Below are 72,089 nucleotides of genomic sequence, written 5' to 3'. Positions count from 1 at the left end.
ATAGGTTTGCTACTACCTTATCATCTTCCTTAGTTTTGCTCGACTCTACACCAAGAGCACTTTCTTCATCTTCACTTGGCCGATCTTCTACTAAAGTCTCATGACAAAAGACTATATGAGTTGATGTTATCATCCCTCTATTGAAGAACTTTGGAGGGAAGCATTCTCCTAAGATGACAGGGGTGATAAGCTTCTGTACCAAGAGGTCATCAGCCTGTACAATTGCTTATTTTCTTTTGGGTTTCTTTTCTTATTTCTTCTTTGCATGTTGATGAATATTTTGCTTCCATTGTTCCTTCCTAGGAAGATTTGGGTATGGATAAGATTCTTGCTTTTTGCAAGGTCTTCTTCGTGTCACCAATGTCCAACCTTCTTTGCTATATGACGTTGATTCATTATCAAAGTAAAGATAAAGAAAGGTGTCCTGGTTGACACTTGTGTTTGCTTTGACATAGGTAACTCACATTGGATAGTACCAGTGCATGCCCCCAGTGTCTTAGGTGGATTGTGTAACGGAGTAGGATCTAAGGACCCAAATGTGACTATAGCATGATTTGACTCTACTACTTCATCTAGATTTAGATGAATTCTTCCTTGCTTTGCAAGTTTCACTGTGAGATATTTTAAGATGAAACATTTCTCCATAGGGTGAGTGACGATTCGATGGTAATGGTAGTAGTTCAGATCATTAACACGACCCATTTCTTCTGAACGTTTGCACTTAGGTAGCTCAATAACCTTTTTCTAGACCAAATCTTCCAACATGTTAGGTACATCAGAGTTAAGAAAATGATATTTTTTCTCTTTCAATTCCTTTAAGGTGAACCAACGCTTCTCATTTTCCTATGTTAGTCTGATCTTTTTTAGTTCATTCTTTTTATCTCTTACTGATATTTTGATAGGAGTCGTATTTACCATCATTGACTCCTAGGTGGGTTTCATTGAGGTCTTATCACTTGTTTTCCCATCGTATCTCTCTCTTTTCCAATTAATGATAAGGTCCTTCTTAATACCATGGTTGGCTATGTTAAGCTCCATGTCATGTGCTCGAGTAGTTAACTCTTCAAAAGTGCGAGGTCGTATCCCCTGGAGGATGTACAGAAGACCCCAATGCATTCCTTGTATGCACATCTCCATAGCTAACACCTCGAATAATTTATCTTTGTAGTCCAGGCTTAAGTAACACCAATGATTGATGTAGTCTACAACCGACTCATCTTTCCATTACTTAGTATTAGTAAGCTCCATCATGCTTACAATTCATTGGATATTATAGAAATGGTTGAGGAATTTGCGTTCCATTTGGTTCCAACTATAGATACACTCAAGTGCAAGGTCTATGTACCAATCGAAAGCATTCCCTTGAAGAGAACAAACAAATTGTTTGACTAACAAGTCACCATCTATACTTGCATTGTTACAAGTTTTGACGAAATGGGTAACATGTTGTTTTGGATTTCCCTTCCCGTCAAATGATTGAAATTTTGGAGCTTGATAACTTACAGGCATATGTAGAGTATCAATCATTTTAGTGCAAGGTTTAAAGTACACGAGCGTACTCTGTGAGGGTCTACCGTACTGTGCTTTGATGGTGTTAGTTATCATGTCCTGAAGTTGTTGGATAGATAATGATGCCACTGAGGTAGATTCTATCGTTTGTTCCCCGACTTGCATTGTCCTAGACACATGTGGTGCATCATTGAGAGGAGATGCAACATTCGGAAGGTAGTGTTGAGTGTTTGACTTGACTCACCTGTATTTTGTACTTGTACCTCAACCTTGTTTATAAGAGAGGCTATCTGCATATCCTTCTTCTTGATTGTCTTGGTGAGTTTAGTGATGGCACGAGCCATCTCTACTCATTGTTCTTCTACAGATGCAGTGTCGGTTGCCATTACCGATATAATCATCGAGAAGGGAGAAGTAAAAGAGTCAGAATGATTAAAGTAATTTTCCTCCTTTGACATTCCATTTGGTGATTCGGAGTGTAAGTTGGTGTTAGAGTTGGTATCGGTAACAGAGCAATGAGACTTATCCCCCAAGTCTTTCAGTGCTAAAGGGGGTTTTCCCTTGCTACAAGGATTATGGTTTTTTGCCCCCGAAGAAGCCAAAGTGATGCATGGTCGATGCTCATCACGTGTCCTTACCTATTTTAACAAACAAGTAAACTCACTTGTTTGTTTTGTTGAAGGTAAAGATGTTGATTCACTTTGCTATGAGTCATGGGGCTCATAGTGGTGTTGTGTGTCGATTGCGCAATGACGATCTTGTCACTACCCTTGTTGACATGCACAACTTGAATTCTTTTAGATGTCATCAACATAGTAATGATTAATTTTCTAATGAAAGAGATGAGAGGTAGATAGGTCCCATCAGGCTTGCCAGAAAGTTGTACGCACAAATTTCGTAAAGGTCCTTCAAAATTAGCAAAACAAATAGGAAAATAATGCGAACAAAATATTTATTGAAATTAAAAATATTGTGGGTACAATCTCAAATATAATATTCTTTACAAAAGGATATTTTCCCTCCGATTCTTTCACTTTGACCACAACTTGAAGAACAACGATGACGTTTTCTTGATTTCAAAGATCAATTGAGGGTCACAAATGGCTTGTTCCCGAATGAACTCATTAAATGGTGAAGAACGCATGTAGCAGTTTTTTTTGCCATTTACCGAACTTGCGGGGAGATTTGATGAAGTTTTTTCTTTTGTTGTGAAACATCTTTTCTCGTACAAAGTCACCTTTGGATTTTCTCCTTAAAATTTTCCTTTTTGGATTTTTCTGATTTATGAATTTCTCCTCCCTTTCTTGACAAAAGACACTTCTATTTATAAGTGAAGACAAGGAATTTGAATTTCAAATTCCTGAATACTTAATTCAAGGGATTTAGTTCCTTGATTTTAACAACTTTTCTTCTCCAGAGGTTTTACTAACAAGATAATAATAATAATAATGATAATAATAATAGTATTTCAAATAACTTTTGAAATATATTCTAATCTTAAATAAAAAAAAATTCAAAGAAGAAAATTATTTCAATAAAAAACATGATTTTTTTTTTTTTTTTTTGTCTTTTTTCTTTTTCGATAACTCTATTTCTTATATGCATCCATTGTGGTAGAGAATATTCAATTTGGTCATGTTTCTTTTTCTTTGGCTTCATTTGCTTAGTAGGATAGTGTCCTTCTATGTTTGAATAATGAGGTCATAAAAATGTGAGTTTTAGCCCAAATAAGGATGTTGTGTTTTGATTTAATAGAAACTTGTATAAAAAAATTGGTCAAAAATTAACAATTTTAAATAAAAAACTATTAAATGAATTGAATTTTAAAAACAAAAAAAAATTAACAGTATTATCTTCAATAAAAAATATTTAAAGAAAAAAATTATTTCAATAAAAGATAATGTAGCTTTTAAAAAATATGGTTTTTTTTTCCTATTTTTAATTTGAAAAATCTTCTTATCTTAAATAAAAAAAAAGTACTTAGTTTTTTTTTTTTAAATTTTAAATATCTTCTTTCAATGGAGTCCTAGTTGAATTCTAATAGATAATGAAAACCTAGTTGAATTCTAGTAGGTAATGAAGTCCTAGTTGAATTCTAATACAAAAAATTAACGATTTTAAATTAAAAAAAAACTATTAAATGAATTAAATTTTGAAAACAAAAAATTAATGGTTTTATCTTAAATAAAAAAATATTTAAAGTAAAAAATTGTTTCAATAATAATGTAACTTTTAAAAAATCTTGTTTTTTTATTTTTCCAATTTTTAATTTCAAATATTTTCTTATCTTAAATAAAAAAAACATTCAAGAAAAAAATTATTTCAATAAATAATAATGTAGCTTTTAAAAATATGATTTTTTTCTTTTATTATTATTTTTTTCCTTCTCTCTCTATAACTCTATTTCTTGTATGCATCCATTGAGGTAGAGAACATGCAATTTGGTCACGTTTCTTTTTCTTTGGCTTCATTTGCTTAGTAGGATAGCGTCCTTCTATGTTTGAACAAAAAGGTAGTAAAAATGTGAGTTTTAGTCGAAATAAGGTTGTTGTGTTTTGATTTAATCAGAACTTGTATAAAAAATCAGTCAAAAAATGGTGAAAGAGAGCGCTTTCTATTTCTTAATCCTACAACAGTCTCTAAGGCCGAATTGATATCTCCACAAATAACCAAAAGATCAAGGACTATTGTTGATCAACTATGTCATAAGGAAAGAGCGGAATATGTGTTTATTTCATATAACCCAAAGTAAGTTTTCATGAATATCATGTTGCAACAGTTACATACAATTTGAATTTCTTAATGTTGTCTAACTTAGATTTCTTTTTTCTTTTTTCTTATGTTATAGATTTCATTGGGTTTTGGTAGTACTTCACCTTGCAACAATGACATGTTACTAATTAGATTCACTCTCACATAAGCCCTACAATGATATTAAAGATGTTATGAATACATAAGTTTCATTATTCTTATATTATCAAATGAGGAAATGTGCCTAAATCATTTTATTATCCATGGTCCCTTTACAATATAGTTTTGAAGTCATTTATGTAAAAATAAAAAAGTATTATATGAAGTGTTTTTCTTTTCTTGTCTTATAATTGTTAAATTTTTTTATTTATACTTATTTTCATTGTTCCAAAATGTAGGGCTTTGAGAATATGATCACCTGAGATAAAGAAGAAAACATCAAGAAGGGAACCTATTTGGAGAAATGTGATGGTATTATAGGTTTCTTAATTATCTATTTTTTTAAATGTTGATTTTAACCTTTCACTTACTAAGATATACTTGTACCTATAGTGCCCACAAGAAGGAGGTGTTGAATGTGGTTATTTTGTTATGTGATACATGAAGGAGATAATTGCAAATTCAAGACTGCTCACATTAAAGGTATATGTAATTTAATCTTAAATATATGATATAGTTTAAAACTTATATGGTTTATTTTATTAATGTCACATATCTTTGTTTTACTTGATCAGTTTGAAGGACAAAAAACCTATTAGTATTATTAGAATAATGGTAGGTAGTATTGTCTATGATGAAACGAATATTGGTTTTCTAATTAAAATAGTGAAAAAAAAGTTAAATTATTAAATTCTTAGCACTATAATACTCAATTGTTTAAGGTTTGACTCAATTTTATGTTTGAAATTTGACAGCAAGTGAGTTATACCCTAGATCCTCGCTTAAATTAATTTTATTATAGAGAAGCACTAGTTTATCCTGGTAAGATAATTGTTCAAAATTATTACTTGATCTTGAAGACTTAATTTGCATGATTGAATTTTAAGTTTTTGTGTGATTTTTGAAGCAGGTCTTAGAGATATTTTGAAGCTAATTATTTTTTGTGCATGGAAAGCAATTTTTTCTAATATGGAGTTTGATGATTTTCTCATTTGATACATTGAAGATCAGATGGAAGTTTTATTGGTAATTTGTATTTCAACTGTTTTGACATGTTCAAAACAAATTATTAAGAATTTTAATGGGAATTTTCTTGACTTGTACTTTCTTTGAACATATTTTATCATAGTTTAATTTAGGACATAATATGATATATAAATTTATTGGGTATGAGAATTATTTTTATGAATGATCGAGTAGATTCAATTTTATATAGTCATTTATTGAGAATAAAATTTATTTTATTAATAGGTGGTTTAATAACTATATATATTGACGGTGATAAGTAACATCAATACATGCCTATGGTGATAACCAAAATAGTGACAACATATCTTAGACTTATGTTGACACCTCGAGCAATGATGCTAACCTTTGCCGTGAATATAAGCCAATAAATATTGATTGTGAAACTCGGTCAAACAAAGCCCTTTTTTCTTGTAATGCACCTTGGTTTGGTAGCCTCCAATATTTTACATCCATTAGACTAGATATCACTCACATAGTCAGCAAAGTGTCCCAACACATCCAACAACCAACTAAGGAAGATCCCAAGGGTGTGAAACAAATACTACACTATTTTCGCTTTGTTAACTATTAATTAAAATGAGAGTATATCTCTTACTATTTACTAACATATTAAAAGAAAAATTATTTAGATAGTATAATGGGAATTTATTTCTTATTCTTTTCTAATATATTAAATAAAAATCATACAACATTCATATATATATATATTTCTAATTGATCACTTAAAAATTAGAAAAGTTCAAGTTATACTAGAAAATTTAAATGTAAAGCTTTCTATTTGAGGGACCTTAGGCCACTGCTTTAATCAATGACCTTAAAGTTAGGGATGGCAATGAGGTGGGTTTTTTGGGTACTCGCCCCGTCCCGCCCTGCCCCTAATGGGATGGGGTTTAAATTTAATAAATGAGTTTGAGATGGATATGTGATTTTTTTTTTTAAACCGGGGGCGGGTTTGGGTATTGCCCCATCCCGCCCCGCCCCATTTACATATAAAATTAATTTTAAAATTTTATTTTACTATTTTTAATATATAGATAATAATAATATAAATTATAAAAAAATATAATAATTTTATTATATATAAAATATATTTATTTAATGTAATTAAAAAATTTTAAAGTAATTTTAAAAAAAAAAAAACTAAACGGGACGAGTTGGGGCGGGTATGGGAATTCTCATACCCGCCCCATCCAGTTTAATTTTTTAAACGGGACAGAGATGGGAATTGTTTTTAATAAACAGGGTGGGGTTGGGATAGGGGCGACCCATCCCGAACCCGCCCCATTGCCATTGCTACTTAAAATTGAAGAAAAAGTCGGCCTTGATGTTGAAGTTTTGGGGTGTAGCAGCAAAGAAGGCAATCTCCGCTGCCAAAATAACATAAGGAGGTTTCAATACTAAATGTGAGTACTTCGGCTATAGAAGTGCATTTCTATTTATTTCTTCTTACTTGACAGTGACTCCCATCTCTCCTTACTTAGGCCTCTTCTCCAACTGCCTTTCATCTAACTGCTATAGAACGTAGAAATAAGAAGAGCAAGGAACAGAAGAAGGTTAATTTAGAACAATTAATAAATTTTATTTTTTCCTTCGTTCCATTGTTTGTCATCATTTCTCTGCAGAAACGAAAATGGTCCCCTTGCAATATCATCATCACCTTCACAACCCTTGGTAGTCACTAAACTCTATATTTCACGGTGTCGGCCAAGTGAGTTGGCCATTTATTCTAAAACCTTCCTCCTTTTTCTTCTACTTATTTGTTTTCTCTTCACGTGAAACCATGCACTAAAAATCAAAATCTTCATAATAATTAAAAAAAAAAAAAAAAAAAACCTTTAAGCTATGTTTGCCAATTCTGGAAAGTTTGAGAGAAAATACATAAAATAAAAAATAGAGACAAAAAGTAAGAGAAAAAATAAAGAAAAATAAAAAAAATATAAAATTAATAAACTATTTTCGTATCCTATTTGAAACTTATTTCACTTATTTAATTATTTTATATTAATATTAAATACTTTAAAAAAAATCATAGGTTTATTATTAATTTAAATTATATTTGATTATATTTTGTATTTTTTATAATAAAATCAAATATGAAAAAAAATTATTTTTTAATAATTTGTTTTTTTTTTTAATACTTTTCGGGAGCCAAACACAGGATCAATGAAGTGAGATCAACATATGTGGAAGAGTTTTCAATATTAAATGGGAAATGAAAACCATTAGTATAATTATCTCAAGATGAAAAGTATTGAACTCATAGTTGTGTGAATGTCAACTAAGTTGATTATTCGATAATGATGACATGACCCAAAACAAACCCCACTGCACCCAGAAAGAGTTTTGGCTGCCAAATGACAAACAAAACAAAATCTTAATTAGTACCAAAAAATAAAATAGCATAAAAATAAATAAATTAAAAAATCAACAGAGAGATTTGCAGCAAAGTGTCCTCGTGAATATAACAGATAAAATATTGATGCCGGACGTACTAATAACAGTAGCAGTAATGGTACCGACACTTTTTTTACCGGCACACCCAAAAAAGGAGAATGATGTTTTCGACCCCTCACCGGTTTGATAATTAAAGTAACATCCTCCAACTACCCATAATAATTATATAACTACCCATAATTGATTATATATGGGATAATAATCGATAAAAATGCCCCCTTTTATTCGTTTTTGTCTTTATTATACTACTCATCACATGCCATTATTTAAATTCTTGTATAAATAATTAAAAAAATCAATATTATTTTATATTTTTAAATTATAAATAAACAAAAATTATACTAATGGTTCAAATATTATTTTAAAAAATACTTTTTTAAAAAATATTAATTTAAATAAATAAAAATTATCTTTATATTTTAGAAATAAATAATTTAATGATTAAAACACTATTTAAAATAAAAATATTCACTATTTTCTTTCTTTTATACTAAAAAGTATTTAAAAAAAAATTTTTTACTATTATAAAATAAAAATTTTAATTTTTTTTTTAATCTTCTTCCTTCCTTATTTTAATAACTTTTTGAACATGACTTTAATAATAAGTTATATGAAATGTTGCAAATTTGTGTACTAAGGATTTTTTTTAATGATTTGAATTAATTTAAAATTTATTAAAATAAGAAAAAGAAAAAGAAAGAAAAAAGATGGATGGATAGTTTTTATTTTAAATAGTCAATTAAAATATTTTTTGTATAACCTAATTTTAGAAGTGTATATCAATACATAGTAGATATTGAATTTTATATATAAATATATAAAAGGGTTGAAATGTATATTTACTCATTTTAAATGAAAACAAATAGATAAAAATTATATAGATTATATTTGAGTTTGGTTTAAAAATATTTTTTTATTTTTTATTTTTTATTTTTATTTAAAAAATTATTTTTATTTTCTATATTGTCTCTTTTTGAAATAAGTTTAATTAAAAAATGAAAACCTTGTTTAGTACTATTTTTTTATATAAAATTAATAAAAAGAATTAAATTTCATTTATTCATTTATATATCATTGTACAATGGTATTACACTAAGCGTACAAGGGAAATGTACTAAGTGTATAAGGGTGTACAAGACTATCCTTTATGAAAGATTTCAATTGATTCTGAACCATTCCTTTATTTTTCTTATCATCCACGAATTGTACACATATGTTATGCACTTTATTTAATTCCCACATGGAAATTTCAATACTTTCTCCAATAATATATATGGGGAATTTTTTATTATTCTAAGTTATCCACCATTTTCTCAACTAAACCATTGAAAATATGATTAAATACACATGAAAATTCCAATACTTTCCCCAATAATGATATTTGGGGAAAAAAAAATTGATCCTAAGTCATTCACCATTTTCTCAACTAAATCATTAGAAATATGATTAAACACACCTATATGGACACATAACTTACAAAGGATATGGAATTTTTGTCATTGTATAAGGGTATTACACTAACTGTATAGGAGAAATGTACTAAGTGTACAAGGGTGTACAAGACTACCCTTTGTGAAAGATTTCAATCAATTCTAAACGACTAATTTATTTTTCTTGTCACCTAAGGATTGTACACCTATGTCATGCACTTTATTTAACTCTCATATGCAAATTCTAATATTTTTCCCAATAATGATATTCTAGGAAATTTTTTTGACCCTAAGTCATCTACTATTTTTTCAATCAAACCATTGAAAACATGGTTAACACACCTATATGGACACATAACTTAGGAAGGATATGGAATTTGTGTCACTGTACAAGGATATTACACTAACTATACAAGAGAAATGCGTCAAGTATACAATGGTGTACAAGGTTCCTAATAGGTTTTGTACGATTTAAAAATAACTTGAGTTTGACATTAAGACAATTATTGATAGTGTTTTTTTTTTTTTTTTTTTTTTTTTTTTGAACCAAATTAGGCCATTAAGACCTTCCCTACAAAAATTAATATATAGGAAATAAAATTAAAATCAATTATGTTTGAATTGTTCATTATAAGTAAATTAAATGAAATATATATTTTTACTATTTTTTTCTTTATAAACATAATTTCATTGTTATCAATAGAGATTAAAAAATTATATTTAAATGGAATTAAAATAAACAAAAATTATTTTCGTAACATTTTTACTTTTTAAAATTATTAATTTAAATTATGAAATTAGTTTTAAAATTTAAAATATTTGTTGTAATTATAGTTTTGAAGATTTCATGATTTTTATTTTATTATTTTTAAAAAATGGTTTTAATAAAAAAATATTTATTTTAATGGTTTTTAATATTTAAATCTTTATTTAAAAATATTTAGGATTAATGTGGGAAGCAATTAGCTGATGTGATTTTTGACCGTTCTTTGGGACAACAACCAGCTGATGTGATTGCTTCCAATAAATTATACAGACCAGACCTTAATTTTTGGGCCAACTGGGCCCAAACAATTGTCCCTAAATACTATACCTTTCAAGAGTCTGAGAAGACACCCACCTTTGAACCTTACAAATCATAACAGCTCGTTTCAAAGTTTCTTATCTTTGTACAATGGGCAGCCTCTCCTTCAACACCTTCAGCCCTCTGGATCCACAGAGTTTCTCCGAGGAGTCCAAAATGGTAGTCGATTTCATTGCTGATTACTATAAAAATGTGGAGAAGTACCCGGTTCAAAGCCAAGTTGATCCTGGGTACCTCATGCACCATTGCCCAGACACTGCCCCATATTGTCCAGAGCCCTTGGAAACCATTCTCAAAGATGTATCTGATAGCATCATTCCAGGCCTCACTCACTGGCAGAGCCCCAACTTCTTTGGCTATTTCCAAGCAAATGCTAGCACTGCTGGCTTTCTTGGTGAGATGCTTTGCACTGGACTTAACGTGGTAGGCTTCAACTGGATCGCTTCGCCTGCCGCCACTGAACTCGAATCCACTGTGATGGATTGGGTTGGGAAAATGCTTATGCTTCCACCTTCATTTCTTTTCTCAGGAGGTGGTGGCGGTGTCTTGCATGGAAGTACCTGTGAGGCCATAATTTGTAGTTTAGCTGCTGCAAGGGACAAAGTTCTGAAAAAGATCGGCCATCATAAAATAACTAAGTTGGTGGTCTATGGTTCTGATCAAACACATTCCACCCTTCAAAAGGCCTCAAAGTTGGTTGGTATTCCAACCTCAAATTTTCGAAGCCTCCCCACTTCATTTTCAAATGATTTTGCACTATGCCCAGACGATGTTCGCACAGCAATGGAGGAGGACATTGGAGCTGGCCTTGTTCCGTTGTTTCTTTGTGCCACTGTGGGAACCACATCCTCTGGGGCTGTTGATCCTCTGGAGGCGCTAGGGCACGTCGCAAGGGACTTCAAGGTGTGGCTCCACATTGATGCAGCTTATGCAGGAAGTGCCTGTATATGTCCCGAATTCAGGCACCATTTGAATGGGGTTGAACTTGCACACTCGATTAGTATGAACCCCCACAAATGGCTCCTCACCAACATGGACTGCTGTTGTCTATGGATTAAAGAACCAAAGCTATTTGTGGATTCATTATCAACTGCTCCTGAGTATCTGAGGAACAATGCAAGCGAATCAAAGAAGGTGATAGACTACAAAGATTGGCAAATAGCACTAAGCAGAAGATTCAGGGCCATCAAAGTTTGGGTGGTGATTCGAAGGCATGGCTTGGACAACCTCATGTTCCATATACGCAGCGATGTAAACTTGGCCAAGCGATTCGAGGCACATGTAGCCACAGATCCCAGATTTGAGGTTGTGGTGCGGAGAAGGTTTGCACTGGTGTGCTTCAGACTTAGGCCCAGAGAAGAAGGGGAGGGCACAGAACTGAACTCAAGGCTGCTAATGGCTGTCAATGGAAGTGGTGCTGCATTCATGACTCATGCAGTGGTGGGTGGGATTTACATCATACGCTGTGCAATTGGGTCCACATTGACTGAGATTAGGCATGTTGATAGTCTATGGAAGCTCATTCAGGAAAAGGCTCAACTCGTACTGCAGGAGACTGGTTTGGCGCTGGAGGAAGACTAGTAATATAATTACGTACTCTGTTGGGTCTAATAATGCATGTCTCTTTCTCATTTTAGAAGGATAATGTTATGTATGGAAAAAAATAAGATCTCTACTGATCTTCAGTAGACATCATATCGTAGTAAGGGGTGCGTTACGTATGATGTGAAGAACTATGATCGACAATAATAAATCTCGAGCATAGGAGTAAGTGTAACCTCATTGCATGCTGTTGTCCGTTGCTATTGCAATTATTCTAGTGAAATAAATGCGCATTTGGTTTTTATTGCCTTCTTTTTTTTTTTTTTTTTGGTCTCAGGTAAAGAAAATATTGATATCAGTTAGGTTACATTATATTTGGTTCTAAAAAGTACTCAAAAGAAAGAAAAAAAAATCCTTTATTTGATTGTCTTATTGAAAAATACCAATAAAAATCAAATATAATTTAAATTAATTAAAAAATTATAATTTTTAAATTATTTAATCTTTATATAAAATATTTAAAATAAATGAAATAAGTTTAAAACAATATATAAAAATAATTTTAAACAACGATGCCGAGTTGTACAAATTAATAAGACTTAAATAAACATGTGATATAACATTTAATGACGTTTTTTTTTTTCATACACATCGAACTGGGGGACAATTATGTTTTGATGGGCCAAATCGGGAATAATAACATTTTCGGAACCCAACTTTCCATAATCCAAGATATGTCCACAGTTTGGAAAAATATTGAAGGAAACATGCACTATCTACTGTTTTAAAATGCTATTCCAAAATTGCCCTTTAGTTGTCCCTGTCAGCAGCCACCGTCTCTCACTCGGGCATCAAGGAGCCCTTTTCTGAAGTTGGCCTCCAGACGAGAGAATCCCTAAAAAAGCCCTATTTTTTCCTCTGCCATCCTCAATCCTCGCAGATACTAATCTAATCAAGTTATTATTATTTTTTTTGCAACCCCCGTTTGATTTCCGGGAAAATCCACCCCCATTCGATTTCCGGGAAAATCCATCCTCGTTTGATTTCCGAGGCCCTTTTCTGAAGTTGGCCTCCAGACGAGAGAATCCCTAAAAAAGCCCTATTTTTTCCTCTGCCATTCTCAATCCTCGCAGGTACTAATCTAATAAGTTATTATTATTTTTTTTGCAACCCCCGTTTGATTCCCAAGAAAATCCACCCCCATTCGATTTTCGGGAAAATTCATCCTCGTTTGATTTCCGAGAAAATCCATCCTCGTTTGATTTCCGAGGCCCTTTTCTGAAGTTGGCCTCCAGACGAGAGAATCCCTAAAAAAAGCCCTATTTTTTCCTCTGCCATTCTCAATCCTCGCAGGTACTAATCTAATCAAGTTATTATTATTTTTTTTTGCAACCCCCGTTTGATTCCCAAGAAAATCCACCCCCATTCGATTTCCGGGAAAATTCATCCTCGTTTGATTTCCGAGAAAATCCATCCTCGTTTGATTTCCGACAAAATCCATGCAAAACCCCCAAGAAAAACAAAAAAAAAAAAAAGTGCTTTTTTTTTTTCCTCCATGTGTTTTCTGATCTAGGGGTCTCTTTGATTTTGAGCCATTGGATTTAAATTTCACAAACCCTAAATCCACGATTTTTGAGCCATGCTGAAAAATCCAACCTTTGCCTGCAAATCATGATCAGATTACCAAATAGCATCTTATGTTTTTTTTAAAAAAAAAGAAAAAATTTGGACAAATTTTGCATCCTGCGTGGGCTGGTAGGAAATATCGGGACCTTTCACAGGGACGATGAACAATGGAGGGGTATTTTCGGTATGAAATAACACCTCAGACCAGAATGCATGTTTCCTTTAATATTTTTCCAAACAGTGGACATATCTTGCATTATGGAAAGTTGGGTTCCGAAAATGTTATTATTCCCAAATTGGCCCATCAAAACATAATTCTCCCGTATCATCATGTTAATTTCCATTTATTTTTTATTTTATCTACTTTTATCACATATTGATTATAGTTTGAATAGGGTTGAGTTGCTGATTGAGTTGCTGATTTATTTCACAATCATATGTGTAGTCCTTGTGAACTCATGATTGGATATTCTTGGCATCTTTTCCACGAAACATAGCTAGAACTTTGGGAAGTGGGAAATCGGACAAAATCGAAACACTTAATGACAAAAATAGAAATTATTGACTCATTTACTTAAATAAAGAAATTAAATCATCATTTAAACTAAAAATATTTTAATTAAAATTTAGAAATTAAGTTAAATTCTAATTTTTGAGAACCTTCTCAAGTTGGAGTTTATTTTCCAAGGTGCTTCGTGTAAGCAAAACTAACTAAAACTTATTATATTGGTTCGATTTTAAAAAATAAAAAAAAAAAAGTCGATTTGATTTGAGAATTTTGAAAATCGATCTTGTTCATTCAATTTTCAATTTTCTTGTCTTATAACTGATAAAATCTGAATCAAACCGATATTGTAAAACTTATATATAATTGTTTGATATTTAATAAATTTTTTATATTAGATCCTATTAAAGTAATTCATTATTTTTATATTATGATCAAATTAATTCTAAATGAATTTAATATATTTTTAACATCAAATCCAAATTTATTTTAATTAATTTTAAAAACAAATTAGACTTAAGGTTTAACATAAACTCAAATTAATGGGATTTGGGCTCAAAACAACACAAAACTACAATTAGGTTTAGGACTAAAAAATGTTATTAAGTTTGGTTAAAACTGATTCACGAAAACCAAACCAAACCAACCTTAATAGGCTTGGTTCTCCTCATCTTAATCATGAAACGCAGAAAAAAATTTGGAAAGTGGGAAATCTAGCTAGGGGCTAAAAATGGGTAATAAGTTACAAAGTTGAGAAGCTGGATGTGTAGATGGGAAAAAAATGACTAGTGGTTGAGAACAAAAGGAATTGGAGAGTTTGCATCCTATAACGTAAACAATAGGGCTGAATGTGGCTATCGTTGCAATCACAATTCTTAAAACACAAAAACACCGAATAACAAAAATATAGAAACCATTGAAAAAATCTAGAAATTAAATCAGCCACTCTAACTAAAAATATTTAATTGACTTTTACAAACTAAATTAAATTCTATTTTTTTTTTTTGGAAACTTCTCATTTTGAAGTTTACTTTTACCAAGCTCACTTAAATTTAATTTGTTATTAAGTAGTATTTTTAACCTTCTAAAATCTTTGAACTTTGAGAGACTTCACAAAAATATAAGCAACTTGATAACGAGACTTTACAAATTTTAACTACATTCTTATTTTTAGAATGGACTCTCTAATAAAATAATATCTTGTATCGATGTGTTTGCTTTGATCATAAAAAAAATGGATTTTTTTTCAATGCAATTACTAACATATTATCCACATAGATCTCTATTTATTTTCTTGTGGATAATTAAGCTTCTTCAACAATTTTTTGAGTTAAACTACATGTCATATGTATGATGTTGCTGAAACAAATTGTATTAACAAACTTTAATTATTAGAAAGTGAGTAATATGAATTGTAATCAAGTGTATTTTTTATGTAACAAAGAATTATTGACATTCTTCATATATATAAGTCGAGTAGTGTAGGCCTCTAATTAAACTTTTATATTATATTAACTCAACATTTTATTGGTATTTTTAATAATCAAATTATACATATTCATGGTAAACTTTTTGTGGATTTGTTTTACATGAGCAATACAAAAAATACTCTTTGAGTTGCTTCACTTCTAGGCTAAGATTGTATGACACAAGACAACGTTGATCACTTCAAACTCTTGATCATTAGTTCTTTAAACTCTCCAAACATCATTAGATTGTTTCTAGTAATTAAAGATCAAATCATCCACTTAGAAACATACAAGTATTATGTGACTTTTCTAATCACTTTTATATTGAGAGCATGTTTACCAAGGCATTTAATAAAATTATTTTTGTAAAAATATTTCCCATGTATAACTTTTTTCAATTTTAGAAGTTTGTTCTTAATATCTTTTACCATCTAACCCATGAGTTGTTTTACATACGCATATACTTCTTTAAGATGCTCTTTCAAAAAAGTGGATTTCACAATGTAAAACATTGTCCAATTATTTTGACCTACCAAAATATTATTAATTTTATAGTTTCTAAACAAGCAACAGAAGAAAATACCTCATTATAGTAAATGTCTTGTTGCCTTAACCTTTAGCCATCAATAATATTAATGATCTAAATCTCTCAACTTTTTTGTATTTTTTTTTGTCTTGTATACTAATCATATTTCAATTATCTTTTTACCCTTTTGAAAGAAATTTTAGCTCTTATTTGTCATTCTTCCTTTGTGTTTTTATCTATAGCATTTTCCCATCTTTTTCCATGCATTACTTCTTCAAAACTCATTCATTCACAATTTGTAAAATAAGAAAAGAAAGTTACATTGTTACACCATTTTAATTTTTTTTTTTATCTCATCATAAAACTCCTATAGATTCCTGAGATGCGGTATTGTTCCTTTCACTTGAGCTTGCCAACGAAAATAATGTTATTGGAAGTTCATGAGTTGATGGACTAGTGATCTCTTACAAACCTTCTTTTGTTTGTTCATGAATATAGCACTTCTGCATTCATATGCATAATGATCATATTTTTTACAATTATAGTACTGAATTTGAGATTTATCATATGTTTTCCTTTCATTTTTCCTTTAAGTTGAGCCGTCTTCCATGTCTTCTTGTGGAACGTGAATTTTAGCTTGCTCTCATTATTTACTATGAATTGGAACCACCTCTACCTCTATTTCTTTGGTTAGGACTATATCCACAACTATATCCATGATTATTTTGACTTAAGGTTTGAAATATCAAGAAATTTTGCTGAGATATTGGAAAAATATTATATATTAATAAGCCTCCAAGAGAAATTCTCCACCAAAAGCTCAACTAATAGAAAAATTAAAAATTTTTGGAAAAAAACTTCAAAACATTGACGATACATCAGTTTCAACAATAAAATTGGCAATGTTTTTGTTGCTTCATTGCTATTGTAAAAAATAGCTAGAAAAAAATCAACTAAATTTCACCGATTGTTTTTTTTTTTAAAGGGAAAAATCAATCCCCATTATCTTTTCCAAGGATGAAAAAATTTGAGTCCAATTCACCATGTGCCTCGATCATATCTTCTCTCCTGCCTTGGTCAAAGGTGATCAAACCCCAAAAATGGGGATGGATTGTAAATCAACCCTCTTTATCTCTTCCAAGGATGAAAAAATTTTAGTCCAGTTCACCAGGTGCCTCAGTCAATTCTTCTCTCCTGCCTTGGTCAAAGGCGGTCAAACCCCAAAAATGAAGGTAGATTGTTGCGGATGTGGCACCACATGACTACTAGGCAAGTTTGTCCTTTTCAATATCATTCACTAATATATATTAAAATTTGTCATAAAAATAAAATATTCAATGAATATTTTTATAAATTAATTAATTTCAATTTTTTTATTTTTAAATTTCATTTAATTGATTACTAAAAATATAAAAACTTTCATGATAATTTTTATTAATATATTTTTTTATATCATTTATATATTATTTAAATATTAAAAAATATTATACATATATCATCTTATTTTATATAAGTAAATACATTTGAATTAAATGAATCATAATTTTAATGTTAAATGTATTTTAAAATTAAGCATATTATAATTAAATATTACAATATTATTGTCGAACAATATTTAATGTAACTTAATAATGAATATACATATTTACAAAATTCATATTTTTTTATCTATGCTCATGATATTATCATTGAATAAGACTAATTATATCATACAAATATTAATTTTTTAAACAAAACAACTTCAAAATATTTATTATTATTTCTTATTATTTCTCATAAGTTGATCAATGGACATAAAGTATAAATGTTTAGATTCTTTAGTGGCCATAATAATATTATCAAACTTTGAATTTTAAGATCAAAATATTTTCTAGATTACATAAGTGTCATTTCAAACTTTCCCCATTTCTTTTTAATATATTCAAAATCTCCAATACTCTTAAAATTTAATAAAAAAAAAATGATTTTGACTCTTTCATATTCAAACTTTCAAATTCTTCTTTAAGAGTTTGAAGATGAACTCTTTTATCTTATCAATCCTTTTAGGTTAATTTTATAATATCTCCCATGTTTTTTTTGGCGATGATTACACTAGAAATTTTCTTGAAAGTGCTTGCATTCATTATTCTTGTGAACCAAACAATCCTTTATCTTGATATTTACTTTAATTATTGTAATTGTCTTGGTTGAATTGAAAACCTTGGATGGGTACATCCCATGACAATTTTTTTTTTAGCTCTAATATCAATTTGTTGGAGTAATAGGGTTAAAAACATACAAAAAATTACATAGACCAAATAAATAACTAAAAAAAATTAAGAAAAATTTATTATCTTCTACCACTCTTAGTGTTCAACTATTACACATTTCTTTATTTATAGATATTTATACCTAGAGAATAGACAGGGATGACCATTTTGAATGGATACGAGTTTTTGAGGGTTTGAAAAATAAAAATACTTTTCATAATTATAAATATCATAGCCTTAAAATAATAAATAATTAAGTATTATATATATTTTATCATAAAAATTATAAATATTTTAAAATTAAAACATTGTATACAATTTATAAATATATGTAAATTCAAATTTTCATTTACTTTATGTATTATAAAAATATTATGATTAAAATTAATAAGTAAATCAATTAAGAATTTAAAAATTCAAACTTAATTAAAAGTTAAAGAAACTAAAAAATATTTCAAAATTATATATTTATAAATTTAAATTTTAAACAAGTCATGATTATGTTAATAGGTTAAATGGATTAGAATTAATTGTGTTAACGGGTCTAACATGTTAGAATCATTTTAATGGTTTCTTTTGTCAATCCATACATATTTCAACTTAATTCATCTATTGAATGGGTTAGATGGATTATATTATATCACTAATATAATAATAACTTGTCTTGAAATTAATCATTTGGACATGAGTGTTATTGGAATTAAGTAAATATTTACTATTTCTTCCTTTAAATTAAGTAATACAAACATGATATGAGACCATCCATTACTACCCATACAAATATCGATACTATAAAATTGATTCAAAAACAATCTATTAAAAATTTGACGTAAATATAATTATATTCAATACTATTCACTTTGGCCCATACAAATACCAATACTATTAGATTCGACTGATGCTCAAAAATCATATCAAAGTTTCTCAACCTTATTCCCAACTCAGTCAATATCACTTTCAGGGTAGTTTTCATGTGGAAAATGCGGAGAAATTTCAAGAGTGAGTTCAGACGAACCACAAGGACCACAAGCATGATTAGTGAAAAGGAGCACAACTCACCACATCAATTATATCCAACGTGCGTGTTGTTTTGTATTATCCCATATGTGACTAAAAGAAGAAATACATTAATACATGAAATAAAAAATAAAAATATTTGGTTAAAAAGATAAAATAATCCTCAAATTATAAATATAATCATCCCCATTTTTTTCTTAAAAAGTAATTCATTTTTGAGATATGATTTTTAAAAGAAAGTTATTTTTATAAGAAAATAAAGAAGGTATTTTTATCCAAATGAGGTAAAAACTCGGTGAAAGACTAAATTTCAAAAATTGGGTTTTCAAATACTCTTTTAATCAAATAAGCCTGAAAAAAAAATTAAAAGAACAAATTAAATTAATATTTTTGTTATTTCTATTATATTATAGATGCATACATGTGTCCTCAATTGATAGACGCGTAAATTTGGCTGTGGGTACCCAACTTGTCTAACTCATTTAAATATTTGTGTAAAAACCATTGTATAAATTTATTAATTAGATATTTTTAAAATTATTAATATTTTAAAAAATGATTATAAATATTGTATAGTAAAAAATTAAGTAACTAAAAGAATATTTCATTTTAAAGATTAAAAATAGTTTATAATTAAAATTTAAACAAGCTAATAAACAAGAGTAATATTAAAATTTGATTTATTTTTTATATCTCCAAATATGTTGATATTAAAATTGAATGATTAAATTAAATTAATTTAGAAAAATAAATATTGAAAGTTAAATCATTCAAGTGTTATAAAAATAAGGTTTTTATTTTATAAATGTTAAATGGCTTAAGTGAGTTATAATCAAGCTAGCTGGTTTAACGAGTTAAAATTGTATTACCAAATTTAATGAGTTAGAATCATATTAATGAATTATCTCTATTATAGGCATATATAATTTAATATAACTTATTTATTTTGTATATCATATCGTATTATTTTGAACACTATTATTAAATTTAAAGTGGAATACGAGGTAAACATATCAAAGCATTTTGATTAGATTGAAATGGTGAGTTTATATCTAATAGGTTTCATTCTTTCTTGAGGGAGCATGGGACTATACCCCAGTTTAGTGCATCCGGGATTCTATTACAAAATGGAGTAATAAAAAGAAGTAATCAAACTCTAATGGACAGAGTGAGATCAATGATGAGTTTCTCATCACTTCTCACATTCTTTTTAGGGATATACCTTTGAAATTGTGTCTTACCTCCTTTACCTAAGAGATATCTCAATTTAATTTGTAGGATATTCAAAACGATCATGGCCATGATTACTTTTATAGCTAGGATGATAAGAAGGTATTTGTTGGTACAAATACTAGATTTTTTATGAAGATTATATGATAAGTAATAAGATAAAGAGCGATTTAGACTAAAGAACATAAACTATAAAAGAATAAAGCCAAAATATAAAACAATGAAATTAGACTTTGATAAACATGTGACATGACACAATTAATCACATTTTTCTAGATATATACCAAATTGGTACTGTACTTCGCTTCACTTCTATTTTTATTAAAAATATATTAGAAATTTTTAATAAATAAATTATTTATTTTTTATAAAAATTATCTGCCATATCACGTGTAGTTAAATATGGTTGTTGGATGTTACATTTGCTGGCTCTTTTCTCAATCATGTATGTGGTCCTTTGTGAGCTCAATCCTGTAGATTCTCCTCATCTTATCCATGAAACGTAGCAAGAAATTTGGAAAGTGGGAAATCTAGCTAGGGGCTAAAAATTGATAATTAGCGACAAAGTTAGGAAGATGGAAATGTAGGTAGGAAAAAATGACTAGTGGTTGAGAACAAAAGGAATTGGAGAGTTTGGATCCTATAACTTAAACAATTGGGTTGAATGTGGCTATTGTTGTAGTCACAATTCTTAAAACACAAAAACACCGAATAGCAAAAATATAGAAACCATTGAAAAAATATAGAAATTAAATCAACCACTCAAATTAAAAATATTTAATTGACTTTTAAAAATTAAATTAAATTCTTTTGTTTTTTTGTTTTTTTTGTTTTTGGAAACTTCTCATTTTGAAATTTACTCTTTACCAAGCTCATTTAAACTTAATTTGTTACTCTAAGTAGTATTTGTTAACCTTCTAAAATCTTTGAACTTGAGAAGCTTTACAAAAATATAAGCAACCTGACCATGAGACTTTACAAATTTTAATTACATTTCGATTTTCAAAATGCACTCTCTAATAAAAAATAATATCCTGTATTGATGTGTTTGCTTTGATTAAAAAAAAAAAAAAAAAAAAAAAAAAAAAAAAAAAAAGGTTTTTTTTTTTTTTAACAGTGCAATTACTGATAGATCAACCAAATAGATCTCTATTGGTTTTCTTGCGGATAATTAAGCTTCTTCAATACTTCAACTTTAAAGTGTAACATTAGGTTGCTTTGTCCAAGTCAATGCCATATCTCTCATAAAAAAAAAAAAAAAAAAAAAAAACCACCTAGTGCTCTTTCAATTATCCAAAAACCACCTAGGCTCCAACTAAACTTTTATATTATATATATTAACTCTATATTTTATTAGTGTATTTAATTATCATATTACACATATTCAAGGTAAAATTCTTGAGAATTTCTTTTGCATGAGCAATAAAAAAAATGCTCTTTGGTTTGCTTCATTTCTAGGATAAGATTGTATGACACAAAACAAATTTCGATCACTTTAAACTCTTGATCATTAGTTCTTTAAACTCTCCAAACATGATTAGATTATTTCTAGTAATTAAAGATCAAATCATCCACTTATAAACATACACGTATTATGTGACTTTTATATTCACCTTTATATTGGGAGCATTCTTACAAAGGTAATTAATAAAATTATTTTTGTAAAAATATTTTCCTTGTATAATTCTTCTCAATTTTAGAATGATGTTCTCAATATCTTTTACCATCTAACTCATGAGTTGTTTTACATAGGTATACACACTTCTTCAAGACGCTCATTCAAAAAAGTGGATTTCATAACTATTTAAAACATTGTCCAATTATTTTGACCTACCAAATTATTATTAATCTTATAGAGTTTCTAAACAAGCAACAAAAGAAAATACCTCATTGTAGTAAATGCCTTGTTGCTTGTAACCTTTAGCCATCAATAATATTAATGGTCTATATCTCTTAACTTCTTTGTATTTTTCTTTGTCTTGTATATTGATCTTATTTCAATTACATTTTTCCCTTTTGGAAGAAATTTTAGCTCTTATTTGTCATTCTTCCTATTTGTTTTTATTTCCCTATCTATAGCATTTTTCCATTTTTTGCCTTGCATTACTTCTTCAAAACTCATTCATTCGCAATTTGTTAAATAAGAAAAAAGAGTTACATCATTATGACATTTTTATTTTTTACCTCATCATAAAACTCCTATAGACTCTCTAAGATGTGGTTTTGTTCCTTTTGCTTGAACTTTCCGATGAAAAGAATTTTATTGGAAGTTCATGAGTTGATGGACTAGTGATCTCTTGCAAACCTTCTCTTGTTTGTTCATGAATGTGACACTTCATCATTCATATGCATAATGATCATATTTTTTAAAATTATTGTATTGGATTTGAGATATGTTTTCCTTTTGTTTTTCCTTAAGTTGAGCCCTCTTCCATGTCTTCTTGAAAAACGTGACTTTGAGTTTTTTCTCATTATATACTATGAATTGGAAACTTTTACCTCTATTTCTTTGGTCAAACTATGTCTGCAACCATATTCATGATTATTTTGACTTAAGGTTTGAAATGTCAAGAAATTTTACTGAAATATTGACAAAAAATTGGATATCAGTCGGCCCCAAAGCAAAATTCTCCACTAAAAGCTCAAACGATGGAAAAATCAGAAAATTTGGAAAAAAAATGTTGAAATATCAGCAATATATCGGTTTAATATATAAAATCGACGATGTTTCCATTGGTTCACTACTATCGTAAAAAATCGGCCCTCTTTTATCTCTTCCAAGGATGAAAAACTTTCAGTCCAATTCACCATTTGCCTCATCAAGTGATCCCTAGGCAAGTTCATCTTTTAATCAATATCATTCACTAAAACACACACACACACTTATATATTAATTAAACATTAAAAAATATTATACATATAGCATCTTATTTGAAATAATGTATAAAAATAATTTCAAATAATTTCAAACAATGATACCAAGTAATAAGACTTAAATAAACATGTGATATGACATTTAATCATGTTTTTTTTCATACACACCGAATTGGTATCGTGGTTAATTTCCCTTTATTTTTTATTTTATCTACTTTTATCACATATTGATTATAGTTTGAATAGGGTTGAGTTGCTGGTTTATTTCACAATCATATGCGTGGTCCTTGTGAACTCATGATTGGATATTCCTGTCATCTTTTGCATGAGACATAGCTAGAACTTTGGGAAGTGGGAAATCGGACAAAATCGAAACACTTAATGACAAAAATAGAAATTATTGACTCAATTACTTAAATAAAGAAATTAAATCATCACTTAAACTAAAAATATTTAATTAAAATTTAGAAATTAAATTAAATTCTAATTTTTGAGAACCTTCTCAAGTTGAAGTTTATTTTCCATTGTGTTTCACCCTATGTAGGGCTGTAAGCAAAACCAACTAAAACTTATCATATTAGTTCGGTTTTTATAAAAAAAAAGTTGGTTTAATTTGAGAATATTGAAAACTGATCTTGTTAATTTAATTTTCAATTTTCTTATATCCTAATTGATAAAAACGGAACCAAACCGATATTCTAAAACTTATACATAATAGTTTGACATTTAATAACTTTTTTATATTTGATTCTATTAAAGTAATTCATTGTTTTTATATTATGGTCAAATTAATTCTAAATAAATTTAATATATTTTTAACATCAAATCTGAGTTTATTTTAATTAATTTTAAAAACAAATTAGATTTTGGGCTTAGCATAAACTCAAATTAATGAGATTTGGGCTCAAACCAACACAAAACTACAACTTCAAAATCGATTCACAAAAACCGAACCAAACCAATCTCAAAAGGCTTGATTTGGTTCGATATTTTTTACTATAAATCTTGTTGTTCGATTTTTATCACATATAAAATTGACTATATCGATTTGGTTCATTTGTTTTTTTAAATCCAAAATTGATCGAACTAACCTTATTTACATCCCAAATCGTATGTAGCATTCTTAACTTTTTAAACCTTCAAAGCTTGAGAGTTTTGTACAAATATAAGGAATTTGATGAGGAGACTTATTAATTACGCTTTGCTTCTTGATCATTGAAAAGTGTATTAAAAAATTGAAGTATTTAAATAATGATACAAAGGATAGAATCAAGGTACAAAAAATCAAAACAATAAACAATAAACCAAGATATAAAAAAATAAGATCAAAATATAAAACAATCAAATCAGCTTTGATAAACATGTAACACGACACAATTAGTCACGTTCTTTCTAGATATATACCAAATTGGTATTGTACTTCGCTTCACTTCTATTTTTATTAACAATATATTAGAAAATTTTAATAAATAAATTATTTAATTTTTATAAAAATATATCTGCCATATCATGTGTAGTTAAATAGGGCTGTTGGATGTTACATTTGCTGGCTCTTTTCTCAATCACGTATGTGGTCCTTTGTGAGCTCAATCCTGTAGATTCTCCTCATCTTAATCATGAAACGCAGAAAAAAAATTGGAAAGTGGGAAATCTAGCTAGGGGCTAAAAATGGATAATAAGCTACAAAGTTAGGAAGCTGGATGTGTAGGTAGGAAAAAATGACTAGTGGTTGAGAACAAAAGGAATTGGAGAGTTTGGATCCTATAACTTAAACAATTGGGCTGAATGTGGCTATTGTTGTAGTCACAATTCTTAAAACACAAAAACATCGAATAACAAAAATATAGAAACCATTGAAAAAATATAGAATGTAACACCCCAAAATTTAATCAAGGAGCAAACTAGTAATTTATAAAGTAATTAAGTAATTAATTAAATTGATTAAGGGTGAAAGAGTCCTTTTACAATTAAAAATATTAGGTATAGATTGGACTTTTCCTCGTCTTCTTCATTCAGAAAACCCTATCAACCAGAAGTAGAGAATTGGAGATCATAAGACTTCAGGGTTAGAGATTCAGAGTTGAAGTTTAGGTTTTTTTTTTTTGAGGTAAGATTCTAACCCTAAATTAATATATTATATTCGTTAGTTAGTTCTGAACACACTAGTTATTCTTTGAATTTTTTTTTTTTAATTTAGATTAGGGTTGTGTGGACCCCGCATTTCAGCTCATGCGTTTCCCACTCGATGGCGAGCTCGATTTTTAATTCGAAAAGTTAATTTTATTTATTGCTTGAAAATGACTTGGAGTCGCCACTTATTTTTGTTTTATTTTTAAAGGGTAAACAAAATAAGAAAGAAAAACCCTAAGTGTGACTCCTTATTTTGGAAAAGGTGGTCTATGAAAAACCGGATCGGGTTTGGGGGTCAGGTTACTAATCGGGAAGGTACGGTAAAGACCGTAGCACCCCTCTAAGTCCCTAAAGTCGGGTCTCTACTAATAAAAATGAAGCAATCGTGGCAATTGATGAGTAAATCAATGAATATCCTAAATGATCATGCACGCATAAGAATCGAGACGTGCATAGACAACGATTAGAGGGAAAATGGGTACATACCTGGGCAACGAGCCACCGCGCGCTATCAATAGAGGGGTTAGTGCACAATATAGAGCACAAAACAGATCACATGCATCACTAAACAGGGATTAAAATTGTTCGAAGGAAAATTGGATTTTTGAAATTCATTTGAGAATCAGAATCTTAGAGATTATTTGAAAATTGGATTCTTAGGAATTAAATGTAAGAATGAGAACTTTTAGAAATTAAATTTGAAAGAGAATTGGGATTTCAGAGAACTAAACTTGGGAATCAGAATTTTGAAGAATTATTTAAAGATGGGATTTTAATAAACAAATAAGTGAATAAATAAATGAATGGAATAATAATAATGATTGGATAAATAATTGAGGAAGTTAGGGTTTCGGAAATTGTACTTAGGGATTGGAAATCTAATGAATTACTTAAGGATGAAATTTTAAATAAATGAACAATCGAATAAATAAATGAATAAAATAACGAAAATAATAATGTTTGGATAAATAATCACGAAGATGGGAATTTTGGAAATTGGAAATTGAATTTAGAGATTTGGAAATTGGAAGAATTATTTAGAGATGATATCCTTAATATATAAATAAGTGAATAAATAAATGGATGATATAACATTAATAACGGAAATAATCATTAGACAGCTGAATGTGAACAGAGATTGGAAATTAAATTTGGAAGTCGGGTTCTGAAGAATTGAACTTTAACGATTGGAATAAATAAATAAATATGGGATAATAATGCTAATTAACGGAAATAATATTTAAACGAATGAAAAAAGTGAATAGTGGGATTTTTGAGATTGTAAATTAAACTAGGATGTTGGATTCTTGAAGAATTGGACTTTAAATGAATGAGATTTTTAAAAAAGGATAAATAAATACGTAGGAAATAATAATAATAATTAACAAACATAATCTCTAAACGAGTAAAATTAAATAGTGGAAACTTTGAGATTGAAAACTGAATTTGGACGTTGGATTTTTTAAGAATTGGACTTTAATGATCAAAATGAATGAATAAATATGGGATAATAATGTTAATTAACAAAAACAATATTTACACAAGTAAAAATGAATAGTGGAATTTTTGAGATTGTGAATTAAATTAGGACGCTGGATTCTTGAGGAATTGGACTTTAAAGGAATGAGATTTTTAAAGGAGGATAAATAAATATGTACAAAATAATAATAATAATAATTAACAAACATAATATTTAAACGAGTGAAATTGAATAGTTGAAATTTTGAGATTGAAAATTGAATTTAGACATTGGATTTTTGAAGAATTAGACTTTAATGATGGAGTTTTAAAAATAAATACGTGAGAATTGGAATTTAGGAAATTGTTTAAAGATGGGATTTTAAAAATAAATAAATAAATAGAATAATAATAATAACGAAAATAAATAATTAAAGAAATGAATGTGAATATTAGAATTTTTGAAACGGGGAAATTAAATTCGAAAGTCAGGATTTTGAAAAATTGTTTAAAGTTGGAATTTTAAAATAAATAAATGAATAGATAAATAGAATAATAATAACGGAAATAAATAATTAAAGAAAAGAACGTGAATATTAGAATTTTGAAACGAGAAATTGAATTCGAAAGTCGGGATTTTGAAAAATTGTTTAAGGATAGAATTTTAAAATAAATAAGTGAATAAATAAATAGAATAATAATAAAGAAAATAAATAATTACAGAGATGAACGTGAATATTAGAATTTTTGAAATGGGAAATTAAATTCGGAAGTTGGGATATTGAAAAATTGTTTAAAGATGGAATTTTAAAATAAATAAGTGAATAAATAAATAGAATAATAATAACGAAAATAAATAATTAAAGAAAAGAACGTGAATATTATAATTTTTGAAACGGGAAATTAAATTCGAAAGTCGAGAAAAAAAAAAAAGTTTGGAGATGGAATTTTAATAAATAAAGTAATAATAATAACTAATATAATAGTAATTAAATAAATAAATATGAAAATTGGAAATCGAGTTCGGAAATTGGAAAGTTGAAGAATTGAATTTTAATATCAGAATAAGAAGGCACAAATGAGTAAATAAATAAAATGATGAGTGGTGGTGGACTGTATGCCAAGGTGGCCATGCGAAGTGTGGGCCGCGGGTTGATTGTGAAGGCTTCCCGTCACAAATTTTTTAATGGGCAGACATCTGAAACCAATTGGGCCATACCCAAATATCTTGTAAAAAAAAATATGATGATGAAATCCAGACGGAATAAGGACCAACCAAGCAAATCCATGTTCTTGGGATTTAGTGACCCAGCATCAAGTAAATCACACCAATTGTTCTACTGTGCGCGTGTCATCCATTGGTGTAAGTACTTAGCACCAGCAACTTTGGACTGAACTGGAAATGCAAAAATGAACCAACTACGGAAGCCTTCTTCTTCCTCTTCCCTTTTCTCTGGCAGCTTAAGCCATCCAACTCTCTCATTTTCTGAACTCAGCATGGCTGCATTGACAGGTGCTGAAGTAGGTGTGAATTCAGGTGCTGGAGCCGGCGTGGTGGCCGGAGAAGGACCTCGTTTGTGATCTGGAGGTCCGGCCGACGCCGACTTTGTCAACTAAGACGAGATTGCCCCACCAGTTCTTAAACGAAAGTACAGCTGATGATGAAATCCAGATTTTTTTCTTTGGCTTGGATCGTCGTCGCCGTCATGGTTTCGTCTTTGTCTCATTGCGTTGATTCAGTTGCAACTCCATTTTTAAACGAATCAAGGTGCTGCACTGATTCTTCGCTTCCTTTCTCCGGTTGTTCATCTGGTTTTTGCATCAGTGTTGGTGGATATGGGTCAATGCAGATGGCCAAAGTTGATGTCACCCACAAATTCTTTTTCCAGCGTGGGAGTAAGCTTTGAGAGATACCGGTAGATGCTTTGTACCTCCAATGGGATCCCAGAAAGCCTTTGATAGATAAATGGAGGTCTTTCGATAAAGCTCAAAAGAACTTCACCCAACCTTTTCACCAAATCTGGGTAGGTCTCTCCTAATGACGAATTTTCTTTTCATTAGTAGTCATTTTTGCCTCTGGATACTCTGTCTGGGCCTATTTCAGCTGGAAGGATAGCAGACTCTTTAACTTGCCCCAATCATGCCAGAATTTTTCGGTGGATGCCATGACTTCCGATATGCCTCTACCTTCTTCTTTAAGGATGTCATGTTCAGATTTCATGCTTCCATGATTTAAGAGAACAAGGACCACACTATCACGGTTTTGATCAGCATCATTGGGAAAAAAAAAAATGGTTGAATCCTGATACTGACGCAACTGCAGGTTGCTGCTACCCCGAATGGACAATAAGACAATGTTTCTCGAAAACTCTGATGATGAGCTCTCTCAGGAGTATCCCAACCCAGACAACCATCCCAATCATGGTACCCAACTCCAAAAATACCAGAAACAAAAGGGAAAACGAAAAAGAAAAAGTGAAACAGAGCATGTACAAACGATTGAACTTAGTTTCATTTCGCAAAGATCAATGGGCTGGGTCTGGGTGGAAAGAAAAAAAAAACTCAAGCGAATCTAAAGCAAAAGTGCGAAAAATAATCCTAAACACCTTGTACTGGATATGATGAAGAGAACCTCACCAGTTTTTCAAAAAAATAAAAAAAATATCAAAGAAACAGAGTAAGAGCCAGCAACATGAATGCATGAATGACGTAAAAATCAACAGAGATACCAAGCAAAATAACATCCAGAAATGAAGAAATACATAACTAGCAGAGAACATAGCTGGGGTGTCTCATTGATCCGGATTCACTTGTCTTCAACCCTCCTTCCTTACTCTGTTTTTTCTATTTTCTCCCTTTTTGCTCTGTTTTCCTCCAAGATCCTTGTACCTCTCTCAATCTCAGTCTCCTCCTTCTGTAACCTCCAGCTCTCTTCCGGCTACCCGTTCCCCTCTTCTCCCCGTCTCTGAAAATCCCCTCTCCATCTCAGAAAAAATCCTCTAAAAAAATTACCCCCCTCTGTTTTTCATCTTCCTCGCCAAGCCACTACCTGCTCTCTGCCCCCTATGTCCCATCTGGCCGCCCCATGCAGCTTAATTCCCGGGGTGGTCAGAAGAATAAAATAATAATCAAAAAAATAAAAACCAAAAAAAAACCTTCCACCGTCTGAGGGGTCTACAGGTTGGTTTTTGTTTTTTTTTGTGTTAATTCGTTTTAATATCAAAATATTGGAAATTTAGGATTATTGGTGATTTTGTTGTTAGAAATTGGGAAATCTTAAGTTTTTTTTTTTTTTTAAATGATTATCTGGAAGATTTTGATTTAGGCTAGGGTTAACCTATTTAAAAAAGAAAAAAGAAAAAGAAAGAGAACGCGTGTGCACTGGAGGAAGTTTTTGTTTTTTTTTTAAAAAGAAAGAAGAGTGCGTGTTTGTGGAAGATGGAGAATGGTAAAAAGAAAAAAAAAAAAATAGTAATATTAATAACAAAGAAAGATGTGTACGGATGGTGTTTGGTAGTTAATATATATTATTATGTTACCAATAATGGAGAATTGTTGGGGATATAGTTTATGTTTAGTGGAAAAAAAAAGCTGAAAGTGAGAGAATAGAAGTTATTAATATTATTATACTAATGATGAGTGTAAGTTAATAAGTATCATAAAATTTAATTAGTAAAATAAATTGTAGTTTAATTAAATTATGTTGTGTCTTAAGAAGTAAATTGAAAATAAAATTTAAGTTTTATATGAATTAGAAATTTATTAATTTTTCTAAAATAGGAATATATTAAATTATCTTTCATAATAAAAAACATTAATTTGAATACCTAAAATTTTAGAATTGTCAAACCTATAATTTTAGATAAATAGTAATGATTATTTCTGTTATACTTTGTTAGGTGAAGAGTAGATTTTCCAGAATTATTTTTCTCCCAAGGTTTTGAGGACTTTTTTGTGGTAAGGGAAATTAATGCAGTAATTTTTTTTTTTAGAAACAAATTTTTATATACATCATTTGGAAACGTTTTGAGTTATTATTTGTTTTATGCATGGATCAAATATGTTTTGCATGAAAAGTATGTTAGAACCTTATATTTTGTTTACAACAGAGAAATGTGGAGTTATTATGTTTTCCAAATTTGAATAATTGAAATAAGTGTTTGACTCTGGTTTGTTTGACCTTTGTCAACGGGATATAATAGTTGACCATTACATTTCTTGGTGGGGAATGTAATTGATTTGGACTCCAGCCTCTAGGGGTTTGGTTAGAGGTTACTAGTACTAGTAGTGTTTGGTTCCGTCCACCTTAAAGTAACAATTTGAGGCTAGCCACCTATTTGAAAAGTCCCACCTAATTAGACACTATTTGATGTTTGATGACTAGAGTAAATAAATGATTTGAATGTTTTGACTGAATTTGATATGAAAATGTTTTAATTAGAAATGAAGGTGTACAATTAAAAGTTTTGAATGTATTGGCAAAACTGACTCAAAGGTTTATGAAAACAATTAGTTATAATATCTCATATTTTGCAAGTGAACTTGAAATGTTTGATCCATGGACTGTATTAATGTTCCTTATTGGGCTTTGAGCTCATTCCCCCTTGTTGATAATTTTTCAAGTACCCTTAGTTCGGGTGAGGAGAGATGGCTAGGTCGGGGAATGGTCATCATTAGGATTTTGCTTAGGATGTTATTTTTAGACATGTTAGCTTATATATTTATGTTCATTTGGATTATTGGGTTTTGGAAGCTATTTAGATATTGAACTTTTAAATTTTTTATGATAGTTTGAAGTTGAAATTTGGAGATTATGAAAATTTTTGTTAGCACTTGAATTATTTGAGTTTGCAATCTATTTGAATAATGAATTTTGGTTGATGGATGTTTAGTTTTAAAGTGAAGTTTTGAAGATTTTAGAATTTTGTTCCGCTACTCTGAACATGTATTTAGTAATTGGTAGCTTCCAGTTACAATATGAATGCTTGTGTTATTTCCACTTTGAGCTTTTGGGCTTGAAGTGTGAAATGACCGTCATGCCCTTGGAACGGGTTTCGAAGCGTGACATAGAAATTACATCAACCACTCAAATTAAAAATATTTAATTGAATTTTAAAAATTAAATTAAATTGCTTATTTTTTTGGAAACTTCTCATTTTGAAAATTACCTTGTACCAACCTCCCTTAAACTTAATTTGTTACTCTAAGTAGTATTTTTAACCTTCTAAAATCTTTGAACTTGAGAGGTTTTACAAAAATATAAGCAACTTGATCACGAGACTTCACAAATTTTGATTATATTTCAATTTTCAAAATGCACTCCCTAATAAAATAATATCCTGTATCGATGTGTTTGCTTTGATTATAAAAAAATGGGTTTTTTTTTTTTTTACGATGCAATTAGTAACAGATCATCCAAAATAGATCTCTATTGGTTTTCTTGTGGATAATTAATCTTCTTCAACAATTTTTTGAGTTAAATTGCATGTCATATGCATGATGTTGTTGAAACAAATTCTACTAACAAACTTTAATTATTAGAAAGTGAGTAATATGAACTATAATCAAGTGTATTTTTTATGTAACAAAGAATTATTGACATTCTTCATATGAGTCATGATTAATGCTTTCTTAGATATATATATATAAGTCAAGTAGTGTAGGCCTGTAACTAAACTTTTATATTATATTAACTCAATATTTTATTGGTATGTTTAATAATCAAATTATACATATTCATGGTAAACTTCTTGTGAATTTCTTTTACATGAGCAATAAAAAAAAAATACTCTTTGGGTTGCCTCACTTGTAGGCTAAGATTGTATGACACAAGACAATCATCGATCACTTCAAACTCTTGATCATTAGTTCTTTAAACTCTCCAAACATGATTAGATTGTTTCTAGTAATTAAAGATCAAATCATCCACTTAGAAACATACAAGTATTATGTGACTTTTCTATTCACTTTTATATTGAGAGCATGTTTACCAAGGTATTTAATAAAATTATTTTGTAAAAATATTTCCCATGTATAACTTTTTTCAATTTTAGAAGTTTGTTCTTAATATCTTTTACCATCTAACCCTTGAGTTGTTTAACATATGCATATACTTCTTCAAGATGCTCATTCAAAAAAGTGGATTTCACAATGTAAAACATTGTCAAATTATTTTGACCTACCAAAATATTATTAATCTTATAGTTTCTAAACAAGCAACAAAAGAAAATACCTCATTGTAATAATGTCTTGTTGCCTTAACCTTTAGCCATCAATAACATTAATGGTCTATATCTCTCAACTTCTTTTTTATTTTTTTGTCTTGTATACTAATCATATTTCAATTACCTTTTACCCTTTTGAAAGAAATTTTAGCTCTTATTTGCCATTCTTCCTTTTTGTTTTTATCTATAGCATTTTTTCATCTTTTTCCTTGCATTACTTCTTCAAAACTCATTCATTCACAATTTGTAAAATAAAAAAAGAAAGTTACATTGTTACACCATTCTTATTTTTTACTTCATCATAAAACTATTATAGACTCCCGAGATGTGGTATTGTTCCTTTCACTTAAGCTTTCCAATGAAAATAATGTTATTGGATTCATGGGTTGATGGACTAGTGATCTGTTGCAAACCTTCTCTTGTTTGTTCATGAATGTAGCACATGCACATTCATATGCATAATGATAATATTTTTTACAATTATAGTATTGCATTTGAGATTTATCATATGTTTTCCTTTCATTTTGTCCTTAAGTTTCATCTTCCATGTCTTCGTGAAGAACATGAATTTTAGCTTGCTCTTACTATTTATTATGAATTGGAACCACCTCTACCTCTATTTCTTTGGTTAAGACTATGTCCACAACCATATCCATGATTATTTTAACTCAAGGTTTGAAATATCGGGAAATTTTACTGAGATATCGATGAAATATTAGATATCAGTAAGCCCCCAAGCGAAATTCTCCACCAAAAGCTCAACCAATAGAAAATAAAAAAAATTTAGAAAAAATCGTCAAAACATTGATGATATATAAGCTTCAATGATAAAATTGATGATGTTTATGTTGGTTCATTGCTGCCATAAAAAATAGCCAAAATCAACAAAATTTTGCAGAATTTTTTTAAAAAATAAGGGAAAAATCAACCCCCATTATCTCTTCCAAGAATTAATTTTTTTTTTTGTCCAATTCACCATGTGCCTTGATCATATCTTCTCTCCTACCTTGGTCAAAGGTGATCAAGCCCCAAAAATGGGGATGGGTTGTAAATCAACCATCTTTATCTTTTCTAAGGATGAAAAATTTTCGGTCCAATTCACTAGGTGGCTTAGTCAAATCTTCTCTCATGCCTTGGTCAAAGGGTGTCAAACCCTAAAAATGGAGGTGAATAGTTGTGGATGTGGCACCACATGACCATTAGGCAAGTTTTTCCTTTTCAATATCATTCACTAAAAAACACACACACACACACACACACACATATATATATATATATAATTTTAATTATTTTATTTTTAAATTTCATTTAATTGATTACTAAAAATATAAAAACTTTCATGATAATTTTCTTAATAGATTTTTTATATCATTTATATATTAATTAAATATTAAAAAATATTATACATATATCATCTTATTTTATATCAGTAAATACATTTGAATTAAATGAATTATAATTTTAATGTTAAATGTATTTTAAAATTAAATATATTATAATTAAATATTAGAATATTATTATCGAATAATATTTAATATAACTTAATAATGAATATATACTTACAAAATTCATTTTTTTTTTTATCTATGCACATGATATTATCATTGAATAGGACAAATTATATCATACAAATATTAATTTTTTCAATAAAATAACTTGAAAATGTCTATTATTACTTCTTATATCATTTTTAGAGTTTTTTTTTTTTTTTTAAATATTTTTATGAGTTTTTAGCAATTTTTGTTTCATCATTATTTTGTGTCAAAATATTCACCGATATTTCATAATACTCCGATATCCATAAAATCAAGTTACCGATATATTCGTTAAAACCAATATTTTCATCATTGTTTTGACTTCTTTCATTACTAAAATATCTCTTTATTATTTTTTAATGTAAGTTTTTGATTGAAGAACTTGGCTCAATTTTCCTAGATTCTTCCTTTCTAATTTTTCTTCATGGGCTTGTAATAATAAACTCATAAGTTGATCAATTGACATAAAGTATAAATGTTTAGATTCTTTAGTAGCCACAATAATATCATTAAACTCTGAATTTTAAGATCAAAATATTTTCTAGATTACATAAGTGTCATTTCAAACTTTCCCCATTTCTTTTTAATATATTCAAAATCTCCAATACTCTTAAAATTTAATTTTAAAAATTTTTGACTCTTTCATATTCAAACTTCCAAATTCTCCTTTAAGAGTTCGAAGATGAACTTTTTTATCTTATCAATCCTTTTAGGTCCATTTTAGGTCCGTTTTCGTTGTACTCTGAAAACGAAGTTGAACTACCATGACCGATCCAATATGATACGATCTATGATGAAGTTCAAATAGACAATGAAGTAACTGATCGTATAGGTACAATCTATGTCAAAATTGAAACTGAACTATCATGACTAATCAAATTTGAGGGTCTACAAATATGCCCCTCTTTAGTAGAGATCACGAGTGTAGGGAGTGTGAGTAAAAATAAGAATAATGAGTGGAACAAAGTGAATGTGTAGACCCTCCATTTTGTCCTCCTAGCACATATCCTATTTGGTATTTGTTCAATACTTTACATCAATTCCCTGGTGGCCTATTACTATTCGTGTAGCTTATCTTTTCTAAGTCACCTTGGGCACTTTGGTTGAGGGATTTATCTAACTCCATTGTGACACTTGGCACCCCTAATTTAGATTTGGCCCATTAGGCACCCTAGGCCCATTTAGGTACACTTGGCCCATTATGCACCACCCTAGGCCCACTTAGGTTCACCTTGACCCGCTTAGATTCACCTAGATACCTTCCAGCTTGCACACATTCACCCTAGGTTACTTAGGCACTTTTTCATAATAGGTCACCTAGACACTTCTTTTGGCATAGTTCACTTAGGCATGTTCTTGATTTCGGTTACTTATTTTTTTTTTCGAGATAAGGTGAGTATTGCCTTGACTTTTTATTGCATGAAATGAATTTTTTATTTTTTATTTTTGATGGTTTGAGCTTGAAATTTAAATTATTATAATCCGTTGCACTAATTTAATTTCTTGATTTTTTTCTAATTGGAATATGTCTAATATTTATTTTTATACCTTTATCAATTTACTGGTCTATCTACTTATTTATTCATTCCTTAATTCCATGAATTGATATCTTGTGTTTTATGGCTATATGATTTATAATTTTTCCTTATTTTAATCTCTTCAATTTAATATTGACTTCCGATTACAAGATTTCTTATTTCAATTTTATTTTGGAATTTTGCATGGGACGGGGAGCCATCAAGGAGTGGAGATCACGGCTAAATAAGGAGACTTGGAAGAAATCCGGGAGGTCTTTGGAAGGAAGGTATGGAACAACATTTTGGAAAGAAAAATCAGGCTAATTTTAGGGGGAAGATTTGGTATTCTTTTAGGAAAGGAACGAAGACTGAATGGAGGAGGGGAAAGAAGATTGATATTGTTACAAAAAAGGAAGTTGTAGGTATCATAGGGATTGCACTAGCCAATGGAGGAAAAAACTCTTGATTGGCAAGATTTTAGGGGAATTATTACTTTGCTTTTTAGGCATTCAACAGGAAGTTTTGATGGAAGAGAATGATGTCGGTAAAGTTAGAGGGGGGAGGGTTCTCATGGCTCGTCTTGCACCTAAAGCCAAGGTCTTTCGAGATGGAAAATGAAGTGAAGAGGATGCATCCGTTCTTGTTCTTGGTGATATAATTAGTATTAATCTTAGAGATATTCTTCCTGTAGATGCTCGTCTTCTTGATGGTTCTACATGTAAACAGAGAGAGAGAGAGGTCGACCACAATTTTCGTCTGAACCGACAGATCCATATCCCTGATCCACTCTGAACCCATTTCTTCTACAATGCCATTGTTGCTGCCGACTCACTGCTCGGTGATCTCCGGAAACTATTTCTGATCAAAGTTTACTTCTCACAGAGACTGGTGATTTATGCTTTCAATGGGTTCCATGCCTTTTGCCTGTTGCTTTCTTTTTCCTTGCTTCCACACTATTCTTCATCATCATCTTGTTTCCAAATTCTTGAAAAAGAAAAAAATATGGAGAGAGCGGATTCGTCTGCACTGGCTCGCTCCCGATTAACCGTCCTATCAGCCCACTTGAAGGCTTGTCTCAAATCCTCGTCATTCGGCTCTGTGATCCAACCATCTTGTGTTTCAGCTCAATCTGGGATCCAGCCTCCTGGAGATCTCAATGATTCATTGACCATCGTTGAAGATCAAACAGGAAAAAAGTACCAAGTTTAGGTCTCTCCCCATGGGATCATCAAAGCTACAGATTTGAAGAAGATTACAACTGGAAATAATGACAAGAGGCTCAAACTTCATGACCTAGGGTATCTCAACACAACTCCTATTCAGTCATCGATTTGTCACATCGATGGTGATACGAGGATTCTTAGATATAGAGGCTACCCAATTGAAGAGTTGGCCGAGAGTAGTTCTTTTCTGGAAGTGGCGTACCTCTTAATGTATGGGAATTTACCTTCTGAAAGTCAATTAGCAGACTGGGAATTTGCTATTTCTCAAAACTCAGCTGTTTTACAGGGAATTTTGAATATCATACAAGTTATGCCTCATGATGCTCATCCGATGGGTGTATTTATCAGTGCAATGAGTGCTTTTTCTATTTTTCATCCAAATGCCAATCATGCTCTTAGAGGGCAAGATCTTTACCAGTCAAAACAAGTGAGAGATAAACAAATAGCATGCGTACTTGGGAAGGCACCCACCATTGCAGCAAACAGAAAACTCGAACAGAAGTTTGACATCAAAGATTTCCCCACCCTTTTTATTGTGAAAGATGGAGGAAAGAAAGTTCAAGAATGGATGCGAAATCTATGGAAAAGACACCCGAAATCTTGATCATCGGATCCTCCTCCGTCGTACTATATGACTGATGTTTCAGTATGGATGGATCATCTTCATGAAGGGTTTTCAATAGGGAACCTGCCAGTGCTTGACTAGTTGACTGCTTTGGTCATGGTTTTCGACATGAATGATCTGTCATATTTTGTTGCACTTCAAGATTAGGTTTCTCACACTGATATTCAAAATTTTGACATATTATTATGTGTTGGGAACAAAGTGGATCTTGTTCCAGGTCATTCAGCTCATATGGAGTACAGAAAACAATTGCAACGACTTGGTGACTTATCTGCTGAACTTATTCAAAGTTTTCCGAGTATGGAATATCTGAAACTAAAGAAAGTAGTTTGTTAGGGGATGAAGAATCATCATGGGTGATTACTACTCAAAAAGTACTCTTTTATAGCTTGAAACTAACTGTTTTAAACATTTTTGAGTAGTAGTTAATACCTTTTAACTCAATTGGCACATTAAGAAACCTAGCAAGGGTTACTAATAAGTTTTTGGCAAGTTTTTGGTGTTTTTTGTAGCTATTTGATCATTGAAACAAGCCAAGAATAAGGGAGAATGTTGTGAAATCCATGGCAATGCAAGTTAAAGCTCAAATACATGAAGAATCAAAGCCTTGGAGCACTTCATAGCCCTTTTCCAAGCTTGGCAATAGGTTGCCAAGCCAATCAGAGATGCGAGGAAGAAAACCAGAGGAAGAAATCCAACAACCAACATTTTTGCATGGCTATGCGAAAATCAAAAGGAGGAGCAGTTGTAGGACTGAGAGTAGGACTAAGTGAAAGACAATTTCACATACACTATGCAAAATTTCGCACACCATGCGAAACCACAAAAGGCAGCCAAAGAATTTCGCATGCCATGCGAAATTTCGTAGGGTATACAAAATCTTCCTGTGCACAGACCCCGTTAGATTTTTATCTCCAGATATTTTGTGTAATTTCCTATTTTTTCCTTGTAATCAACTAATGATAGGATTTCTTGGTTAGGAACTATAAAGAGGGGGTTAGAAAGACCTCTCTATATCTCTCTCTCTTTGTATAACCTCAAAAAGAGGAGAGAGGACACTTATAAATTCCCGTAGTAAGAAATATACAGAGTTTTTGCTATGCATTTCTTCTCATTTTGTTTTCACTTTTCTTTCTAGCCAAACAACCTCTGAGGATGATATCTTAGGGGATGAGTGGCTAGGTTTTATGTTTCTTGGAGTGATGGAAGCTAGGTGAAGGACTTGAATGCAAAGGTGGGAGTTGTCCTTGCTTTAAATGAAAGTAGTTGTTAACCATTAATGGTTTTTATTTTAAGGTTTAGCTTTAAATCCCTTAAAATCACCTTGAATGGTCAATACTTGGTAAGCTTTTCGGATTCTATGGATGCTTATTGCTAGATCCATGGATGTCTATTAGTTATCATTTATGAGCCATTGGAAGGTGGTTCAAGGTGAGGGTCTTTAGTGTTTGAAGCCATTAATGGGAAGCAATTACCATTTTTCATGAACCCTTTGGATCAAATCTTAATTGCTAAAGACCAAACCGGTTCGGGAGATAACCATCCTTTATGTCATTGTCCCCAACGCGAGGAGAAGATCTATAATCTCCTCCTTTGCCTAAGGAACCCGATCTTAGTGACCAAAAGCTCCAAGAGACCATTTTTTTGTAGTTAACTTCACTTGTTATTTTTTCCTAACTTAAAATCAATCTTTGCAACCACAATTCCATTTTCTTTAAAAGCTAATTTTCATAAGGAAAAGTACCATTTTATTTCCTTCACTTAAGTCAACTGTACGATGAAATCCCATCCATATGGACGATCCTAGATCCACTATACTATGTTAGCTATGCTACCCTAGTGTAAGGTGATTTAGGTTTTATAAATTTTGTTGATAACACCCGTCTGGGCCAGAATCAAATGGCACGACTGCACGAGGGACGAGTCAAATGGTGTCGTTGCCGGGGATGGTGCCAAAGTACAATGACCTTTGGTGAACACTTGTGATCTTCATCACAAGTTTGGTGTTTTTTCTTTTACTAATTCTTTTTCTTTGTCTCTATTTTAGCTTATCTTTTATTTAGTTTTTAGCTAACCTTAACTTTTTCCTAGAATTGTATTTTTTTTGTTTTCTTTGTTTTTGTTTCAGTGATCTCTAGTTGTGCATGCCCTATTGGATAAGAGATATTGAGGGAAGACTTGTGAAGATTGAAACTCCTTGAGAAACTGAGTTGGAAGTGTGCTTGAACATCATGGATGTTCCACCTAAAGACCAGAATAGCCAACATGGTCAAGAGGATAATTTCAATGCATACCGATCCATGAGGGACTGCATGCATCCACCTCGTATGAGTGCACCTTCATGCATAGTGCCTCCCACTGAGCAGCAAGTAATCCGACCTCACATTGTGCCTCTCCAACCTACTTTCCATGGGATGGAAAGTGAGAATATCTACTCGCATATTAAGGAATTCGAGGAGGTTTGTAATACATTCCAAGAAGGAGGAGCTTCAATTAACTTGATGAGGCTCAAGTTATTTCCTTTCACCTTGAAGGATAAGGCCAAGATTTGGCTTAATTCTCTAAGGCCAAGGAGTATCCGAACTTGGACTGATTTGCAAGCCGAGTTTCTCAAGAAGTTTTTCCCTACTCATAGGACCAATGGTTTGAAAAGGAAAATTTCGAACTTCTCAGCTAAAGAGAATGAGAAATTCTATGAGTGTTGAGAGAGGTACATGGAATCTATTAATGCTTGTCCTCACCATGACTTTGACACATGGCTCTTAGTGAGCTATTTTTACGATGGTATGTCTTCTTCAATGAAGCAACTCCTAGAAACTATGTGTGGAGGAGACTTCATGAGTAAGAATCTAGAGGAAGCCATGGACTTTTTGAGTTATGTGGCTGAAGTTTCAAGAGGATGAGATGAACAAATGCTAGAGAGGTGGGAAGAATGAAGTCTCAACCTAATGCTAAGGGTGGGATGTATGTTTTGAATGAAGACATTGACATGAAGGTAAAGGTTGCAGTTATGGCAAGGAGATTGGAAGAGCTAGAAATGAAGAAGGTACAAGAAGTGCAAGTCATTTTTGAGACATCAGTGCAAGCCATGCCTTGTTCCATTTGTCAATCTTATGAGCACTTGGTGGAGGCGTGTCCTACAATTCCAGCAGTGAGAGAGATGTTTGGTGATCAAGAAAATGTTATTGGTCAATTCAAGCCCAATAACAATGCTTCATATGGCAACACCTACAATTCGAATTGGAGGAACCATCCAAATTTCTCTTGGAAACCAAAGTCACCTCAGTATACACAACCTGCTCAAGCACCTCAGCAAGCCTCGAATCTTGAACAAGCTATTGTGAACCTTAGCAAGGTTGTGGGAGACTTTGTGGGAGATCAGAAGTCCATCAATGCTCAACTGAATCAAAGAATTGATAGTATGGAGAGTACATTGAACAAAAGGATGGATGGAATGCAAAATGATCTGTCTCAGAAGATAGACAATGTCCAATGCGCAATCTCAAGGCTTACCAACCTTAACACAGTGTAAGAAAAATGAAAGTTTCCTTCTCAACCTCATCAAAATCCAAAGGGTATCCATGAAGTGGAGGCTCAAGAGGGATAATCTTCAAATGTGAGAAAAGTGAAAGTAGTTATCACCTTGAGGAGTGGTAAAGAGGTTGATTAGCCCACATCCAAGCCAAAGCATGATGAAGAGAGTGTAGCAGAAAAAGAAAAGAGTGAGGAAATTAAAGGAAAGAGAAAAAAAAAGTACAAAGAAAGATGACCATGATTTTAGTGTGGATGAAGAACCCGAGAGGATAGTCATCAAGGAAGATATGATGAAGAAACACATGCCTCCACCTTTCCCCCAAGCTTTACATGGAAAAAAGGGAACCGATAATGCATCATAAATTTTTGAAGTGTTGAGGCAAGTGAAGGTCAATATCCTTTTGCTAGACATGATCAAACAAGTGCCGACATATGCAAAATTCTTGAAGGACTTGTGCACTGTAAAGAGAGGGTTGAATGTGAACAAGAAAGCCTTCTTGACTGAGCAAGTGAGTGCCATCATACAGTGCAAGTCTCCAGTGAAGTACAAAGATCCGGGCTCCCCTACCATCTCAGTGAGTATTGGAGGGACTTGTGTGGAGAAAACTTTGTTGGACTTAGGAGCAAGTGTGAATTTGCTACCCTACTCTGTCTACAAGCAGTTAGGACTTGGAGAGTTGAAGCCAACATCCATCACTCTATTTTTGGCAGATAGATCAGTGAAGATTCCAAGAGGGATGATCAAAGATGTCTTGGTTCAAGTTGAAAAATTCTACTATTTAGTGGATTTTGTTGTTCTTGATACGGATTCAGTTGTCAAAGGAACTAATTATGTTCCTATCATACTTGGAAGACCATTCCTAGCTACATCAAATGCAATCATCAATTGTAGGAATGAAGTCATGCAACTCACGTTTGGCAACATGACATTAGAGCTCAACATCTTCCATTTGTACAAGAAGCATATCCATCCGAAAGAAGAAGAAGGTTCAGAGGAAGTGTACGTGATTGACACCTTAGTGGAGGAGCATTGTGATAAGAGAATGCAGGAGGATTTGATTGAGAGTTTTGGGGATCTTGATGAAGGGTAACCTGAACCCTCAGATTTGCTTGCTACCCTGCCCTCTTGGAGGAGGAGAAAAGAAATTCTACCCTTATTCAATGAGGAGGAGACACAAAGAGCTGATAAGGAGGAGCCCCCAAAGCTTATTCTTAAGCCACTACCCACGGAGTTGAAGTATGCATACTTGGAAGAAGACAAGAAGTGCCCTATTGTTATATCTTTAGCTCTTACCATTCATAAGGAGGATTGTTTACTTGAAGTCCTTAGAAGATGTAATAAGGCAATAGGGTGGCAAATTTCAGATTTACAAGGGATCAGCCCTTTAGTCTGTACCCATCTGATTCATGCCTAATTGGTGTCTCAGCTGATTTGTGTCCAGCTGGTGCTCCTTGATGGCGGGAGTAATCAACAAAATTTATAACCTATTACATCATGAACTGGGTTGCAAAGAAAAAGCTACTATAGCATAGTGACTCTAAGATCGTTCACTGGGAAGGGTTTCCAAGCTGAAAATGATACCAATTCAAAGTGAATTGGTGCTGTTTCATTTTAAGATTAACTTAAGAAATAAAACACAAACTTTGGTTGAAAAAGGTTTGGACTTAGATTAGCAACACAGCAAGTGATGAAAATTACTTAAGAAGAAAAGCATTCCTTGGAGATTCAGGTTTACAGGGGAGGTTCCTTATGCAATAGCATAGCTCCGGTCAGTTGGTTCAATTCCTCTTATTAGAGAATTAACATAAAGTCAATTCTCTAATAGGTGCTGCACAAATGCATCCCTCAATTGGATTTCAGCTTTAATTCTCTCACTGATGCAACTTGCAATGGTTCGAGTCTCTCACTTAGCCTTTACCATTCAAGGTGATCTTTAACCTTGGACTTCCTTTCACAAGCTCGCAAGAGATAACTAATGGATGTCTCCTTAGAGTCCAAAAGCTTACCAAGTGTTGGCAATTCTAGAAAATCCTACCTTCAAGTCACCTCCCAGAGGCTCGCAAGGGGTAAACTAGTGCATCTCCATGGTTAGAGATCACTTGCCTTACCAAGTGTTGGCCCAGGTGACTCCAAGGCGTTTTAAGTTAACTAAAAATAATAGAAACCATTCACGGGACACACTTTCTCTTCATTCATAGCTGAAACCACAAAGCTTCTGATTCTTGCACTTGGAACCTTTCCCGGCAACCTTAACTCCAAGGAACTAAAAGGTTTAGTTACTCATTCTCTGGGGAAAGCTCCTCAGAGAGTACATAACTTAGTAAATGAAAAATACAATCAAAGTGAGAAGGTAAGGTAAAGCTCAAACTCTATATTTTACTTCCTTTGAAACTTTTACAAAAGGTTCATCACCCTCAGAACAGGCTCCTCGGGATCTATTTATATCAAAATTACATTAATAGCTATTACATGGATATTTAACCATTTTCCTAACTTAAAAGCTAAGAAATCCTATAATTGGAGGGATACAAGGAGAATTTGGGGATTTAGGCAACAAAAATCTGAAGAAAAATATCTCCAAGTGTCGGTTACAAATATCGGGAAGCACTAAGGACCATTTCGCAGGTGAAAAAGAGGTCTGCAAAATTTCGCAGACAAACAAAAAGGGCTGCGAAATCACTTCGCAGCAAATAGTTGATTCCGCAGCGCTGCGAAGTTGGCTTTCATCTTGTGGTGTTTGGCTTCCATCGCGTCGTGAAACTTCAGGGGAAATCCATAGCACTGTGCAAAAAGGCTGCGAAATCATTTCGCAACAAAAGGGTGATTTCGCAGCACTTTGCTGAATCCTTCCTTCAGCTTGGAGCAGTTGTCTTCCAAAGGTTGTAACTTCCTCATTTCAGCTCCAAATAGTACACGGTTTGAACCATTGGATTGTTGACTTCCTAAGCTTTCAAATGACATATAGCATGCATAAATTGGACATCAGGAAGTGCTCCAAAAGTGGCTGAAATGACTGTCATCAAGAATGCCTCATGACAGATTCTCTTTGCTTCCCCTCCTTGCATTTCAACTTTGCTTATGGCAAAGGGCTTCAAAGCTTTGAATCTTCATGCCTCTGAGCTTCCCATTACTTTGACATGGATTCCTAATAAATCTCCTCAATCTCATATTGCTTTGGTGATCAAAAAGCTATCAAAACACCAAAACTTAAGGCAATTTGATTAGAATTGATTGCAAAGGGGCCTTAACACGTTAATTGGGTTAAAAGGCAATAACTACTACTCAAAAGTGTTTAAAATGATTAATTAAAAGCTATCAAATAGCACTTTTTGAGTAGTAATCACCATCATATTTACATGGAGGATGAAGCTAAGCCAGTTCGTCAACCTCAAAGAAGGTTGAACCCTCACATGCAAGAGGTGATGCGAGCTGAAGTTCTTAAGCTACTTTAAGCCAGTATTATTTACCCCATATCAAATAGCCCATGGGTGAGTCCTACTCAAGCTGTGCCAAAGAAGTCTGGGATCACGATGGTGCAAAATGATAAGGGAGAAGAAGTCTCTACACGCCTCACTACAGGTTGGAGGGTGTGTATTGATTACAGGAAGTTGAATGCAGTGACATAGAAGGACCATTTCCCGTTGTCCTTTATTGATCAGGTGCTTGAGAGGGTCTCTAGGCATCCTTTTTATTGTTTCTTGGATGGCTACTCCGGGTACTTTCAGATAGAAATTGATGTTGAAGACCAGGAGAAGACTACTTTCACATGCCCATTTGGAACCTCTGCATATAGGAGAATGCCTTTCGACTTATGCAATGCACCTGCAACTTTCCAAAGATGCATGTTAAGCATTTTCAGTGATATGGTGAAGCGTATTATGGAAGTCTTTATGGATGATATCACCATATATGGAAGTGCATTTGATGAATGCTTAGTCAACTTAGAAGCTGTGTTGAACTGATGCATTGAGAAAGACTTAGTGCTTAACTGGGAGAAGTGTCATTTCATGGTACACCAAGGGATTGTCCTTGGGCACATCATCTCCAAGCAAGGCATTGAAGTTGATAAAGCAAAGGTTGAACTCATTGTTAAGTTGCCATTCCCAACAAATGTCAAAGGAGTAAGGCAATTCCTTGGCCATGCCGAGTTCTATAGGAGGTTTATCAAGGATTTCTTTAAGCTTGCAAGGCCACTTTGTGGACTATTGGTGAAGGATGCTAAATTCATATGGGACGATAGATGCCAAGGGATTTTTGAAGAATTGAAGCTATTTCTGACAACCGCACCAATAGTGAGGGCTCTCAACTGGCAACTGCCCTTTGAGGTAATGTGTGATGCCAGTGACATTGCTATAGGAGCTGTTCTTGGGCAAAGAGAAGATGGAAAACCCTATGTGATCTACTATGTGAGCAAGACATTGAATGAGGGACAAAGAAATTACGCAACTACCGAGAAAGAATTGTTAGTTGTAGTTTTTGTCTTGGATAAGTTTCGTGCTTACTTGGTGGGGTCATTCATTATGGTTTTCACTGATCATTCTGCTTTGAAGTATCTGTTCACTAAGTAAGATGCTAAAGCAAGGCTGATTAGATGGATTCTCTTGCTTCAAGAGTTCAATCTCTAGATCAAAGACAAGAAATGAGTGGAGAATGTGGTAGCAGACCACCTTTCAAGGCTAGCTATCGTACATAATTCCCATGGTTTTCCCATTAATGATGATTTTCTAGAGGAGTCTCTCATGTTGGTGGAAGTTGCTCCTTGGTATGCTCATATTGCTAACTACCTAGTCATAGGAGAAGTTCCAAGTGAGTAGAAAGCACAAGATAAGAAGCACTTCTTTGTAAAAATTCATGCCTACTATTGAGAAGAGCCATTTCTATTCAAGTATTGTGCGGATCAAATAATAAGGATGTGTGTTCCTGAAGAAGAGCAAAAGAAGATCCTCACTCATTGCCATGAAAATGCATGTGGAGGTCACTTTGCTTCTCAGAGGACAACCATGAGGGTGTTGTAATCAGGTTTTTGTTGGCCATCATTTTTCAAAGATGCCCACACCATGTGTAAGAGTTGTGATCGATGCCAGAGGCTTGGGAAGTTGACACGCAGGAACATGATGCCTTTGAACCCCATTTTGATAGTTGATCTTTTTGATGTTTAGGGAATTGACTTCATGAGACCTTTCCCTATGTCTTTTGGCTACTCTTACATCTTGGTGGGAGTAGATTATGTTTCTAAGTGGGTTGAGGTAGTCCCATGCAAGCACAATGACCATAGAGTGGTTCTCAAGTTTCTCAAGAAGAACATCTTCTCAAGATTTGGGGTGCCCAAAGCCATAATTAGTGATGGGGGTACTCATTTTTGCAACAAGCCTTTTGAAACTCTCCTAGCCAAGTATGGGGTGAAGCATAAGGTAGCTACACCTTACCACCCTCAAACTAGTGGGCAAGTTGAGTTAGCAAACCGAGAGATTAAAAACATATTGATGAAGGTGGTGAACACGAACAAAAAAGATTGGACAGTCAAGATCCTTGATTCACTATGGGCATATAGAACAGCTTACAAGACCATTCTTGGGATGTCTCCTTATCGCCTAGTCTATGGTAAAGCATGCCATCTCTTTGTGGAATTGGAATACAAGGCTTGGTGGGCAATCAAGAAGCTCAACATAGATTTGAGCAGAGTTGGGCTGAAGAGGTTTTTAGACCTCAATGAGTTGGAGGAATTGAGAAATAATGCCTACATCAATTCAAAAATTGCAAAAGAAAAATTGAAAATGTGGCATAATCAGTTGATTTCCCGCAAGGATTTTCAAAAGGGACAAAGAGTCTTGCTCTATGACTCTAAGCTCCACATCTTTCCGGGCAAGTTGAAATCAAGCTGGATAGGTCCTTTTACCATTCACCAAGTGCATTCAAATGGAGTAGTGGAACTACTCAACTCCAATAGCATCGGGAGCTTCAAAGTGAATGACCACCTTCTCAAGCCCTTTGTGGAGCATTTTTCTCACGACAAGGAGGAATTCATCCTCCTTGATTTATATCAAGCTTGATAAGACCAATCTTTTTTTATGGACTTAGTCTTTCTAAAAACTATCGAGTCCATATCTTTTTGTTTTATTTTTTATTTGAGAGTTTTCCTGTATTATTACTTGTTTTGATTTTGATTTCTTGTTTTAATTTTATTTTGGTTTGATTTAACTTAGGTTTTTGATGATCAATTGTAGAGCGATTTCAAAGCAATTGGTCGTGTCCTTAAAGATTCTTGGCAGAGGAAAAACCAAGGCAATTCGCACACCCTAGGAAATTCATGGCTCATTTCGCATGGGGTGCAAAATTTCGCACACCCTGCGAAACAATTTCTCACACTGTGCGAAAATAAAAACACTCTGCGAACCATTTTCGTAGAGCATGTGAAAATTTCGCATACTTAACACCATTTCGCATGCTGTGCGAAAATCAAAAGATGCTGTGTGAAAACGAAAAGACACTCTGCCATTTTTTTTAAACCCTCGAGCCCTAATTTCCCCATTTTGCAAACACCCCTAGCATTGAGAATCTCTCATTTTCCTCTACCACCTTGCGACCTCGCCCATCTCCATTCGATACCCCATCCCGCGCACACCACTTCGAAGACTCGCACTTCGAGCCCCCTTTGAGCACGAACCCAAGGCCATTTTTCCATTTTCGACATGGCATAGACCCGAGAAGCTCTTCCCGCCCCTTCACCGAGTCTCACTCCCAGGCAGAGAGCCTCCTTTGCTCTGGTGCCTTGTGATTCTCCATTTCAGGCCACGGAGGTCCCACATATTCCACCTTCTGAGGGTGGAGCGACCACTAGTCCTTCATCTCCTGCTCCTCAATGTAGATATGAGACGAGGAGACCACCTACTACACCAGGGGCGACTATTTTGCTCCCTGAGAGTTTAGTGCGACACCTTCTTTACCAGGACTTCAAGCCCAGGTGATTCGTTCCCAATTGGTGTCTCAGCTGATTCATGTCCTCTCAATGGTCCCTAACAGTGGTGCCATTTGATTCGTGTCCAGCTGGTGTCCCTTGATTGTGGTCCTCAGAAGGGAGTAATCAACAAAATTTATAACCTATTACACCATGTACTAGGATAGCCTTAGCTAGCATAGCATAGTGGCTCTAGGGTCGTTCACTGGGATGGGTTTTCACTTCACAAATGATATTAATTCAAGAGCTGAATTGGTGTCTTCTCATTTCAAGGTTAGCTTTAAAAGAAAACATAAAGATGTTTGAATGAAAAAGGTTTGGTTTTAAACTAACCAAAAATAGTAATTGATTTTACTTACAAAGAAAAGTGTCTCTTAGAGTTTAGATTACTAGGCTCAGGTTCCTTATACAAAAAGGAGAGTTCCGGTCACTTGTTTCTTTTCCTCGCATTAGAGAATTAACATATAGTTAATTCTCTAACCGGTGTGGTACAAATGCTTCCCTTTAATGGATTCAAACACTAAATCCCTCTCACTGATGCAACTTGCAATGGCTCGTGCCTCGCACCTAGCATTTTCCATTCAAGGTGATCTTTAACTTTGGACTTCCCTTCTCAAGCTCGCAAGAGATAACTAATGGATGTCTCCTTGGAGTCCAAAAGCTTACCAAGTGTTGGCAATTCTAGAAAATCCTACCTTCAAGTCACTTCCCATAAGCTCGAAAAAGGTAAACTAGTGCATCTCCATGGACGGAGATCACTTGCCTTACCAAGTGTTCACTCAAGTGAATTGAAGGCGTTTTAAGTTAACAAAAAAGATAAAAACCATTAACAGGTCACACTTTCTCTTCATTAAAAACTAAAACAACAAAACTTTCAATTTATGCATGAGGAAACTTACCCGGCTTTCTTCACTTTAAGAGACAAAGAGCCTAGCCTCTCATCCTCTGAGGAAAAATCCTCAGAGTTTGATTGGCTAGAAATAAAACTAGCGAGAAAACAAAAATACATAGGAAAAACAGAGCAAGTGCTCTATTCGTCGGTTTTATATATGATATATATCCTCCTTTTCATTGGTTTCAAAGATATATATAGAGAAGATATTTTCTAAGAAATATCCCAATAATATCTTTGACTGATTACAAGGAGAAAATAGAAATTTACACAAAATATCTTGAGAGAAAAAATCTAACTTAGTCGGTGGCAAATATCGGGAAGCTTCAGGAGAACACCGCGGCACTGTGCAAAATCAGGGTAATCTGAAATGTCAGCCGCGGATCTCTCCGGGTGAGCGCTATCAGAAGATCCGGACATGCCTGTCCGGGGAAGTTGAAACGTCTCCTCTCCTATCCAGCGTCAGGGGGATCCAGATGTAAAATATCCGGAGAAGATGGAATCATCGGTCGGACAGAATTCCTACCCGAGTGGAATGAGCTATACTTGCACGCCGTAAAGGGGACCGTCTGCGTGTGTAAGGTGTAGGGACCCATCCGGCTCAACTCCATCCGGATTCCCCAAGAGGATACTCGCCGCCATGCTATCCGGCACTTGTGAACATCACACCCGGACGATAGCATATCCTATCCGGATACGTTATCCGGATCATTGACTACTTACTACAACCCACGTTCCGCCGCTCTCCAATGGTGTGTTCGGACGCCATGTCCGGACATCTTTTGCCATGGATTCCTAAAGAACTCTCCTCAATCTCGGATTGCTTTGGTGATAAAAAAGCTATCAAAACACCAAAACTTAACACAATTTGATTAGAATTGATTGCAAGGGTCCTTAATATGTTAATTGGGTTAAAAGGTGATAACTACTACTCAAAAGTATTTAAAAGAGTTAATTATAAGCTATCAAATAGCACTTTTTGAGTAGTAATCACCAGGCAAGTTATCCAAAGCTCCACGACCTGAGCCTCCTGTTGCTACACATGCGCGAGCTCCTGCAGATTCTGAGCTCCCTTTTGACATGTCATCGGAGTCTATTATTAAACGCCCGATGCTCACAGCACCGCCCATTGAGGACAACTCAACTTGTAGAGCGAGACCTTTCCACTTGGAGTTATATTTTGATTAGGAGGCCATGCAACAACAACTTGAGCTCTGAGACTCTTATGGCCTATTGTAGAGGTACCATCTTTAGCACCTTATGACTCCTCGTGAGTTCTTTTATCCTAGAGTAACATTAGAATTTTACCAGTCCATGACTACTCGTGGCGTCCCAAGTCCTACCGCGATTCACTTCACCATTGATGGACGTCATGGTATCCTCGAGGCTTTACAGATTCCTTTCGAGCTAGTGGATCCATGTGCTTTCTGCCAGTGGTCCCCAGTATCTCAAAGAGACATGGTTCACATTTTATCCAAGGGGACCTCTACAGATTCAATCATTCTACAGAAGGAGCTTCCACTTAGGATGTTCCTCGTAGATGTGGTGCTATGCTCCAACCTCTTTCCCCTACATCATCGAGCGTCACTGCTTTTTTCGAGAGCGATTCACTCTCGACAAATGGAATCAATTGGCAGGCTATTCTATACCTCTAGGAGCCCCTCCCATGGTAGCACCTCCAGTGCCCCCACAAGCAGAGCAAGACGAGCTTCCCACAGAGACTATATCCCTAGTGCCCATGCTTGAGGCTACTTTTATTGCTCCCCCTATGACTCCTACTATTTCACCAGTTGGTCTTACTACATTCGAGCCTTCCATCACCATCTCGGCTTTGAAGTTTCGTAGCCTTATACATACATTTCAGACACTGACCACCACACATGGTGATCTCTTCCAGCAGATGGCTGAGATGCATGCCCATCAGGACTAGTAGACTGCTATACTCCGTTAGATTCAGCAGCACCTGGGACTTTTATCTCCACCTCAGCTTAACCTTCGTGCATCATCAGAGCCTTTAGCTCCAGTTGAGGATACTATTCCACCTGAGGACACTACCACAGTAAAGGTCCAGATCCCGCCACCTCAGGAGGCCACCACAGATGCCATTGCTTCAGATGATCCTCAAGATGAGCCTCAGACAGTTGACACAGTCATAACTACACCTAAGGATGCATCATCTCCACCTGAGGCTCCCACTACTTGATTATAGGACATCTCTTTATCTTATTGCATTTACATATTATATTAGTGGAGATTTGTCCTTGTTTTGATGCTTTATATTATGGGATTGGATGTATTACCTGATCATATCTCATATTGTACTTTCTCAGATTAAAATATAGATATCATTTTTTTTATTATACTTAGCATTTTTCTATTTCCTCTAATCATTACTCATTTGTTTTTTTTTACTCATGTGGTTTCTCCTATACGACTCAAACTCCATTTCACTCAGGAGGTACCACTTTCTCCCTTTATTTTTAATTGCTCTTAACACATTTAGGGCAATGTTGATCTTGGTTGGGGGGGGGGGGGGAGAGAGAGAGAGAGAGAGAGAGAGAGAGAGAGAGAGAGAAAGAGAGAAAGAGACAGAGAGAGTTGAGGAAGGAAGTTTTGTTAATAATGCTAGGTTAATTTGTTAATTTAGTTACTTTTTGCTTAATTTTAATTTTTTTTATCCTACTCTTCATGGTTATTAAGGAAAAATTCTCAAAATGAAATGGGAGAAATTGAGTTCTTGTCTTTTTAGTTGAATCTTAGAGTTTGTATTATGCTTATTGAAGTTGATGAATTATTGAAACTCCTATTGAATTCAACCTTATTTCTTCCACTTTAATCTTACCACACACTATGCATATCAGGTTCCAATTATAAGATGAAAAACTATCTCACCTCCTGAACCTAGGAAAATTTCGACTTGGTACCTTTGACCTCGTTTTAATAGTGTTGAGACACCTTATAAAAGGCTAATAAGACTTCAAAAAAAAAGAAAAAGAAAAAAAAAAAGAACAAAGTGTTACACTTGCCTTGAAACCCGAGCAAGGTCCGAGGGGTATATGGCAAAAGTCTTTAAAACCTGATGCCTTAAGCCTTTATTGGTTAGGAGTCACTGACCTCAATGCTCGTTATAAGGGTGAATAGGTGGAGTTTAACATATTGTAGGTGCTTGGGTATTGAATTTCAATCTCAAAAGTTTGGGAAAAAAATCTAAGGAGTCAGTGGTCGAAAGATCTTTAAAGCTTGATACCCTAAACCTTGATTGGTTGGGAGTCATCGATGGATCCCCGTTACATGGACACTTCAGAAAACAATAGCTTTAGCATTGCACTCCTACAATGAAAAAAAAAAGTTGTGAAATAAAAGAAGTGCGTTCTTAGCCTATTGGAGGTTGGTTAGTTTGCTAAAGTTTGAGAAAGAACTAGGTTGGGGGGAGAGAATAGTTCGACATACTCTAATTGGAAACTAATAAGCTTAACACTTAGATTTTTGTGGAAAAATAAGGTTTGGACCTTTAGGAGTGGAAATTCTTCTGATGCTTAAATTTGCATAATGCCTACTCTTTACAAATTGTGATTAGGCAAGAGATTTGATGACTCTTGTTGAAGGTTGGGTTTTGCCTCTTTGATGTTCCATGAGAGAGTATAATCAGAATCATGCCACTTGAAATTTTTTTGGAGTAATTAGCATGATTTTGTAAATTATTTTACTGTCTATTTTTCTTTATCTCTCATTCATTGCTAAAAGACTAGCAATATGTCGGTTGGGGGAAGTGATTATTACTAAAAAATTATTATTTTTTAGCTTGAAACTAACTGTTTTAAACACTTTTGAGTAGTAGTTAATACCTTTTAACTCAATTGGCACATTAAGGAACCTAGCAAGGGTTACTAATAAGTTTTTGGCAAGTTTTGGTGTTTTTGGTAGCTATTTGATCATTGAAACAAGCCAAGAATGAGGGAGAATGTTGTGAAATCCATGGCAATGCAAGTTGAAGCTCAAATACATGAAGAATTAGAGCTTTGGAGCACTTTATAACCCTTTTCCAAGCTTGGCAATAGGTTGCCAAGCCAATCAGAGATGCGAGGAAGAAAACCAGAGGAAGAAATCCAACAACCAACATTTTCGCATGGTTATGCGAAAATCAAAAGGAGGAGCAGCTGTAGGAATGAGAGCAGGACTGAGTGAAAGACAATTTCGCATACACTATGCGAAATTTCGCACACCATGCGAAACCACAAGAGGTAGCCAAAGAATTTCGCATGGCATGCGAAATTTCACAAGGTATGCGAAATCTTCTTGTGCACCGACTCCATTAGATTTTTATCTCTAGATATTTTGTGTAATTTCCTATTTTTTTTCCTTGTAATCAACCAATGATAGGATTTCTTGGTTAGGAACTATAATGAGGGGTTAGAAAGACCTCTCTATATCTCTCTCTTTGTATAACCTCAAAAAGAGGAGGGAGGCCACTTGTAAATTCCCGTAGTAAGAAATATACAGAGTTTTTGCTATGCCTTTCCTTCTCATTTTGTTTTCACTTTTCTTTCTAGCCAAACAACCTCTGAGGATGATTTCTCAGGGGATGGGTGGCTAGGTTTTACATTTCTTGGAGTGATGGAAGCTAGGTGAAGGACCTGAATGCAAAGATGGGAGTTGTCTTTGCTTTAAATGAAAGTAGTTGTTAACCATTAATGGTTTTTATTTTAAGGTTTAGCTTTAAATCCCTTAAAATCACCTTGAATGGTCAATACTTGGTAAGCTTTTCGGATTCTATGGATGCTTATTGCTAGATCCATGGATGTCTATTAGTTATCATTTACGAGCCATTGGAAGGTGGTTCAAAGTGAGGGTCTTTAGTGTTCGAAGCCATTAATGGGAAGCAATTACCATTTTTCATGAACCCTTTGGATCAAATCTTAATTGCTAAATACAAAACCAGTTTGGGAGATAACCATTCTTTATGTTATTATCCCCAACGTGAGGAGAAGATCCAGAATCTCCCCATTTGCCTAAGGAACCCGATCTTAGTGACCAAAAGCTTTAAGAGACCTTTTCTTTGTAGTTAACTTCACTTATTAGTTTTGCTTAACTTAAAATCAATCTTTGCAACCACAATTCCATTTTCTTTAAAAGCTAATTTTCATAAGGAAAATCACCATTTTATTTTCTTCACTTAAGTCAACTGTACGATGAAAACCCATCCCTGTGGACAATCCTAGAGCCACTATACTATGTTAGCTATGCTACCCTAGTGTAAGGTGATTTAGGTTTTATAAATTTTGTTGGTAACACCCATCTGGGCTAGAATCAAATGTCACGACTGCATGAGGGACGAATCAATGGGAGATAAGCAGGTCGTGTTTGGAGTGATGCAATGAATGCAACATTGAATACATTGAAGCTTGTACATCCAATGCTGATTTTGACAAATGTTTGTGAGTTAATGATGATTCACAAGGAGTTGATAGAATCCTAGGTGCACTTTCTGCTTTTATGTGGCCTGGACTGACCCTGGAATCTGGTGATAAGATAATGGAACCATCATTACCTGAAAACCAAGAGTTGTCAGAAGAAGAATTTGATTATGAAATTGAGTATGAAATCCTCTCTGCTGGTTCAGCTGAGCCATGGGATGACACATACGAGGTATGGGTGTCTACAAGTGGTCCTACTACATTCACAAGTACAAGCAGATCATTCACTCAAAATGTTGAAATCGAAGAACATGATCATGAGAAGAAAAATAGAGGTGATGCAAGAGAGCTTCAAGTCTCAACATCAACAGCTCCATCACAGGAAGAGATAAACGACAAGATGGTACCCAAAGTGAATGAAACTGCCAAAATTGTGGAGGTAGATGAGGGTAAGCACCTTAAATATGAAGATCTTGAATAGTTGATGTCTAAGATTGGGAACATGTGTAACAACTTGAGGTTGATGCTTGATTTTCAAAGGAGGGAAATGGCTGCAAATCTTGCCATGAAAATGACTGCCATATAGGGGGGAACGACCATTAGAAAAGGGGCCACTAAAAACTCTACAAGACGTACTCCCATATAAGTGGAACATGCTGCCACTTTGAGGATTCATCACGCACCCATGTAAAGTTGGAGATAGCACGCACTCCACAAGAGTTTTGGGAGTAGCATAGCCATTTTGGGAGGACAATTCTAGTGGTGCAAAAATTTTCAAAAAACTTTTTTTCTTTTTTCCTTGCTGCCAGTTTTCATGCAACCACTGACCCTTCGGTGTTAAAATTCATTACAGCTACTTTAGAATATTTTTAAAAATTTTCCAAAGCTTGTATGACTTTTCTCACCCCTTGAACTTGAATTTAAAGTTTTTTTGAGTTAGAAAAAGCAGAAAATATAAACGAGTCTTTAGGGGGGCTCATTTTTCACCCAATTCTGGACATCCGAGACTTTTTTGCAAAAATAAAATACCATACGACTTTTTAAATTTGATTCAATATTTTTACTCAATTCTAGACTTCTTGAAATTGATATTAAACACATAAAATGTTAAAAAAAAATATGCCTTTTTGAGGGAGATATGTTTTTTCAAAGTCGTACCTACTGCACATTCTGAATTCTAGACATCTGCCTAGCTTGAGTGTTTTAAAAATATTATCTGACCCTAGATTCATTTTTTATGTGATATAGATACTTTGAAATATGTGTGTGATATTTTTTTATGATTTTATGTGATCATTTATTATTTTTTAAAAATTCGTTTATGCATGTCAGTTTTTCTTATCTAATCTAGACTTTGTAGAACCTTTAGGTGTCTTTGCTGCAATCTGTCCTTTGAATGAGAGTTTGGCCTTCAGTATGTTGATCTAGATGTGTAGGAGTTGTTTCTTGAATTTTTTCGTAATTAAATTCCATTCTAAGCCATTTTTTAGAAATTGTTCTTTTTGATGCTCCCTTTTCTATTTGCATGCTGATGGTTTCATACTTTACTTGAAATTGTTATTATTTTTGGAGTCATTTGATTTATCTTAGCTCAATTTTAGCTTAGGTACTATATATTAGACATAATAAAGATGTTATATGATATATACTTGTCCTAACCACTCTAGCCTTTTTTGTGGAATCTTATAAAGTATGCATGCTATCCTGCAGGTACACTCTCTATCACTTACATTTCAAAATTCCATGAACATGCAAGTTGTTATGAGCCTTATTTATGCTTGATGTGATCCTTAGGTGCTTAGATGTATGCTTGATTGCCTTAATTTATGGTCGATCGTTTGATTTGCCCTTATACAAATGTTGTGTGCTATATTTCTATACTAACTTTAATGTTTTATGATAGTGCTTGAGAAGCAGTTCAGGTACACGCCCTAAATCTTCTTTATGATTATGATTGGATTTTCTTGCTTGGCATGCAATTTTTGGAATCACCCAACCTACTTAGGTATCTATGATCAACCAATTAATTGTCACGTTTCCCATAATTTAGTTAGTAGAGACCTCTTTAGGGCTTAGAGGGGTGCTACCTCTTAGAGGTACCTTCCCAATAGGTAACCTGATCCTCGGACCTAAACCTGGGTTTTTCAAAGAGACATTTTTCCAAAATTTATAAAGTCACTTTTAAGGTTTTCTGTCTTGTTTTATTTTCCATTTAAAAAAATAAAATAAAATAAGTGGTGACTTCGACTTTTTCCAAAAATAAATTTTTTCTCCAATAAAAGCGAGTCTCGCCGATCAAGAGGGGGCGCACGTGAGAAATCCGGGTCCACAGAACGATACCAAAGAACTAAAAGAAAAGGGCCAGAGATTTTGTCCTAGCACATGACGAGAGTAATCTCGAACACGGGGTTGCAAGTACAAAAATGGGACAACTCTATGTCGTGAGCTCAAGGCTTTATGTGGAAAGAATGACTCTGGGTCATATATGAGATGAACAACTCTGTGTTGTGAGCTCAAGGCTCTACATGGAAAGAGTGACTCTCAGTCATAGATGAGATGATTGACTCTAGGTCATGAGCTCAGGGCTCCAACTAGAAAGAATGACTCTGGATCATAAACAAGAAAAATGACTCTGGGTCATGAGCTCAAGGCTCTAAATGGAAAAGAAATGACTTTGGGTCATGAGCTTAGGGCTCTAAATGGAAAAGAAACGACTCTAGGTCACAAAAGAGAAAAACGACTCTGGATCATGACATCAAGGCTTTAAATGGAAAAGAAATGACTCTGGATCATAAATGAGAAAAACAACTATAGGTCATGAGCTCAAGGCTCTAAATGGGAAAAATGAGTCTAGGTCATAAATGAGAAAAACGACTCTGGGCTCTAAATGGAAAAAAAAATGACTTTGGGTCATAAATGAGAAAAATGACTCTAGGTTGTGAGCTCTGGGCTCTAAATGGAAAAGAAATGACTCTGGGTCATAAATGAGAAAAACGACTGTAGGTCGTGAATGACTCTAGGTCATAAATCAGAAAAACGATTGTCGGTCATAAGCTCAGGGCTCTAAATGGAAAAGAAATGACTCTGGGTCAATAATGAAAAAAAAAAACTCTAGGTCGTGAGCTCAAGGCTCTAAATAGAAAAGAAATGATTTTAGGTCATAAATGAGAAAAACGAATCTGGGTCGTGAGCTCGGGGCTCTAAATGGAAAAAATGACTTAGGGTCATAAATGAGAAAAACGACTCTGGGTCGTAAGCTCGGGACTCTAAATGGAAAAGAAATTACTCTGGGTCATAAATGAGAAAAAGGACTTAGGGTCATGAGCTAAGGGCTCTAAATGGAAAAAAAAAATGACTCTGGGTCATAAATGAGAAAAACGACTCTGGGTTGTGAGCTCAAGGCTCTAAATGGAAAAGAAATGACATTGGGTCATAAATGAGAAAAACGACTCTAGGTCATGAGCTCAAGGCTTTGAATGGAAAAAATGACTTTGGGTCATAAATGAGAAAAACGACTCTGGGTCGTGAGCTTAGGGCTCTAAATGGGAAAAATGACTTTAGGTCATAAATAAGAAAAACGACTCTAGGTCATGATCTTAGGGCTCTACATGGAAAGAATGACTCTGGGCCATAAATGAGATGATCAACTCTAGGTCATGAGCTTAGAGCTCTAACTACAAAGAATGACTTTGGGTCACAAACAAGAAAAACGACTCTAGGTCGTGAGCTCAGGACTTTAAATGGAAAAGAAATGACTTTGGGTCATAAATGAGAAAAACAACTCTGGGTCATGAGCTTAGGGCTTGAAATGGAAAAGAAATGACTCTAGGTCACAAATGAGAAAAAAGACTTTGGGTCGTGAGCTCAGGGCACTAAATGGAAAAGAAATTACTCTGGGTCATAAATGAGAAAAACGACTCTAGGTCATGAGCTTAGGGCTCTAAATGGAAAAGAAATGACTCTAGGTCATAAATGAGAAAAATGACTCTAAGTCGTGACCTCAGGGCTCTAAATGGAAAATAAATGACTCTAGGTCATAAATGAGAGACACGACTCGGAGTCGTTGTGGACCTGTATTTCTCACGTGCGCCCCCACTCAATCGGCTAGACTCGCTTTTATTTGTTGAAAAATTTGTTTTGGATAAGTCGGAGTCGCCACTTATTTTATTTTTATTTTAAAGGGAAAATAAAACAAGAAAGAAAACCCTAAAAAAGTGACTCCATAGTTTTTGGAAAAGTGTGTCTTTGAAAAACCCGAGTCTAGATCCGGGGATCAGGTTACCTATTTGGAAGGTGTAATTAAAAGGTAGCATCCCTCTAAGCCCTAAAGAGGTCTCTACTGACTAAGTTGGGGGAAATGTGGCAATTAATTTTGTTGATTATGGATACCTAGGTAGACAAGGTGATTTTAAAAAAATAGCATGTCAAACAAGAAAGCCAATCACAATCACAATCACAATCACAAGAAAGATTTAGGGTGCATACCTGGGCTACTTCTTAAGCGCTATCACAAGACATCAATGGTTAGTTTGGAAATATAACACACAACATGTGTTTTATCCTATCAAATTAAGCATACATCTAAGCACCTAAAGATCACATCAAGCATAAATGAAATTCACAACAACATGCATGTTCATAAAATTTTGAAAAGTAAGTGATAGAGAGTGTACCTGGAGAGCATGCATAATTTATATGATTCCTCCAAAAATGCTAGAGTGATTAGGACAAGTATGAATTATATAACATATTCATTATGTCTAATACACAGTACCAAAGCCAAAATTGAGCCAAGGTCAGTCAAATGACTCCAAAAATAAATAACCAATTCAAGCAATGTACAAGATCATCAACATGCAATTAGAAAAGGGAACATCAAAAAAATAATTTCTAAAAAATGGCTTGGAGTGGAATTTAATCACAAAAAATTTTAGGAAGCAACTCTTACATATCTAAAACAAGATACCAAAATCCAAATAATCATTCGAATGACAAATTGTAGCTAAGACACCTAAAAGTTTTAGAAAGTCCAAATTAGGTAAAAAAAACAGCGACATGCATAATTGATTTTTTTTAAATATTAAGACATCACATAAATTCGTACAAAAATCACATACATCTTTCAAAGTGTCTATATCATATAAAAAAATGAATCCGGGGTTGGATAGTACTCAAAAATATTTTTTTAAATGATCCAACTAATCAGATGTCCAGATTCCATCATGCACAGTAGGTACGACTTTGAAAAATCATATCTCCCTCAAGAAAGCATATATATATATATATATATATATATATATATATATATATATATATATATATATATATATATATATATATATATTATATGTTATGTGTCTAATATTAATTTCAAGAAGCCTAGAATTGAGGAAAAATATTGAATCAAATTTAAAAAGTCGTCTGTCATTTTATTTTTATAGAAAAACCTCAGGTGTCCAGAACTGGGTGAAAGCAGAGCCCCCCTAAAGACTCATTTGCATTTTTTATTCCAGAATTGTTTTCTAACTCAAACGAAACTTTAAATTCAAGTTCAAGGAGTGAGAAAAGTCATACAAGCTTTGGAATTTTTTTAAAAAATATTCTATAGTTTCTGTACCGAATTTTAACGCTAAAGAATCAGTGGGCATGAAAACTGGCAGCAAGGAAAAAAAAAGTTTTTTGAAAATTTTTGCACCACTAGAATTGTCCTCCCAAAATGGCTATGCTGCTCCCAAAACTCCTGTGGATCGGAGTGCGTGCTGATATTCCCCCACTCCATGTTCTGCTGGTGGTTTCAATAAAAAAAAAGCGATGCACGGTTAAATCAAACTTCAATGATCTAATTGTATACATGGAAGTCTAAAAATAAAAAAATCATTTCTCTCGTTGCAGCCCTTCAATTCCTCACAAAGTTGTGTTGTAGTCCGAAAGCTTTTGGAAATACATTACCAATATCCCAAAACATTTTGAATCTTTTTCTTTGAAAACTTCAAGAATGCTTCCTCAGAATCACTTGCATGTCTCTCTTCCAAATGGCGTTCATCCCCCACAAGAAAAAAAAAAAAAAAAAAACCTACTGAATCTTCTTTTGAAAATACCCAGAATGCCTCACCAAAATCTGAACTTGTGTTGACCTTCCTTTTCCAAAAAAAAAAATGGTGCCTTTCTCCATATCCTCTATCCCCCCAAAACACCACCAGCTTGTGCCATTGGAGATGGCCAAATTCGTGATGCCTCAAAATTGTCTTCATGTTCACAATCATACCCCCCCCCCCCAATCCTAGTTCTGGTGCTGCTGATCGTGCCCAATCTACTCATCATCTACATATCATCCACCCCACCTCGAATCTCATTTTCTCGCTCAGAATTCCTCTTTTCCATTTTTTCCTATCAGCCTTACCAGGAACCTCACTAGGAAGAAGCAAGAACTTGAATCTCTCATGTCGTAGGTCAATCCATTCTTCATCACGGTCATCATACTTCACATGATGAATCTTTCTTTTTGGGTCATAGTCTTTAACAAGACCAAAATGCCAATTCTAGTCCAATGGCCAAAAGACTTTGATCATTCTGTTCAACCGCCAATAGGGATCCAAGTTCCTGGAGAAAATTTCGTAGAAATGACGCATTTTCCTTGAGAGACCCTTTTACTTGTGCTGTTTTCGTGGTCGTAATACTCTGCTAGCGGTGACAATAGGTGCAGATTCAGAACCAGCAAGAGAATTCATCATGTGACTCAAACAATCCTAATAAGGAGATAATAAAAAAAAGGACGATCCATTTGTTGATTGAGGTGTTGAAGCTTTGCCATTTGACGAAAACCCAGTATCGTTTGGATCAGACCGAGATAAAAGCATCCTTGATGCATTCTCCTCCAGATTTTCCTCATTCACTTCCTCACAATTTCTAATCGGATTCTAAACTAAAGGCTCTGCTTCCCCCTATTCTTCCTTTTTCTTTCTTAATCTCAAAATGGCAACCTAGTGATGAAAACAAATTAGCAGCAGCCAAATGATAAAAAAAAATCAGCAACAACCCGATGATCCCTTCTCAATGGTGCTCCTCTCTTCTCTGCTTTCCTCTCTATTTCTTAATCTCAAAACGACAGCCTAGTGATGAAAAAAATCAGTAGCAGCCCGGTGATCCCTTCTCAATGGTGCTCCTCTCTTTTCTTCTTTCCTTTCTTTTTCTTAATCTCAAAACGACAACCTAGTGATATAAAAATTAGCAGCAGTCCGATGATCTTTTCTCAATGGTGCCCCCCTCTTCTCTTTTTGCCTCTCTCTTTCTTAATTTGTTCTCTGTCACTCTTTTTTTTTCTCTACAGCCCCGATGATGTAAAAAAAATGGTAGAAAAATTTTCCTTCTCATCCTCCCATCACCCTCCAATTTTCTTTTTTTTTTCTTTCCCTTTTGCCTTTCATTTTTTTTTAATCTCTTATCAATCACCCCATTCAACTCCTCTCTTCAGCCACAGTAATGGAAGGAATAGCAGCCGCATGTGCTCATTTCCTTTCTTTCTTTTTAATATATATTTTTTTTCTCTATCACTTCTTGAACACAACCTTCATCCCATCCACATACACAATAAATCTCTCATTTTTACATTCCATGCAGCTTTGTAACTTACCATTTCAAGTGGGCTCTCTTTCCTATTTTTTTTTTTGTAAAACATAGACTAAATATCTCTCCAATCACACCTCCAAGTTTCCTTTCCTAAAGAAGCCAAACTCTCAATTGATTAATCTCCTTGCAAAATTCCAAAGTTAATAGGTTAAAAATAAAATAAAAAACGTGGTTTAGAAAATGAGTAAAATTTATTGGATTGACAATATATATATATATATATATATATATATATATATATATATATATATATATATATATATATATATATATATATATATTATACAATTATTAGATTGAAGTAAATAAAAGTATTTTACAAAATTATTTGATTGAATAAAAGTATTTTATGAAATGATAAAAAAAATACACAAAGTAATATAAAAATGGCTAAATAGATAATAATAAAAAGGAAAGTCATGCGAACCATGCAAAAACGTGAGCCATGAAGCCATGCATTCATGCAAAAAAATGATCTAAATGGCCCTAGGGTGCCTAAATGGGCCTAGGGTTCCTAAATGGGCCTAGGGTGCCTAAATGGGCCTAGGGTACCCAAATGGGCCTAGGGTGCCTAAATGGGCCTAGGGTGCCTAAATGGGCCTAGGGTGCCTAAATGGGCCTAAGATGCCTAAATGGGCCTAAGGTGCCTAAATGGGCTAAGGGTGCCTAAATGAGTCTAAGGTGCCTAAATGGGCCTAGGGTGTCTAAATGGGCCTAGGGTGCCTAAATGGGTTTAAGGTGCCTAACTGGGCCAAGGGTGCCTAAATGGGCCTAAGGTTCCTAAATGGGCCAAGGGTGCCTAAATGAGCCTAATGCCACGGACTTAGTCGTTCACTAAGCTCGTGCGGCACTTAGACAAGCCAACACGCTTGATCTTGCTAAGTCAGCCTTGCTCCCCAATGCTTAGCTTGCTCGGCTAAGACACTCGCGACTCAAAAGCTTAAGAAGCTTGGTAGGCAACTCTTGAAAGAATGGAAACTTTCACTAACTCAAGGAAACCTTTACAAGTGCTTGGATGCTCACTTGCTTGGTTAGGAAGTGATTTTGGGTGGTGCCTTGGCCAAATGAGGCCCTCACCTATTTATAGGCACCAAGGGAACTCTCTGGAACCTTGGAGGGTTCCTTACAAATCAAGAATATTCTAGAACATCCTACCCTATTCTATGTACAACCCTATGTACAAGAATATACAAGAGATTCCTAGAAGTTTCTAGAAAGCCCTGGACTCCTCTCATGTCTTCCCCCATAGTGTAGAGATGTGTGGACATCTCTAGGCATTTCTAGAACCTTCAACACTCTTCCCACCAATGGCTTAGTGTAGATGGCTCTAGGAGTCTCCAGAAGCTTCCATTCTCCTATATAAGCCCATGGGGAGGGTCATTTGAAGCATCCTGTGACACTAAGGTGCCTAAATGAGCCTAAGGTGCCTAAATGGGCCTAAGGTGCCTAAATGGGCCTAGGGTGTTTAAATGGGCCTAAGGTTCCTAAATGGGCCTAAGGTGCCTAAATGGGCCTAGGGCACCTAAATTGGCCTAAGGTGCCTAAATGGGCTTAGGGTGCCTAAATGGGCCTAAGGTGGTGCCAAGAGTATCTAAGTGAGCCTAAGTCTAAATTAAGGTTGTCAAGGGTCACAACGGAGTTAGATATATCCCTTAACCAAAGTCCCTAAGGTGGCTTAGAAAATATAGACTACACGAGTAGTAATGGGCCATTAGGGAATTGCTGTAAAATTTGGAACAAATACCTAATAGGAAATGTGCTAGGATGACAAAATGGAGGGTCTACAATTATGACCCTCTTCGGTAGAGATCACGAGTGTAGGGAATGTGAGTAAAAATACGAATAATGAGTGGAACAAAGTGAACTATACCGAAGAACTAAAGAAAAAATACCAGAGATTTTGTCCTAGCACATGACGAGAGTAAGCTTGGAACATGGGGTTGTAATCACAAAAATGGATCAACTCTAGGTTGAGAGCTCTAGGCTCTAAATGTAAAAGAAATGACTCTAGGTCGAGAAATCTGGGCTCTAAATGGAAAAGAAATGACTCAAAACGCCTATGAACATGATGGCTCTGAATGCCTATGAAAATGATGGCTTTGAACGCCTATGAAAATGGTGGCTCTGAAGGCCTATGAAAATGGTGGCTCTGAACGCCTATGAAAATGGTGGCTCTAAATGCCTATGAAAATGATGACTCTGAACGCTTATGAAAATGATGGTGACTTTGAACGCCTATGAAAATGGTGGCTTTGAATGCCCATGAAAATGGTGGCTCTGAACGCCTATGAAAATGGTGGCTCTGAACGCCTATGAAAATAGTGGCTCTGAACACCTATGAAAATGATGGCTTTAAATGTCTATGAAAATGGTGATGGCTCTGAACGCCTATGAAAATTGTTGCTCTTAACGACTATGAAAATTGTTGCTCTGAACGCCTATGAAAATGGTGATGGCTCTGAATGCCTATGAAAATGGTGGCTCTGAACGCCTATGAAAATGATGACTCTAAACGCCTATGAAAATGGTGGCTTTGAACGTCTATGAAAATGGTGATGGCTCTGAACGCTTATGAAAATGGTGGCTCTGAATGCCTATGAAAATGGTGGCTCTAAATGCCTATGAAAATGATGGCTTTAAACGCCTATGAAAAATGGGGGCTTTGAACGCCTATGAAAATGATGGTGGCTCTAAACACCTCTGAAAATGGTGGTGGCTCTGAATGCTTATGAAAATGGTGGCTTTGAACACTTATGAAAATGATGGCTCTGAACGCCTATGAAAATGGTGGCTCTAAACGCCTATGAAAATGGTGGCTCTGAACGCCTATGAAAATGATGGCTCTGAACGCCTATAAAAATGGTGGCTCTGAACACCTATGAAAATGATAGCTTTAAACGCCTATGAAAAATGGTGGCTCTAAACACCTATGAAAATGGTGGCTCTGAATGCCTATAAAGATGATAGCTTTGAACGCCTATGAAAATGGTGGCTCTGAACGCCTATGAAAATATTGGCTCTGAACGCTTATGAAAATGGTGGCTCTGAACGCCTATAAACATGATAGCTTTGAACGCCTATGAAAATGGTGGCTCTGAACACCTATGAAAATAGTGGCTCTGAACACCTTTGAAAATGGTGGCTCTGAACACCTATGAAAATGGTGGCTTTGAATGCCTATGAAAATGATGGCTCTGAACACCTGATAATGCAATGTGGCTCTGAACGCTTAAAACTGGAAATGACTTTGAACGCTTAAAATTGGAAGAAGTGGCTTTGAACGCCTAAAACTGGAAAAAATAGTGGCTCTAAACGCCCGAAGTTGTGAAGAAAGAGTGGCTCTGAATGCCAAACTAAAATATGATGGTGGCTTTGAATGCCAAGTTGCGAGGGAATGATGAGGGGAAAAATGCCTCAGTATGGTGTGTCATCACAAATTTCGATCCATTGAAAGGGTCTAAAAGTGACTCCATGAGTCTCAAAAGTTGCTCTGTCGATGAGTCAGAATGGTCAAATCAACTGTAAAATAAAGTCTCATAACCCATCTGACTAAATCATGAGGCCTGACAAAGTGTCACAATAATCTGGATATCTCTAACTTGAGATACCCTACTGGAGGAATCTGTTGTCATCTCAAAAGAATGATCCACTGGCGGGTCTTAAGAAAAATGGTCCATTGGAGCAATTGTCATTGCCCCAACATAATGATCGACTGAAAAGTCATAGGTAATGAGACAGTCAAAACCCAAAGGTCAGGCTCCTCTGAAGGCTCATCTCGACATAAATCATTGATACTGTAACTAGTAATGCGAATAAATATCCCTCAGCTGAATAAAGAAAACGAAAACAACTCCGTGAGAAGACTATCATCTTCACAATAGAAAAGAGGAATATGCCCTAGTATAGCAACTAACGTATCTTTCCATGTAGGTAACCGAGGAAAATATGCCCTAGTATAGCAACTAGTACATCTGGTCCGTCTTGATGACTCGAGAATTACTCAATGGGGATGTATAAGAGATCTGACATGTGCTCCACTGAAATAATGATATGAGGGTCTATGCACCTGAGACAACTCCTTCAAAGAATCACGACAGTATTCAGAAAGTATGAGCCTAACTGAATGACTCAAGAAAGACTCCACTAGGGAATCATCGTAAAATAAAAACAAATAATCAACTCAACATGTATCTCATAAATGGGGATGATCATGCAAATCAATGTAAATCCACAAATCTCAACTGAAACGAAAATATGCCCCAGTATGGCATCAGATGTATGATAGATAAAAAAAATCAGATGACGCCCAATCATCTATCACCAAGTGTGTAATCCTAGTCATCCATGTCCATAGGTGAATTGGATCCACATATCAAAAGGTGTCTCTTAGAAGAAGAAGCATGAGAACATCTAAATATCAAAAAGTGTGGGCATGAATGAATGGCCCAAAAGAGGCTCCATTAGGGGATCATGGTAAGTTAACAAACAAGTCATCGTCTCAATGTGCATCTCGCAAGTGGAGATGATCATGAAACTCCATGAAGATCTATAAATCTCAATCGAAAGGGAAATATGCCCCAATATGGCCTCAGATGTATGGTAGATAAAAAAAATCAAGCGACATCGGATCATCTATCACCAAATGTGCAATCTCAATCATCCATATCTGCAATTGAATCGGGTCCAAACATCAGAGAGATGTCTCTCAGAAGAAGAAGCATGATGATATATAAATATCAACCAAATCTCAAATACCTGTCCAAGTAGGGGTTGTCGAAGACGAAATCTGATCTCGTGGTCTCAGGGTGGTCTTAAAACATGGGACGTAATGTAGGCTAGGGCGATATGGTAATAGAAATGAAGAGAAACTAGGCCCAAATACCCAATAATAAAAAGCCCATGCCCTTGTGTATAAAATGCGACATGTATAGAAGAACACATGAGCCATGGACCCGAGGTAATCTAGGGAAATGTCTATGGAGAAACAAGAGAAATGATAAGTGGTCAAACTATCAATGAAACATGTGAATGACATGAAGAAGGAATCAAATTAGAAATGTGTATTAATATGTAGGAAATGGATAAAAGGTGGAACAAAAATGTAGAAAGAGATGATGAGATACAAAATAAGACAATGAGAAAGTAGAATGAATGATGATCAACCCCTATTAGTACAATAAAGGAAAGTCATATCACCAATGATGGAATGGTGAATAAGACAATGATCCAGAGACCCTAGTAAAAGGTCACTCATCTCTCATACCTAGTACATTTCTACCATGATCCAAGAAACATAGGATCTCATAGAACTCTCACGTGAACCCTCGACGCTCCAAATGCATAGCAAGAGTGGGTCAAGGAGTGAAAACTCATATAAAAATCTCACAAGAATCCACAATGACAAATGTACCCAATAAATAAACCTTAAAAGGTGACATAAGTGCCCAATGGAGCAAGATACCATTCACGAATATATCGTTGCACTTTTTTTTTTTTCTTTTTGAATGCGCATACTCTAATCATCAATAAATCGAACTCTAATGGGAAAGATATAAGGAATGAACAAACTCTCTCAAATCACTGATGAATACATGAACCCCATCCCATGAGACAACCTCTCAAACTAAAATCTCCGAATCAATGCCAAATGATGGGATGAATGGAGTGATAAGACTACCCTCTTTGCACTAAGATGTGAAAAATCATCAACCCAAGGAAGAGAATAGATAAAATGAAGCAAATAATGATAAAAACAAGAAAGATAATGAAAATGTGATGATAGTAAAATAGAACAAACGGGGTGATAAGGAGATGGTAACAATAATGAGAAGATGGGCCTATAAGTTTAAAGCTCATGGGACTTTTCTAGTAAAGCATGCATACACATCAAAGGGCCCCAACCCGAGTGTAGAAATGGTAATCAAGGCTATAAGAAAGAAAAAAAGGCTTTAACGTACCACATGAGGCTTAATGGGTTAGCAACGGTCTGATATATAGATAGAAGTGATAAACTGTAAGGTTAATTTGGTACATTCTTCAGTAAATTTCGTACATCCGATCTTATTATTTCCGAGTCCCCCATTTGAATAGGGATGGTCCATGATTTAATTTTGGAATCCATAAGGAAGTGATTGGGGACCAATCCCCACCTTGAAATGCACTTTGGAACCCTTGGCACATCCTTAAAAAAATTGATACATCATTCAATAAATTTACTACTTCTGATCTTATTGTTTCCGGGACCCCTATCTGAACATGGATGGTCCATGATTTCTTTTGGAACCCATAAGAAAGTGATTGGGAATCAATCCCCACCTCGGATTGCACTTTGGAATGCCTTGGTACATCCTTCAAAAAATTTGGTACATCCTTCATTAAATTTGGTACATTCGATCCTATTGTTTTTGGGTCCCCCATTTGATCATGGATGGTCCATAATTTCATTTTGGAACCCATAAGAAAGTTATTGGGAGCCGATTCTCACCCCAGAATGCACTTTGGAACCCTTGGTACATCCTTCATTAAATTTGGTACATTTGATCTTATTGTTTCCAAGTCCCCTATGTGAACATGGATGGTCCATGATTTCATTTTGGAACCCATAAGAAAGTGATTGGGGATCGATCCCCCCCGCATAACACACTTTGGAACGCTTGGTACATCCTTCACAAAATTTGGTACATCCTTAAAAAAAATTGGTACATCATTCATTAAATTTGGTACCTTTGATCTTATTTTTTCAGGTCCCCCATCTGAACATGGATGGTCCATGATTTCATTTTTGAACCCTTAATGAAGTGATTGGCACCTGATCCTCACCTCATAACGCACTTTGGAACCCTTGGTACATCCTTCACAAAATTTGGTACATCCTTCATTAAATTTGGTACATCTGATCCTATTGCTTTCAGGTCCCACATCTAAACATGGATGGTCCATGATTTCATTTTGGAACCAATAAGGAAGTAATTGAGGGTCGATCCCCACCTTGGAACGCACTTTGGAACCCTTGGTACATCATTCACAAAATTTGGTATATCCGATCTTATTGTTTTCGAGACCCCAATCTGAACATAGATGGTCCATAATTTCATTTTGGAATCCATAACGAAGTGATTGGGGGACGATCCCCACCTTGGAATGCACTTTGGAATGCGTGGTACATCCTTCACAAAATTTGGTACATCCTTTAATAAATTTGGCACATCCTTCACAAAATTTGGAACATCCTTTATTAAATTTGGTACATTCGATCCCATTGCTTCTGGGACCCCCATTTGAACATAGATGGTCCATGATTTCATTTTGGAACCAATAAGGAAGTGATTGGGGGCTGATCCCCACCTCTGAACGCAGTTTGGAACCTTTGGTACATATTTTACAAAATTTGTACATCTTTCACAAAATTTTGCACATTCTTCACAAAATTTGGTACATCCTTCATTAAATTTGGTACATCTGATCCTACTGCTTTCGAGTCCCCTATCTGGACATGGATGGTCCATGATTTCATTTTGGAACCCAAAAGGAAGTGATTAGGGGCCGATCTGAACTCGGGAATTCACTTTGGAACGCTTGGTACATCCTTCACAAAATTTGGTACATCCTTTAAAAAATTTAGTAGATCAGATCCTATTGTTTTAGGGTCCCCCATCTGAACATGGATGGTCCATGATTTCATTTTGAAACCCATAAAAAGTTATTAAGGGTCGATCCCCACCTTAGAACGCACTTTGGAACCCTTGGTACATCCTTTACAAAATTTGGTACATCCTTCACAAAATTTGGTACATCCTTCATTAAATTTGGTACATCTGATCCTATAGCTTTCGGGACCCCCATCTGAACATAGATTGTCCATGATTTCATTTTGGAACCCATAAGGAAGTGATTGGGGGCTGATCCCCACCTCGGAATGCACTTTGGAACCCTTGGTACATCCTTCACAAAATTTGATACATCCTTCATTGAATTTGGTACATCCGACCTTATTATTTTCGGGACCCCCATCTGAACATGGATGGTCCATGATTTCATTTTGGAACCCATAAGGTAGTGATTGGGGGCTGATCCGAACCTAGGAATTCACTTTGGAACGCTTGGTATATCCTTCACAAAATTTGGTACATCCTTTAATAAATTTGGTACATCTGATCCTATTGTTTTCGGATCTCCCATCTGAACATAGATGGTCCATGATTTCATTTTGAAACCCATAAGGAACTGATTGGGGGCCGATCCCCACCTCAGAACGCACTTTGGAACCCTTGGTACATCCTTCATAATGTACCAAATTTTATGAAGGATGTACCAAATTTTGTAAACGATGTACCAATGTTGCCAAAGTCCATTATGAGGTTTGGAAAGACTTTCAATTACTTCCCGAGGGTCTCCAAATGAAGAAATGGACTATGAAAATGGAGATAAGTGTCCCGTTAGCTCAAGGATTGGATGTATCAAATTTTCTCAATGATGTACCTAGGGTTCCAAAGTCCATTTCAGAGTAGGGAATGATCTCCAATCACTTCCCAAAGATCCCTAAAGGAATAAATGGACCATGGGTAATAAGATAGAGGTTTCAATAGCTCAAGTATGCACCAAATATTTTTAAGGATGTACCAAATTTTGTAAATGATGTACCAAGAGAGCCAAAGTCCGTTCTAATGTGGGGAATGACCTTCAATCACTACCTAAGGGTCCTCAAAGGATAATATGGACCATGGGAAGATAGATAAGGGTCTCGATAGCCCGAGGATTGGATGTACCAAAATTTCTTAATGATGTACCAAATTTCCTTAAGGATATACCTAGGGTTCCAAAGTTCGTTTCGGAGTAGAGAATGACCTTTAATTACTTCCTAAAGATCCCTAAATAAATAAATGAACCACGGGTAATAATATAGAGGTCTTGGTAGCTCATGGATTGGATGTACAAAATTGTTTTAAGGATGTGCCAAATTTTATGAATATGTACCAAGTTTTGTAAATGATATACCAAATTGTCTTTAGGATGTACCTTGGGTTCCAATGTCCATTTTAGGGTGGGGAATAACCTCTAATTCCTTCTCAAGGGTCCCCAAAGGAATATATGAACCATGAAAATGAAAATAGGGGTCATGGTTCCTCTAAGAATGGATATACCTAGGATCCCAAAGTTCTTTTTGGGACTAATAAAATGTTGAGTTAATATAATATAAAAGTTTAGTTGGAGCCTATGCTACTTGAATTTATGTATATATATATATATGTATATATTAAAGTTTGTTAGATTTAGTAATAGTGATTGGGGTTGAAATTTGGATAATTGAAAGAGCACCCTTGACTAGGTGTTTTTTTTTTATGAGAGATACTGCATTGACTTGGACAAAGCAACCTAATGTTACACTTTAAACTTGAAGTATTGAAGAAGCTTAATTATCCACAAGAAAACCAATAGAGATCTATTTGGATGATATGTCAGTGATTGCACTGTAAAAAAAAAAAAACCATTTTTTTTTTTTTA

The 72,089-nt window shown here is 34.0% G+C and overlaps 2 protein-coding genes and 1 pseudogene across 2 annotated transcripts; all 3 read left to right on the top strand.

The window, feature by feature from the left end:
* Positions 1 to 10,468: 10,468 nt before the first annotated feature.
* On the top strand, positions 10,469 to 12,170 carry LOC117912480 (tyrosine decarboxylase 1-like). The gene has a single exon (XM_034827071.1). The coding sequence runs from the start codon at positions 10,507 to 10,509 to the stop codon at positions 11,995 to 11,997; it is 1,491 nt and encodes a 496-aa protein (XP_034682962.1). The 5' UTR covers positions 10,469 to 10,506; the 3' UTR covers positions 11,998 to 12,170.
* Positions 12,171 to 37,320: 25,150 nt separating this feature from the next.
* Positions 37,321 to 38,145, top strand: LOC117913270 (citrate synthase, glyoxysomal-like). The gene is made up of 2 exons (XM_034828222.1): positions 37,321 to 37,514; positions 37,683 to 38,145. Exons 1-2 carry the CDS (start codon positions 37,321 to 37,323, stop codon positions 38,143 to 38,145), a joined length of 657 nt encoding a protein of 218 aa, XP_034684113.1.
* A 27-nt stretch (positions 38,146 to 38,172) lies between these two features.
* On the top strand, positions 38,173 to 55,608 carry LOC117913269 (annotated as a pseudogene).
* The last annotated feature ends 16,481 nt before the right edge of the window (positions 55,609 to 72,089 follow it).

The sequence above is a fragment of the Vitis riparia genome, chromosome 4 (genome assembly GCF_004353265.1).
Source record: "Vitis riparia cultivar Riparia Gloire de Montpellier isolate 1030 chromosome 4, EGFV_Vit.rip_1.0, whole genome shotgun sequence".
Taxonomy (NCBI): Eukaryota; Viridiplantae; Streptophyta; class Magnoliopsida; order Vitales; family Vitaceae; genus Vitis; species Vitis riparia.
This window is presented reverse-complemented; position numbering and strand designations above follow the sequence as displayed.

Coding starts and splice junctions, on each gene's coding strand:
- LOC117912480 (XM_034827071.1), top strand. CDS start 10,507: ATGGGCAGCCTCTCCTTCAACACCTTCAGCCCTCTGGATCCACAGAGT.
- LOC117913270 (XM_034828222.1), top strand. CDS start 37,321: ATGGAGAGAGCGGATTCGTCTGCACTGGCTCGCTCCCGATTAACCGTC. Junction 37,515..37,682: donor GAAGATCAAACAGGAAAAAA/GTACCAAGTTTA, acceptor GAGGATTCTTAG/ATATAGAGGCTACCCAATTG.